Source organism: Coregonus lavaretus (assembly GCF_964263955.1).
Source record: "Coregonus lavaretus genome assembly, contig: HAP1_SCAFFOLD_1180, whole genome shotgun sequence".
In the NCBI taxonomy this organism is placed as follows: domain Eukaryota; kingdom Metazoa; phylum Chordata; class Actinopteri; order Salmoniformes; family Salmonidae; genus Coregonus; species Coregonus lavaretus.
This window is the reverse complement of record NW_028165471.1, coordinates 87,501-154,290: the sequence shown is the minus strand read 5'-3', so window position 1 is coordinate 154,290 and position 66,790 is coordinate 87,501. Positions and strand designations below refer to the sequence as shown.

The following is a 66,790-nucleotide window of genomic DNA, read 5'->3' as shown; positions in this document are numbered from 1 at the left end:
GTAGCTCTTATATGAGTATATGACATAGATCTGACGTAGCTCTTATATGAGTATATGACATAGATCTGACGTAGCTCTTATATGAGTATATGACATAGATATGACGTAGCTCTTATTTGAGTATATGACATAGATCTGACGTAGTCTTATCTGAGTATATGACGTAGATCTGACGTATATCTGATATGAGTATATGACGTAGATCTGACGTATATCTGATATGAGTATATGACGTAGATCTGACGTATATCTGATATGAGTATATGACGTAGATCTTCAAAGAGATATGGGGCACAGACAGATTTCCTAAAAGATTTAGTGCAAATAGTTACTTATTCTGATACATCTCTGCAGATGAAAGCTCCTTAGAACCAGATAATATAATCTAGATCTCTGTTCTCAATCCTGGCACAACGGAAACGAGAGAACTCTCTCCTCTCTCTTTCTCTCTCTCTCTCTCTCTCTCTCTCTCTCTCTCCTCTCTCTCTCTCTCTCTCTCTCTCTCTCTCTCTCTCTCTCTCTCTCTCTCTCTCTCTCTCTCTCTCTCTCTCTCTCTCTCTCTCTCTCTCTCTCTCTCTCTCTCTCTCTCTCTCTCTCTCTTTCCCTCTCGTTCCCTGGCAGTGAACTCCGAGGCTGTATCCACCAGTCTGTGCCAGCGGGCATCACCCACCTAGAACCCTAGACCCTTGGCATTGGATGAATACAAACGCTGGGCAACCTGGGCATGATGTGGGTGGGAGACTGACACCACAGAGAGAGAGAGAGAGAGAGAGAGAGGGAGAGCGAAAGAGACAGAGACAGAGACAGAGACAGAGACAGAGACAGAGACAGAGACAGAGACAGAGAGAGAGAGAGAGAGAGAGAGAGAGAGAGAGAGAGTGAGAGAGTGAGAGAGAGAGAGAGACAGAAAGAGATAGAAAGAGAGAGAGACAGACAGAGATAGAAAGAGAATGAGAGACAGACAGAGAGAGATAGAAAGAGAGTGAGAGACAGTCAGAGATAGAGAGTGAGAGACAGACAGAGATAGAAAGAGAGAGAGAGACAGACAGAGATAGAAAGAGAGAGACAGACAGAGATAGAAAGAGAGAGAGACACACAATACACACACAAACACACACACATACCAGTGTTTCCCCTACTATTACTGGCTTTCCCCTACTTCAACTGGCTTCCAGTTGAAGCTCGCATCCGCTACAAGCCATGGTGCTTGCCTATGGAGCAGTGAGGGGAACGGCACCTCTGTACCTTCGGGCTCTGATCAGTCCCTACACCCAAACGAGGGCATTGCGTTCATCCACCTCTGGCCTGCTGGCTCCCCTTCCTCTGCGGAAGCATAGTTCCTGCTCAGCCCAGTCAAAACTGTTCGCTGCTCTGGCACCCCAATGGTGGAACAAGCTCCCTCACGACGCCAGGACAGCGGAGTCACTCACCACCTTCCGGAGGCATTTGAAACCCCACCTCTTTAAGGAATACCTGGGATAGGAAAAAGTAATCTTCTACCCCGCGTCTGCTAAATGACTAAAATGTAAATGTAATTACAGTGGGGCGTACAAAGCAGGTCATGTCAGTCACCCGTAGACCCATTTACCCCCCCACCCCCTCTCTGTCTTTATGAACTCTGACCTCTAATCCCTACCAAAGGTCAGCCACTGCAGATGGCCCAGTCACACAGAGTTTGTTTCTAGCAAAGAGCGGACCAGGTGCCAGTTGGCGAACAACCTTCCATGATGCTCCGCTTCTCTCATCTCCCTCTTCTCTCTCTCCATCACTCTCCCTTTCTCCTCTCCTTCTTCACTCTCTCCATCCCCTGCCTTCCTCCTCTCCTTCTTTCACTCTCTCCATCCCCCTGCCTTCCTCCTCTCCTTCTTCACTCTCTCCATCACTCTCCCTTTCTCCTCTCCTTCTTCACTCTCTCCATCCCCCTGCCTTCCTCCTCTCCTTCTTTCACTCTCTCCATCCCTTCAGCTCACCTCAATTAAGCTAATAGATCATTAGTTAGAGTTAGAGGCAACATGAGGCAGCAGGACTAACAAGGATGGATGGAAGGATGGAGGGATAGAGGGATGGAGGGAGGGAGGGAGGATGGATGGAGGGTGGTTGTTGAGCGGAGGCAGAACAGTGTTTATTCTGACACTATAGTCATGGAGCTGATCATTGATACGGGGCCTTTTAGAACATCTAGATGGAATGAGGTTTTACTAAGTCATGTGACTTAACAATCCAACCTCTAATGGATGTAGGGTGCTGAGAATAACCAAAGATTTGTATAAGTAAACCAAGATAGACCACAGCCTGTCGTTTCCAATAGGAACAAATGAGTCATAGTGGGCAGAACAAGCAAGGAGGTGGGCAGAGCCAAGAACGAGCTAGCGAGATCCTATTGGCGCGTTCTAGCAGACATCTGCATGTTTCCGTTAGGGAACACCTCCTCTGTGAAGTGCACGTGTGCAATAACTCAATTCGCCTTTGCACTCCTTCTAAACAACGCAATTTTAAAAAAACTTTGCAAAGGATAAAGTCTACAAAACTTATTCCACTCTGTTCATGACAGATTCTAGTTTTGGGAACAGAAAACTGTATTGAGATCAAATGTTTCATCGATTAGAAAATGTGCAGAATGTCAGCCAAAATCCATCTCGCACCATCTTCTCCCACTGCCGGCCAGTGGGCTTCCTCTCACTACCATATTGATTGTGAATGGAAACGCTAAGCGGATGCTTCACATCTATCTGTTGTATAACCCTATAGCCTCTTGTGATGATCAGTAGATTTACAGTTTTTTTCGATTGCTAACAAGCATTGTTCAATACTGTGGATACATGTGCAAAACTCTAAATACAGTTATCACAACAACACTCTATGTGGCAACCTGTGGGTCATTTGTCATTGCTTTGACACAAAATGCATTCAATGACATCTTTCAAATTACATACATTCTTGTCTCACAAAAACACATTTACCAACAAAACTCTATGTATCTACAGACCATTTTACAAATGTTAAGATACCCTTATCAAAACTGTTAAACTCAAGTTCAAAAGCTACTGAAAATTGAATTAGACTGCAATTTTTTACATTGCTACAGTAAAAGCAAAATAGAAATTCTAAAATAAAAAATATAATAATAATAACTCTTAATTATTCACAGCTGATTTTCATTCTACATTACGTAACTGAAGACCTACCCAGGTGTTTTCCATTTTTATGTCATTACCATCTCTACAAAAGGCGACATCTTTGGAATATATTTTACATAATCATGGACCCAGCCAGAGATCGTGTAGTGGCTTACAGAGGTGGAAGAGTTGCTGAGAGAGGCAGAGGATTACGTATCCGTGGTGGAAGACGACTCAGGGGAAGACCCAGAGTTGTAGTGTCAGATGAGATTAGGGCTACAATCATTGATCATGTTGTCAATCATGGTCTATCAATGAGAGATACTGGTCTCAGAGGGCAGCCACATTTGCAACGCTCAACTGTGTCATCTATTATAACCTTCCAGCAAACTAACAGGTAAGATATGCATTCTGCATGGGCATCTAACTGTACTGAATATTACTGTAGAGTAGTAAATCGAGCAAAAGCTCTCCGAACCACTTGTGTGTCATTTTATTTATGTTTTAGGACCCAACGGTTAACAAATGGAGGGGGGAGAGGTAGGATTTTCTCTGCTCAGCAGGAAGCTGTAATTGTTGACATGGTCATTAGCAACAATGCCATAAAACTGTTACCTCCCGAGTGGCGCAGTGGTCTAAGGCACTGCATCGCAGTGCTACAGTGGGGAAAAAAAGTATTTAGTCAGCCATCAATTGTGCAAGTTCTCCCACTTAAAAAGATGAGAGAGGCCTGTAATTTTCATCATAGGTACACGTCAACTATGACAGACAAAATGAGAATTTTTTTTCCAGAAAATCACATTGTAGGATTTTTTATGAATTTATTTGCAAATTATGGTGGAAAATAAGTATTTGGTCAATAACAAAAGTTTCTCAATACTTTGTTATATACCCTTTGTTGGCAATGACACAGGTCAAACGTTTTCTGTAAGTCTTCACAAGGTTTTCACACACTGTTGCTGGTATTTTGGCCCATTCCTCCATGCAGATCTCCTCTAGAGCAGTGATGTTTTGGGGCTGTCGCTGGGCAACACAGACTTTCAACTCCCTCCAAAGATTTTCTATGGGGTTGAGATCTGGAGACTGGCTAGGCCACTCCAGGACCTTGAAATGCTTCTTACGAAGCCACTCCTTCGTTGCCCGGGCGGTGTGTTTGGGATCATTGTCATGCTGAAAGACCCAGCCACGTTTCATCTTCAATGCCCTTGCTGATGGAAGGAGGTTTTCACTCAAAATCTCACGATACATGGCCCCATTCATTCTTTCCTTTACACGGATCAGTCGTCCTGGTCCCTTTGCAGAAAAACAGCCCCAAAGCATGATGTTTCCACCCCCATGCTTCACAGTAGGTATGGTGTTCTTTGGATGCAACTCAGCATTCTTTGTCCTCCAAACACAACGAGTTGAGTTTTTACCAAAAAGTTATATTTTGGTTTCATCTGACCATATGACATTCTCCCAATCCTCTTCTGGATCATCCAAATGCACTCTAGCAAACTTCAGACGGGCCTGGACATGTACTGGCTTAAGCAGGGGGACACGTCTGGCACTGCAGGATTTGAGTCCCTGGCGGCGTAGTGTGTTACTGATGGTAGGCTTTGTTACTTTGGTCCCAGCTCTCTACAGGTCATTCACTAGGTCCCCCCGTGTGGTTCTGGGATTTTTGCTCACCGTTCTTGTGATCATTTTGACCCCACGGGGTGATATCTTGCGTGGAGCCCCAGATCGAGGGAGATTATCAGTGGTCTTGTATGTCTTCCATTTCCTAATAATTGCTCCCACAGTTGATTTCTTCAAACCAAGCTGCTTACCTATTGCAGATTCAGTCTTCCCAGCCTGGTGCAGGTCTACAATTTTGTTTCTGGTGTCCTTTGACAGCTCTTTGGTCTTGGCCATAGTGGAGTTTGGAGTGTGACTGTTTGAGGTTGTGGACAGGTGTCTTTTATACTGATAACAAGTTCAAACAGGTGCCATTAATACAGGTAACGAGTGGAGGACAGAGGAGCCTCTTAAAGAAGAAGTTACAGGTCTGTGAGAGCCAGAAATCTTGCTTGTTTGTAGGTGACCAAATACTTATTTTCCACCATAATTTGCAAATAAATTCATAAAAAATCCTACAATATGATTTTCTGGATTTTTTTTCCTCAATTTGTCTGTCATAGTTGACGTGTACCTATGATGAAAATTACAGGCCTCTCTCATCTTTCTAAGTGGGAGAACTTGCACAATTGGTGGCTGACTAAATACTTTTTTTCCCCACTGTAGCTGTGCCACTAGAGATCCTGGTTCGAATCCAGGCTCTGTCGTAGCCGGCCGCGACCGGGAGACCCATGGGGCGGCGCACAATTGGCCCAGGGTAGGGGAGGGAATGGCCGGCAGGGATGTAGCTCAGTTGGTAGAGCATCGCGTTTGCAACGCCAGGGTTGTGGGTTCGTTTCCCACAGAGGGTATAAAAAAATAATGTATGCACTCACTAACTGTAAGCTAAATGACAAAACTTTTTTTTTTAAACAATTTGTTGCCCTGTGGATTTACAATATTTTAGTGTCATGGAGCTTGAAGCCAGGCCAACACCCCACATGTTCGTCTTTGTGGATGAGGCTGGTTTTAACATGGCCAAAACACGCCGACGTGGAAGGAATGTGATTGGGAAAAAAACAACAGTGAATGTCCCGGGTCAGAGCGGTGCCAACATCCCAATGTGTGCTGCAATATCCTCTGAAGGATTGCTGTTACATAAACCACTAACTGTTGCCATACAACACAGAGCACCTCATTTCATTCATGGATGACCTCTATGGAAGGCTTTTGCTAGGAGAAGAAAGAGGGCAAGTCAGAAGAAATATGGAAACCTGGTTAATTGAATGGGACAATGTGGCATTTCACCACTCCCATGTGGTTTGCACTCCCAGCCCATCCCGGGATGGTGTCACTTTTCCTCCCCCCTTACTCTCCCTTCCTCAACCCCATAGAATAATGATTTTCCTCATGGAGGTGGAAAGTTTATGACCACCATCCACATGATCAAATGTCACTCTTGGATGCAATGAATGCAGGATGCCTGGATATCTCTGCAGAAGTTTGCCAGGGATGGATCAGCCAGGCAAAGAGATTCTTTCCCAGCTGTATTGCGCGAGAGGCCATACAGTGTGATGTGGATGAGAACTTGTGGCCCAATGCAGCAGACAGGGTTGACTAGCATTATTATATATCTGTTTCATTTGGACAATATGCTATGCATATTCATAGTGTGTATACACTTTTTGTTTGTTTAACAGTACTGGAATTATTAATTTTTGTGTATTTTGGAATTACTCTGCAAAAAGCAAAATACAGTAATTTGCAAAACTACAGTAAATTGTATTGAAGCATGTTGCAGCCTTTCTGCTTTATTTATTTACATATCTTGCAGGACATTCTATACAGTACAGGTTTGCCACTCTTCTTTTGTAAAAATGACTGTTGGTTCATCTAAAAAAATATGATATTAAAGACAAATTGACACATTTTCAAGTGGTAGCTGTTTTTAGAGTTTTGTAGGTCATGATACTATGAATGACAAAGTGTGCATGTCGTGAGAGACATTCATTTGGCAGAAAGATTTGCTTTTGAGACATGTAGGATGTGCATTGCCAAGTTGCATGTTGTTTTGATAACTGTATTTAGAGTTTTGCACATGTATCCGCAGTATTGAACAATGCTTGTTAGCAATCGGAAAAAAACTGTAAAGACACACACGCACATCCTGTACTTGCATGTACACACGCACGCATGCACGCACACACACACACACACACACACACACACACACACACACACAGGCAAAGTGACTGAGACAGAGGGTGCTTGTGAATGCAGGCAGTTCCTCAGACCTTTTCAGCTCTAAAGGTTCAGACAGATACCCTACGTATACACCCCTGTGTGTGTGTGTGTGTGTGTGTGTGTGTGTGTGTGTGTGTGTGTGTGTGTGCGTGCATCTGTGTGCGTGCGTGTGTGTGTGTGTGTCTGTGTGTGACTGCAGTGGGGAGTCTACGGGGGTAGAGTGGAACAAATTGCAGCATTTTTCCTGCCAAGCAACAACACAGCGAGAGGTGCCACTGATCAAAACGCAGATCTGAGAATCACACACAAACACACACTAGTACCGCTGCTGAGAAGTACACGCAAACTCTTATGGCTCACAAATGGCCTTCTCAGACTCTCTTTAATCTGTCTATTGTGGGCAGCGAAGCTCGTAGTGAAGCTGGCAAATCTGTGTCTGACTGGGAGAGAACAGAGGAAGAGAGAGAACAGAGGAAGAGAGAGAACACAGAGGAAGAGAGAGAGAGAGAGAGAGAGAGAGAGAGAGAGAGAGAGAGAGAGAGAGAGAGAGAGAGAGAGAGAGAGAGAGAGAGAGAGAGAGAGAGAGAGAGAGAGAGAGAGAGAGAGAGAGAGAGAGAGAGAGAGAGAGAGAGAGGTAACTCCCATAGGCTCCACATGCCATGTTACATGTGTAATATCAACATCTCGCCAACAGGAGGCAGTGTTCAGCTCAGATACTAATGAGTTCTATTCAGATTGAAATGTGTTGCATTATATTATCAACACATTTTATAAACTTTTAAAAAGTTTGTCAGTAGGCTATAACTGTGTGAACGATCCAATGACTGCTGACAAGTGTTGACAGTGATGAGTACTTCCTATTACTTATATGGTCACTGTGGCCTCACATCATCCAAATACCCTCTTATTGGATATACACACACTCTCTCACCCCACCTTTCTCCTCTCTGCCTCAACCCTCCTTACCCCTCCTCTCTCCTCTCTCTCTCCTCTCTCTCTCCTCTCTGCCTCAACCCTCCTTACCCCTCCTCTTCCCTCCTCACCCCTTCTATCTGCCTCACCCCTGCTCCCTCCTCCTCTCTACCTCAACCATACTTACCCCTCCTCCTCTCTGCTTTAACACTCCTCATCCCTCCTCCCTCCCTACTTACCCCTCCTCCTCTCTGCTTTAACACTCCTCATCCCTCCTCCCTCCCTACTTACCCCTCCTCCTCTCTGCTTTAACACTCCTCATCCCTCCTCCCTCCCTACTTACCCCTCCTCCTCTCTGCTTTAACACTCCTCATCCCTCCTCCCTCCCTACTTACCCCTCCTCCCTCCTCCACTCTGCCTCAACCAACCCTCCTTACCCCTCCTCTTCCCTCCTCACCCCTTCTCTCTGCCTCACCCCTGTTCCCTCCTCCTCTCTGCCTCCCTCTCCTCACTCCTCCTCCCTGCCTATATCCCTCACCCTATATGCGTCCACATGCTTCCCAGCCGAAACAGTTTGGAAGAGTTTGTGCATATATTATGACGACATTTTGTGAAATTTTTGTTCGGGCACACAACATTTTTTCAGGAGGCAAGCCGTAGTCGGTAGCCGACTTTGGCTTGCAACGTTTCGTCGGTGATTGGTCAACAGTAGGGATCTTCAGTAAAGTCTTTGTTGTCATTCAACGAGAGACGACTCATTTTCATGCAAATTTTTTCATTGAGAAATACTGCACCAAACATCTTAGTTAGATGTAACATTGCAAGACTAAGATCTCCTCGGTAAAAACGTCAAAATTAATGACAGATTTATTGAGTTATCTTAGATTCATTCTGACTATTTTGAGGAAGTGTATACTGGCTACGGCGTCTCAAGATGGACTATTGGCGCTTTTTTCAAATTTTTCAAGTGAAGGTCTTTTAAGGGAGTATGCGAGCACACTCATTCAGTTCGCCTAGCTAGGTGCCAGCTGAACTGAAGCATGCTGACGCCTTAAGACCTGGCTGGTTGGTAGTAGCAGGAAAGACATAGTGGACAATGAGGGACAAAGAGACAAGATGACAGCTGACTGTATTGTTCCTCCTCGTGGACTGTGTCTATTGATCATCACTATCTCATCAGCATGTTATCAGGTTGTGATCTGCTGTGTGTTGGGGTTTGGTGGGGTTGTAGAGGGGGTCAGGTTAGAGGGGGTCTGCTGTGTGTTGGGGTTTGGTGGGTTTGTAGAGGGGGTCAGGTTAGAGGGGGTCTGCTGTGTGTTGGGGTTTGGTGGGGTTGTAGAGGGGGTCAGGTTAGAGGGGGTCTGCTGTGTGTTGGGGTTTGGTGGGGTTGTAGAGGGGGGCAGGTTAGAGGGGGTCTGCTGTGTGTTGGGGTTAAGTGGGATTGTAGAGGGGGTAAGGTTAGAGGCGGTCTGCTGTGTGTTGGGGTTAAGTGGGATTGTAGAGGGGGTCAGGTTAGAGGGGGTCTGCTGTGTGTTGGGGTAAGTGAGGTTGTAGAGGGGGTCAGGTTAGAGGGGGTCTGCTGTGTGTTGGGGTTAAGTGGGATTGTAGAGGGGGTCAGGTTAGAGGCGGTCTGCTGTGTGTTGGGGTAAGTGAGGTTGTAGCCATCGTACCAACAGGAACAGCCTGAGGTACAGAACAAAGAGGGTCAAGAGGACTGAGCTGATGATAGTCTATCAGGAACCAAACAATGAACCTACAACACACCTCCTGGGAGTTAAGACCAGTGGTAAAGACACACACAGAAAACACCTGAAGGGACATTTACCTGGTAAAGAACAAGATATAGCCAAATACTCAAACATTAGATGATGTATTATCTTATTGACAATGTATTAACATATTTTCAATGTATTAAACATAATGTATTAAAACATATTGTTAATGTCCTAACCCTTACATATCTACCCATGTATTCAGTTATAAAGATGGGTGGTGGAGAATACTGTGCTGGTTCCCAGAAAACACACAGCACAGCAGCTTTCTAGTTAATAAGTACTGCAGAGGACAGACCAAACCCACTTATCCAGCAAATGGATTCATCTGACTCCGGTCCTATATTTCTCTGATCTAATGAAATCTCCTCCTTCATCTAGCTAATGACCCAGAGTAGAGAGCCAGAGTGTGTGTGTGTGTGTGTGTGTGTGTGTGTGTGTGTGTGTGTGTGTGTGTGTGTCAGACTTCATTACAGAAGCTTTCCTCTGAGGCAGCACTTAGGACAGAACACACACCCACACACACAAACACACACACACACACTTGCAGACTGTCAGAGAGTGAGTGATGGTGCTGCTACAGTTAAAACCTCCAGTTTGCTGATTGAGAGGAAGAGGAGGACTTCTGAACTCTTCATCCTCTGATAGATGGGCCTTTCAGTTAAGACAGACTGATTTAAAGTGGTTTTAAATAACATTAAGTGAATGAGGAAGAATATGTCCACACTGAAACAGCCTGGAGGTGTCAGCTAAAGCCTTGCTGTGGCCACCACAGTAAATACTGAATGAGTACAGTCATCTTTATAGGTGAGCTTTGTATGACAAGGAATGCAGAAATGATACAGTAGTCTGCATGTATTATATTCATAATCATGAATGAGATTCAAGTGAAGTTGCTAATCTATTCCACTAGATGGCAGTGCAGTATTAACCATATTGAGATGCTTATTACACCACAGATTTACATCATTTAGCAGACACTCTTAGCCAGAGCGACTTACAGTACAGTGAGTGCATACATTTTCATTCTTTTTAATACTGGTTCCCTGTGGGAATCGAACCCAAGCGTTGCAAACACCATGCTATACCAACTGAGCCACACAGGACCACAGCAGAGTAAGAGTATCCAAAACAATACTCACATTCAAAAGTAATATGTTCCTCACACTCAACTTTAGCTACCATCCACTGGTTTAACACACACATAAAACCAGACTAGCTTTACCAATGTGTAAGAGCTAAGCTACAGTATTGTATTGGTGGTCCAGCTAGCTCTAATGAGTTTGACTGTTGGATGGATGTCTAGCACTGAAGGTCAACACAGGAATGGGGCTAAAGCCACCTACACCACGAACGTGTCCCAATCTTTTCCCTTCTACGGCTGTTATCAATCACCCACCACAGTAACAGTCTGAATGACTCCAGTTCATTATCACCTGCCTCTCTCTCTCTCTCTCCCTCGTTGCTCTCTCTCTCTTAGATTTTTCTCTCTCCATCCTCTCCCTCCCTCTCTCTCTCTCACTCTCTTTCTCCGCTCTCTTCTCGCTCGCTCGTTCGCTCTCTTTCTCTCTCTCTCTCCTTTCTCTCTCTCTCCTTTCTCTCTCTCTCCTTTCTCTCTAATCTCTCGCTCTCTTTCTCCGTTAATACCTGTTCAGCCAGTTAGGTGTTTATCGATTTTCTGTGTCTCTCTTATACCTTCATAACCTCTGACCACCACACAACACTAGGACTCTAATCTGGTTCCCTACTCTGACCACCACACAACACTAGGACTCTAATCTGGTTCCATACTCTGACCACCACACAACACTAGGACTCTAATCTGGTTCCCTGCTCTGACCACCACACAACACTAGGACTCTAATCTGGTTCCCTGCTCTGACCACCACACAACACTAGGACTCTAATCTGGTTCCCTGCTCTGACCACCACACAACACTAGGACTCTAATCTGGTTCCCTGCTCTGACCACCACACAACACTAGGACTCTAATCTGGTTCCCTGCTCTGACCACCACACAACACTAGGACTCTAATCTGGTTCCCTGCTCTGACCACCACACAGCATGAGGACTCTAATCGGGTTCCCTGCTCTGACCACCACACAACACTATGACTCTAATCTGGTTCCCTGCTCTGACCACCACACAGCATGAGGACTCTAATCTGGTTCCCTGCTCTGACCACCACACAACACTAGGACTCTAATCTGGTTCCCTACTCTGACCACCACACAACACTAGGACTCTAATCTGGTTCCCTGCTCTGACCACCACACAACACTAGGACTCTAATCTGGTTCCCTGCTCTGACCACCACACAGCATGAGGACTCTAATCTGGTTCCATACTCTGACCACCACACAACACTAGGACTCTAATCTGGTTCCCTGCTCTGACCACCACACAGCATGAGGACTCTAATCTGGTTCCCTGCTCTGACCACCACACAACACTAGGACTCTAATCTGGTTCCCTACTCTGACCACCACACAACACTATGACTCTAATCTGGTTCCCTGCTCTGACCACCACACAGCATGAGGACTCTAATCTGGTTCCCTGCTCTGACCACCACACAACACTAGGACTCTAATCTGGTTCCCTGCTCTGACCACCACACAGCATGAGGACTCTAATCTGGTTCCCTACTCTGACCACCACACAACACTAGGACTCTAATCTGGTTCCCTTCTCTGACCACCACACAACACTAGGACTCTAATCTGGTTCCCTGCTCTGACCACCACACAACACTAGGACTCTAATCTGGTTCCCTGCTCTGACCACCACACAGCATGAGGACTCTAATCTGGTTCCATACTCTGACCACCACACAACACTAGGACTCTAATCTGGTTCCCTGCTCTGACCACCACACAGCATGAGGACTCTAATCTGGTTCCCTGCTCTGACCACCACACAACACTAGGACTCTAATCTGGTTCCCTACTCTGACCACCACACAACACTAGGACTCTAATCTGGTTCCCTGCTCTGACCACCACACAGCATGAGGACTCTAATCTGGTTCCCTACTCTGACGACCATACAACACTAGGACTCTAATCTGGTTCCCTGCTCTGACCACCACACAGCATGAGGACTCTAATCTGGTTCCCTGCTCTGACCACCACACAGCATGTTGACTCTACTCTGGTTCAATACAATACAGTACAGTATAGTACAGTACAGTATAGTACAATATAGTACAGTATAGTACACTACACTACAGTATAGTATAGTATAGAACAGGATAGTACATTATACTACAGCATTGTTGAATACTTGTTTCTGAATGACTAGAAGGGCATTCTAGAATGGACATTAGAACCAGACAATGGGACAGTTGGAAAATATATCAGGACAGTTGGAAAAGATATCAGGACACCTTGCAATCATGACACAATATGCATCTACACATGCAGGCCGCACTTCCTACAAAGTTACAGAACGCTAAACCAACAACTATACAAACTGAAATGGGATACATTATAAACGCAGGTCCAACAAGGAAAATACTTACAGTAGCTAGCTAGCATTGATTTGTTTTTGCAGATAAATACTTTTTTTTGAGCATTTGAGTGATGAACATGAATTTCTCCGGTCCCCTCCGCCACTAAAGCTGTCCAATCCTCCCACATGTTTCTAGTTTGACCAGCTGTTTTCAGCAACTGATATTTTTGAATTTGGTTGTCATATTGGCAGGTTTGCTAGCAACAAACTATTTAGCTAGCTTCTAGACTAGAGTTTGATATGCAATGCGATCTCCTCGTAATTAACAGTCAGTATTGACGAGTGTCCTGACAAGAAGGCAAACTTTTCTAGTTGTGCCAGCGAAATCGGGCATTATCAGCTCATTGTTATGGATGTATCCAAATGAATGTCAATAGAAAACAGCTACCTTGCTGTTATTCTGGCTGCAGAGGTCATGACTGTTTTAGCCATAGCTAGCTGGCTAGCTAACAAGTAAGGGATAAGGACATTGCCAACGAGCCTGGCAACGGAACATAAAGAACGAACGGCTGGGTCGCGTCTCTAGCAACCAAAAGATGAGACAGTGAATTTGCTTATATAAATGAAAATATTAACTCTTTTTTTTCTACCGGTAAATGTGTGCTTAGTATTGTTTTCTTTGGCAACTGTGGTATAAGCAGGATAAACAGCTTAACCAAACACAACGCAATACACTTAGCTATTATTCTGGCTGCAGAGGTCATAACTGTGTAGCCATAGCTAGTTGGCCAGCTAGCAGCAAGCAAGGGTTATAAGCATGTTGCCATGCTATAAAGAACTAATGACTGGGTCACGTCCGTAAATATCGAACTAATCGAACAAACGACTGGGTCGCGTCTCTAGCAACCAAAAGATGAGAAAGTATGAATTTGCTAATCAAAATTGAAATATCAACAAATGTTTTTATTTCTACCGGTAAATGTGTGCTTTCATATTGTTTTCTTTGGCAACAGTGGTATGAGTGGGATAAACGCCTCCATTCTGTACATTACGTTGGAAAAATGAACTCTGCGTCGTCCATTATTTCCAAGTGTCAAAGTTGCGTCAATTCAAATCTGGCATTAGGAACAAAAGAGGTCAACACGACTTCTAAGATATACTAGTATTTTAATTCATATAAAACCTTCAATGGTAAATATGATGTTTCGTATATACGGGCTCTTTGAAATACCTCGCAGGGCACTTCAGAGAACTAAATTCATTGTTTCAGATTGTTCTTCAAATAGAGAGTTTCCCACCTCTCTGCTGGCCAATCAGAGTAGAGACTTGAGCGTGGTTTAGACTTACTCAGCCTATCCGTTGGCGCACCGGCTGTTCCCCGCCTCTTCTGTTACCAGGCATACGTTTATCATAACAACCTGTCATAGTGAGAAGAGCCAGCTCCCCTAGACACCATTCCTACGTCCAAGGATGGTTCACAGATCACAAAGAACCAGTATTGTCTAGTATTTGGAGACATAAATTACTATCTTATCTTATCCCCTAAAACAGCTCTTCACATCAATCACAGCTTGCCAGGTGTCACAACCTACATCAGCCCAGTCAAGAATGCATTCTTTCTAAGTTAGTCATCCCATCAATTATAAAAATAATAAATCTCTCACACAAGGTAATGTACCGAACGGAGGCATTTAACAGTTCCATTTCGCGCCTTGCTGTTCATATAAATAATTTATTATAATTTACCGATTTCCCTCTGTTATCCAGGGAAAAGGGAGATGTTTGGGGGGTAAATCCCTGTAAATCTCGGTAACCGGGTTCCCGCTGTCACGCCCTGGCTCTGGGGACTCTTAAAAGTTGAGCCAGGGTGTGTAGTGTCTGTGTTGTGTTTTCTATGTTCATGTTCTAGTTCGTGTATTTCTATGTTGGCCGGGGTGGTTCCCAATCAGAGGCAGCTGTGGCTCGTTGTCTCTGATTGGGAACCATACTTAGGCAGCCTGTTTTGCACAGTTCATGGTGGGATCTTGTTCCGTAAGGTTTGTGTTGGTGTATTAACCTAGGACTTCACGTATCGTTTTGTTGTTTTGTATATTTGTAAAGTACTCATTAAAAGATGTACGCATATCACGCTGCGCCTTGATCCGCTTCTTCCGACGATCGTGACACCCGCCATTCAACCCTAGGCAGAAGAGGGCAGCAGTCATTCAGCTGGGTTGTTTCCTGCTAATTAATGACCAAGTTCTATTAGCCACATCCTGGGGAGCTTCTATACACACACAATAACACACACTACAGGCCCCTGAGTGGGAGGGAGGTGATTATGGCTGATCAGTAGGTGTGAGGTGAGTGGAGTCCTACTGCTAGAAGGAGGTAATTATAGACTTTCTCATCCTCTCCTCTCCTCTCATCATCTCTTCTCCTCTCATCCTCTCATCCTCCCCTCTCCTCCCCTCCTCTCATCCTCTCCTCTCCTCTCATCCTCTCCTCTCCTCTCATCATCTCCTCTACTCCTCCCCTCCTCTCCTCCTCCCCTCCTCTCCTCCTCTCATCCTCTCCTCTCCTCTCATCCTCCCCTCTCCTCCTCCCCTCCTCCCCTCCCCTCCTCTCCTCTCATCCTCCCCTCTTCTCCTCCCTTCCTCCCCTCCCCTCCCCTCCCCTCCTCCCCTCCTCTCCTCCTCCCCTCCCCTCCCCTCCTCCTCTCCTCTCCTCTCCTCTCCTCTCCTCTCCTCTCCTCTCCTCTCCCCCTCCCCTCCCCTCCTCCCCTCCCCTCCTCTCCTCTCATCCTTCCCTCCTCTCATCCTCCCCTCTCCTGGTCTCAGACTGGCAGGGCTCTCATCATTAGGCCCAGGCGTCCTTCCTCACCACATGACCAGTCCAGGTTAAGAAAACTCAACATGGCTTCCATTGTCACTTCAGGATATTCATTGAAATTGTATTCAAAAGTGCCATTTGTTTTTAATGAAGATTTGATCAATTCATGAATTTAATTCACTTTCTGAATTGACTGATTTGAAATTAAATTGACACCTACCCTGCCAAAGACACATGTACAGTACATCTCTAGCTATACTAAACCAGATTAGTACGTAAATTAGTACATATTCTGTTTTGTTGGTTAATCATTTCATTTCATATGTTTCAATGTGAACCATTACAGTATACTGTAGTTTGATTCATTCTTATATACAGATTATTTTATTTTTTTACTCTTAGAATATCTACTTTTAAAAATACAGCAGTGATATCAATTTAATATACAAATATATTCAGCATTTCTCATCATAATAAAAGTGATCATTTGTTCATTTAACAAATTATAAAGAAGTAGCTTTGATCTCAAAGAGAAGTTAAAAGAGAAGCCTGCACACCAGCAGCTTTTCTGGACCAGGGTTTAGGCTACAGCTCTCTATGCAGATAAGTAGAGCTAGAAACTATTGTCATGATAGTAGTGTTGATAGCACAAGTAGTTATTTGATCATCAGTAAACCGTGTTTGAATCCAAGGAGATATTTTCCTAGCAGTACAGTAGATATGGTTTAGCTAACAGTGATAGTACAGTATATCACAAGCCACTGCTGTAGCTGTGTGAAGTTGTCTATGGGTTGTTGTTCATGCTCCAGGTAGAAATTACCATTATCCAGTGTTGTTGTTGTTGTCGTTTATCCTCTGGTGGCCACGTTCCCCTGATGGCGTGTCTCTCCCTCGAAGGCCATATTGTCATAGTGATGTGGTTGCCAGGCCTCGGTGGGGGGTCGAGGGGTCAGGGTGGGGGTCGGTGGATGTTTGTTGTTGAGAGGGACCTCATACAGCAGCTCTCCGCCTGATCCTCCAGACACTGTGACGATAGGGACATCTGGTGGTGGGATAGAGGAACTGCTGCTCTCCTCCTCCTCCCCGGGCCCCTCCACTCCTAAGGCCTTCAGGATGTCAGCCTTACACATGGGGCAGGTCCTCTTGTCCAGCAGCCAGGGCTCGATACAAGCCTTGTGGAACAGATGACCACAGGTCAGAACGGTCACTACATCTCCTGGGCGGTACGACTCGATACACACGGCACAGGTGTGGCTGTCCGACTTTGTCTCCTCGTCCCCGCGCTTCAGCGTACGCACCTCCAGTCGACCAATCGCTTTCTTGGCCTCATTCCTCAACCGCCGATCGGCGTGACGGATCGCCCTGAGACTGTGCAGTCGGTGGGCGGAGACAAACCCGAAGTAGACAATGGAGGCGCCCGTCATGATGAAGAAGGCAATAGACAGGAAGTAGAGCCAATAGGTGTCCATCCAGGGCCCATGGGCTTTGCCCACCTCGATCACCATGGAGACGGCCAGACCGCCCCGCACTATGTTGGCGATCTCTACCCCCTGGAGGTTACCGATCATAATGGCCACGGTGCCAGGGGTGTTGCTGTGACTCATGTAATCTGAGCTGTTACCGGTCCCGTCCAGGTTATAGACCACTACGGCCGCTGCCCCCCTGGCCCACGCTGCCTTGATCTTCTCACTGAAGGTACAGTTTCCCCTCTTGACCAGAGCGATCCAGGGCCCCTGGGAGGTGGTGTTGTCGTTGGAGGGGTAGGGGTTCAGGCTGCACCCCTGGGGGTCTGAGGCAGGGAGGACCACCATCCCGGCAGCACTCTCTAGAGGGGAGGAACGCCCGTACCACCCACACTCACAGAACCTGGTCTCCGTCTGGTTAGTGCTGCTGTCATAGAAATGTATCCCCACGTACGCCGTCCATAATATCATCGCTGTCGTAGACTGGACCAGCAAGGACAGACAGACGAAGAACAGGACAAACATATCTGTCTGTTTAGCCATGGTGGCTCACTTCAACACTAGCACATGGACCAGTCTCTCTCTCTGTTAGGACTTCAGTCTTCTGTTTGTCTGCTGTTCAGTTCAGTTCCACAGTTGTTAGTTAGTTAGTTGTTGTTCTCACTGCGTTCGGCGTCTCTCTACCTGTCTGTTTCTGCCTCTGCCTCTCTCTCTCTCTCTCTACCTGTGTTTGTGACCTGTGTGTTGATAGTAATCAGATACCAGCCTGCTGTAACCCTGCCTCTCTCTGCGTCAGCCCTTCAGACTAATTATCTAAATGGACCTTGGACTGTTGGGTAGAGACCAGCTATACAGCCAGGCAGGAGGGCTTGTGGTCTACCTGGTACAGGTCTAAGGCCACAGGGTCCAGGTACCGGCTACGGTAAGGAACAGCACAGCACAGCACACAGCCATAAGGACATAAGCAAACAAAGAGATAAGAACGCCATAAAGGAGAATTCCAAAGGAACTGTGACAAAGGGCGGTTGTGAAACTGTTAGTTTTAGATGTGTCACGCTGCTGAGAGGATACGCCCACAGTTATAACAGAGGTTTTTATAACTAACTTTGGCACTTTATCTTCTTACTTCTAAGAATACATTATGTTTGTTTCCATGAGTCACACAAACCAGGTGGCAATACACTGAGTACACTAAACACGCTCTTTCCATGACAGACTGACCAGGTGAATCCAGGTGAAAGCTATGATCCCTTATTGATGTCACTTGTTAAATCCACTCCAATCAGTGTAGATAAAGGGGAGGAGACAGGTTAAAGAAGGATTTTTAAGCCTTGAGACAATTCAGACATGGATTGTGTACATGTGCCATTCAGAGGGTGAATGGGCAAGACAAAACATTTAAGTGCCTTTGAACGGGGTATGGTAGTAGGTGCCAGGCGCACCGGTTTGTGTCAAGAACTGCAACGCTGCTGGGCTTTTCATGCTCAATAGTTTCCCGTGTGTATCAAGAATGGTCCACCACCAAAAGGATATCCAGCCAACTTGACACAACTGTGGGAAGCATTGGAGTCAACATGGGCCAGCATCCCTATGGAACGCTTACGACACCTTGTAGAGTCCATGCCCCGACAATTGAGGCTGTTCTGAGGGCAACTCAATATTAGGAAGGTGTTCCTAATGTTTGGTATACTCAGCGTATATGGCCATGTTTGTTTCAGTTTTTTTCTCCCAGTGTCACACACACACACAAACACAAACACACACCAGGGCTCAATGGAAGTTTACCCTACTCCTTCTCAGAACCAAGATTTGTTTACACAACAGACACACACATAGACTTGATGGCAGTTTTGAACACAGTTTCATTGAGTCAAACAACAACGTCAGTGATAATGATAAATATGGTACAGTGCCTTGCAAAAGTATTCATCCCCCTTGATGTTTCCTATTTTGTTGCATTACAACCTATAATTTAAATGGATTTATATTTTGATTTTATGTAATGGACATACACAAAATAGACCAAATTGGTGAAGTGAAATGAAAAAAACGTGTTAAATCTTTTTCTAAAAACTAAATAACGGAAAAGTGGTGCGTGCATATGTATTCACCCCCTTTGCTATGAAGCCCCTAAATAAGATCTGGTGCAACCAATTACCTTCAGAAGTCACATAATTAGTTAAATAAAGTCCACCTGTGTGCAATCTAAGTGTCACATGATCTCAGTATATATACACCTGTTCTGAAAGGCCCCAGAGTCTGCAACACCACTAAGCAAGGGGCACCACCAAGAAGACCAAGGAGCTCTCCAAACAGGTCAGGGACAAAGTTGTGGAGAAGTACAGATCAGGGTTGGGTTATAAAAAAATATCTGAAATGTTGAACATCCCACGGAGCACCATTAAATCCATTATTAAAGAATTGAAAGAATATGGCACCACAACAAACCTGCCAAGAGAGGGCTGCCCACCAAAACTCACGGACCAGGCAAGGAAGGCATTAATCAGAGAGGCAACAAAGAGACCAAAGATAACCCTGAAGGAGCTGCAAAGCTCCACAGCGGAGATTGGAGTATCTGTCCATAGGACCACCTTAAGCCGTACACTCCACAGAGCTGGGCTTTACAGAAGAGTGGCCAGAAAAAAGCCATTGCTTAAAGAAAAGAATAAGCAAACACATTTGGTGTTCACCAAAAGGCATGTGGGAAACTCCCTAAACATATGGAAGAAGGGACTCTGATCAGATAAGACTAAAATTAAGCTTTTTGGCCATCAAGGAAAAACGCTATGTCTGGCGCAAACCCAACACCTCTCATCACCCCGAGAACACCATCCCCACAGTGAAGCATGGTGGTGGCAGCATCATGCTGTGGGGAGGTTTTTCATCGGCAGGGACTGGGAAACTGGTCAGAATTGAAGGAATGATGGGATGGCGCTAAATACAGGGAAATTCTTGAAACCTGTTTCAGTCTTCCAGAGATTTGAGACTGGGACAGAGGTTCACCTTCCAGCAGGAAAATGACCCTAAGCATACTGCTAAAGCAACACTCAAATGGTTTAAGGGGAAACGTTTAAATGTCTTGGAATAGTCAAAGCCCAGACCTCAATCCAATTGAGAATTTGTGGTATGACTTAAAGATTGCTGTACACCAGCGGAACCCATCCAACTTGAAGGAGCTGGAGTAGTTTTGCCTTGAAGAATGGGCAAAGCTTATAGAGACATACCCCAAGAGACTTGCAGCTGTAATTGCTGCAAAAGGTGGCTCTACAAAGTATTGACTTTGGGGTGGTGAATAGTTATGCACGCTCAAGTTTTCTGTTTCTTTGCATTATATCTTGTTTGTTTACATTTACATTTACATTTACGTCACTTATCCAGAGCGACTTACAAATTGGTGCATTCACCTTATAGCCAGTGGGATAACCACTTTACAATTTTTTTTTTTTTTTTTAATTTTGTCTTATTTCTTTTTTCGTTTATTTGTTCTATTTTTCTATATTTAGTGGTATTATTTTTTTTTTTTTTTTTTTTTCACAATAAAAATTATTTTGCATCTTCAAAGTGGTAGGCATGTTGTGTAAATCAAATGATACAAACCCTCAAAAAATCCATTTTAATTCCAGGTTGTAAGTTAACAAAATAGGAAAAATGCCAAGGGGGTGAATACTTTCGCAAGCCACTGTATGTTTTTTAAACAAGCTCAATGGGTGACATGTCTGGTGACCATGCAGGCCATGGAAGAACTGGGACATTTTCAGCTTCCAGGAATTGTGTACAGATCTTTGCGACATGGGGCTGCCCATTATCATGCTGAAACATGAGGTGATGGTGGCGGATGAATAGCACGACAATGGGCCTCAGGATCTCGTTACGGTATCTCTGTGCATTAGAATTGCCATCAATAAAATGCAATTGTGTTCGTTGTACGTATCTTATGTCTGCCCATACCATAAACCCACCGTCACCATGGGGCACTCTGTTCACAATGCTGACATCAGCAAACCGCTCGACCACACAATGCCATACACGCTGTCTGCCATCTGCCCGGTACAGTTGAAACCAGGGATTCACCGTGAAGAGTACACTTCTCCAGCTTGCCAGTGGCCATCGAAGGTGAGTATTTGCCCACTGAAGTCAGTTACGACGCCGAACTGCAATCAGGTCAAGACCCTGATGAGGACGACGAGCACGCAGATGAGTTTCCCTGAGATGGTTTCTGACAGTTTGTGCAGAAATTCTTCAGTTATGCAAACCCACAGTTTCATCAGCTGCCTGGGTGGCTGGTCTCAGACAATCCCGCAGGTGAAGAAGCCGGATGTGGAGGTCCTTGGCTGACGTGGTTACATTTGGTCTGCTGTTGTGAGGCCGGTTGGACGTACTGCCAAATTCTCTAAAATTACGTTGGAGGTGGCTTATGGTAGAGAAATTAACATCCAATTCTCTGGCAGCAGCTCTGCTGGACATTCCTGCATTCAGCATTGCATACTCCCTCAAAACTGTCCCCAGCACAAGGTGCACCTGTGTAATGATCATGCTGTTTAATCAGCTTCTTGATATGCCACTGTCACGATCGTTGTAAGAGGCAGACCAAGGCGCAGCGTGATAGGCGTACATCTTTTAATGAGTACTTTACACAATAACAAAACAATAAAACGATATGTGAAGTCTAAAGGTTCACCAACACAAACCTATACAGAACAAGATCCCACAATTAACTAGTGCCAACAGGCTGCCTAAGTATGGTTCCCAATCAGAGACAACGAGAATCAGCTGCCTCTGATTGGGAACCACCCTGGCCAACATAGAAAACACGAACTAGAACAAAAACATAGAAACTACAACATAGACACTACACACCCTGGCTCAACTTTTAAGAGTCCCCAGAGCCAGGGCGTGACAGTACCACCCCCCAAAGGCGCGGACTGCGACCGCGCCAACCAAAACAACAGGGGAGGGGCCGGGTGGGCATTCCGCCTCGGAGGCGGATCCGGCTCCAGGCGTGACCACCACTCTCTCGCTACCCCACCGTAGCGCCCCTGGTCTGGTCCCGCTGGCCGGAGCTGGACTGGACACCGGTGGAGCGGATAGCTCAGGCTCCGGTGTGGAGCAGCTGACCGGTGGAACGGGCACGGGCTGTGCCAGACTGACGACTCGCACCACTGGCTTGGTGCGGGGAGCAGGAACGGGCCGGACCGGGCTGACGACGCGCACCACTGGCTTGGTGCGGGGAGCAGGAACTGGCCGGACCGGGTTGACGACGCGCACCACTGGCTTGGTGCGGGGAGCAGGAACGGGCCGGACCGGGCTGACGACGCGCACCACTGGCTTGGTGCGGGGAGCAGGAACGGGCCGGACCGGGCTGACGACGCGCACCACTGGTTTGGTGCGGGGAGCAGGAGAAGGAACAGGCCGAACCGGGCTGGCGACGCGCACCACTGGCTTGGTGCGGGGAGCAGGAACAGGCTGAACCGGGCTGGCGACGCGCACCACTGGCTTGGTGCGGGGAGCAGGAACGGGCCGGACCGGGCTGACGACGCGCACCACTGGCTTGGTGCGGGGAGCAAGAACGGGCCGGACCGGGCTGACGACGCGCACCACTGGCTTGGTGCGGGGAGCAGGAACGGGCCGGACCGGGCTGACGACGCGCACCACTGGCTTGGTGCAGGGAGCAGGGAGCAGGAACAGGCCGGACCGGGCTGTGGAGACGGACTGGAGGTCTGGAGCGAAGAGCTGACACAACCCGTCCTGGATGAATGCCTATTTCTACACACTCTGTGTGAGGCATCAGCACAGGACGTACAGGGCTGTGCACTCGTACTGGCACTACAGCACGTGGCACTGACGCAGGATATCCGGGACCGAGGAGGGGTACTGGAGGCCACGAGCGTTGAGCCGGCACACTCCGTCCTGGCTGCAAGCCCACCTTAGCACGACACGTGCGTGGTGCTAGCACAGGACGTACAGGACTGTGCCGGACCACTCACGGCACAGTACGCAGCTCCGCATAACTCGGAACCTGCCCAGTCTCACGCTGCCTAGCCTGAGTACGGGGAGTTGGCTCTGCTCTACCTCTAGGCTCCGCCAACCTCCCTTCCAGCCCCCCAAACCTGGTGGCCTCCTCTCCTAATCCGCCGATACGTCCTGTAGCTGTCTCCAGCATCCCCGTCGTCCATGCCGTGTGCCCCCCCCCCCAAAAACATTTATTGGGGTTGCCTCTCGCCTGTCCGACGACGACCCGGTTGGCGCCGCTTCTCCTCTCCTGCCTGGGCATCCTCCCTCATCGCCCTCCGGTAGCGGACGGCCTCCTCCTCTGTGATTCTCCCCCAACCGAGGAGGACATCTACCAGAGTAACCTCCTGTTCCATACCCGGCGTTTGCTCCTGCACACGCTGCTTGGTCCTATTTTGGTGGGATCTTCTGTCACGATCGTTTTAAGAGGCAGACCAAGGCGCAGCGTGATAGGCGTACATCTTTTAATGAGTACTTTACACAATAACAAAACAACAAAACGATACGTGAAGTCTAAAGGTTCACCAACACAAACCTATACAGAACAAGATCCCACAATGAACTAGTGCCAACAGGCTGCCTAAGTATGGTTCCCAATCAGAGACAACGAGAATCAGCTGCCTCTGATTGGGAACCACCCTGGCCAACATAGAAAACACGAACTAGAACAAAAACATAGAAACTACAACATAGACACTACACACCCTGGCTCAACTTTTAAGAGTCCCCAGAGCCAGGGCATGACAGCCACACCTGTCAGGTGGATGAATTATCTTGGCAAAGGAGAAATGCTCACAAAATTTGAGATAAATAATATTGAATTGGACACTATGAAACACACACACACGCACACACACACACACACACACACAGGGGCATATAGGGGCATATAAGTGGAGTATCTGTCTGTAGTAGATTCACCTTTAGAGCTGCAAGGTCTGAAGAACTGCCTGCATTCACAAGCACCCTCTGTCTCCGTCACTTTGCGTGTGTGTGTGTGTGTGTGTGTGTGTGTGTGTGTGTGTGTGTGTGTGTGTGTGTGGCTTTAAATCTACTGATCATCAAAAGAGGCTGGAGGGTTATACTCAGCACCCTACATCCATTAAGAGGCTGGATCTTTAGTCACATGACTTAGTAAAAACAACATTCCATTTAGATGTACTAAAAGCCCTGAAATAGATGATCAGCTCGTAGAGATTTCGATAGTGTCAGAATAAAACACTGTTCTGCATCTCTCTATCTATCATCCCTCCCTCCTTTCCTCCATCCCTCCCTCCTTTCCTCCATCCTTTCCTCCATCCCTCCATCTATCCATTCCTCTATCCTTCTATCCATCCTTGTTAGTCATACTGCCTCCTGTTGCCTCTAACTCTAATTAATGACATATTAGCTTAATTGCGGTGAGCTAAAGGGATGGAGAGAGTGAAGGAAGTTGGTGTGAAGAGAGGTTATGGTTTGGATAAGGTATCAGAAATGGATGTATCTCTGGTATGTTTCTGTGGTTATGCACGACCCTTCAGTAGGATCAGCTGATAAACGGAATCAATAAAATAAAATAATGTAATTCTACTGGATCAACTCTAGGCTACTACTGGCCAACTCTACTGCATTCAGATACCACATTCTATTTGAAGCAGATTAGTTTGCAGCATCATTTCCATCCAAGGACCTTCCTAAAACTATGTTACTTTGATGATCAACTTACATAGGCCTATAATTATGTTGCTATCATATTGCACAAAAATATACATCACAGAATAAACTATAACAACAGCTGTTTGAAATAATTATCTTCTTAAAACTTTATGGTCTGAGTTTGAATTGAGGCACAGTACAAGGCCATTAGTCAACAGGTTTAACCAACTAATAGATATTATTCCACATGAACCAAGTCTGTCCTCTAGTGGTCTATGAGAGCTACAGTCCGTTTTATTACTGTGACAGTGGGGGCCTAGATCAGAAAATTGTTTATTTCTGAAACCATCATATATATATATATATATATATATATATATATATAAACATTCTACAGACCCTACTGAGTATTCCCATCAATCCCTTTACTGCGGCACCTAGAATAGTTCTTGCTCTAAGCCACTATGTATTGGCTCAGAGCAAGTGATTCGCATTGGGGGCATTTATTTGACCTTGGAACATGTTTTTAGAGCCACATATAATGCAAATGCCACTTAAATATGAACAAATATGAATCATTGTTAATGTTTAGACAGTTATTTGTTTTATATATCATGAATGGTTATTGACACTTTTCTACAATTACGTGGGGGACTTTTATTTTGAAGTTTTCCGAAATTCCGTGACCCGGAAGTACACACAGCACATATAAGCCTGGGATATCAACCATTCATGGTTGGCCTTAGTGGGAGTGACCATAGAATTCTATAGGAGTGACCTTACTGAGTAAAGTGTTTGTCATGGTCACCACTTAACACAGTCAAAAAGTCATAATTATGGCTAAATCCTGCCCATTTCCACAATTTATCTTCATAAAATTTGATTTTAAACCTAACCCTAACTAATGATGGCCTAATTTGATGCGTTGGTCCACCAGACCTTCCGCACATTTGGGCGGAAGTGTCTGGAAACGAGATTAGGTGTAATGTGACTAACATGACATCACTTTAGAGCGTCACCCTTTATAAAGCACATGTTTATATCATATTCGACCACAGGCGGTTGGTGGCACCTTAATTGGGGAGAACGGGCTCGTGGTAATGGCTGGAGCGGAATCAGTGGAATGGCATAAAATACATCAAACACATGGTTTCCATGTGTTTGATGCCATTCCATTTACTCCATTCCAGACATTATTATGAGCCGTCCTCCCCTCAGCAGCCTCCACTGTTTCGACACAGTGGGTTACGTCACCTTTGAAATTGGTGATTATGTCACACAGTTATGCCACATTTATGAACCCTTAATAAAGCATGACATATGGTTATAGAAGCTTTGTAACACATGTATGTAGTGCTTATAAAGGCATTGTGAAGGCTTTATGAAGCCTTTATAAGTTGAACATAATTTAAAGCGGGACCGAAAGGGCAGTGTCGATGGAAGTTTACCTTCTTCCTTCTCAGAACCCAAGATTTGTTTACACACACGCAGTGTTCAGCTATATTGTGGGCTAGACATTAGACAATGTAGTATGTGGCCAAGAAAATTACACAGAAACATTGCAAAGGCCTGTTGGTCAACATGTGAACTTACAAGTTATCCACAGAAAATTAACTTTTAAGAAGTTTACAACAACCAGCGGGAAGCTATTATATATTAGCCTATATCATAGGCCTATATAAATAGTTTTTAAAAAATGGGATGTTATAGTTCTGCCCACCAGTGGGTTAAAGCATGGCTACTTTGACTTGAGCAGAGCTCCCGCTTTATTCAGATAGGCAAATCTGTAAATTACATCAACACTGAAAATAAATGAAATGGCATCTCCATTTTACCATTTTGACGCCACTTCTCTCTGGTGTGCGAGGCGTTCAATCTTTCATCTTGCTCACGATGCTCACACAGGCTTTGCATCACATGGAGCGAACGCGTGCACAGTTGATAAACAGAGCCAGTATCACTGCTAACTGCCACAGGGTCTCTAGAGAGTAGAGACCCCCCATCAATCAATTACATGTATTTATAAAGCCCTTTTTACATCAGCAGATGTCACAAAGTGCTTATACAGAAACCCAGCCTAAAACCCCAAAGAGCAAGCATTGCAGATGTAGAATGGTGGATAGGAAAAACTTCCTAGAAAGGCAGGAACCTAGGAAGAAACCTAGAAGAACCAGGCTCTGAGGGGTGGCCAGTCCTCTTCTGGCTGTGCCAGTGGAGATTATAGGAGTACATGGCCATTTAGGCCAGATTGTTCTTCAAGATGTCCAGCAGGGTCAAATAATAATCACAGAAGGTGCAACAGGTCAGCACATCAGGAGTAAATGTTAGTTGCCTTTTCATAGCCAAGCATTCAGAGGTTGAGACAGCAAGTGCGGTAGAGAGAGGCATTATTTATGCCTAAAATAATGGCTTACTGTCTCATACTCACATTCTCTATAGGTCTACTATACTTTTTTTTCACCGACCATTTGGATTTGGCTACTCTACTCTTCATCTAGGTAGCCCATATGGAAAAACAATATATTTACATATATATTTTAACATGTATTTAAGCCTTATATATACATATATTTAAATAGGCTATATGTACAAAAATATATGTACGTATTACAAAATTGGCCGTTTTCATATAAAGTTCAGCACTGAATCACAATAGCATGCTGTGGTACACTTTGAAAAGTTTGAATGAATGACTCATGACTGACAACTAAGAGTGTTTTCAATTATCTTTATTTTTTTCTCAAATAACTTGCTCCATTGTTGAATTGTGGCATGGGAGTCACTGGAAGGTCGCATCTGAAACACAAAATATAATGTACAAATTACATCTGTGACCTTAACATCTGTATTTGAAAAATATGTCTTTGAACATCAAATGTATCCTTACAATGCAGATTCCTTCACCTCCAGTGTCCATATTCAGACTCACAAGTTGACAGTTACCCTGTGGATAATGCAGAGACAGAGTCAGTGAAACAATTCCACACAAAATGAAGAATAAATAAGGGGTTAATGTTCATGAAGACATTTTAATTGAATTGGGAACTAGCTAGCTAAATGATACAAAAGTCTACTTCCATTGGCTGGGGTCTGTCCATAGGCAGCTGAGACTCCAGACCAGAAGGATCCACTGCAGGAGGGAAGAGAAACCCAACCCTCACTAAAGCTAGCTAAATTAGCTAGTTAGCAAGCAACACATTACTTTGCTAGCCAATAACATTTAACAATAGCTTTGGCAATTAAATTATATCTAATACATACATGACATTAACTCTACTGAACTTAATTTTTCAAAACAATTCTTACCTTGGTCAGTCACACTGCATGCTGTTGGCAAGCTAAAGGAGGAGCTAACGTTAGCTATCTAGCTAGCTGTGTTAGCAAGCTCGATAAAAACCATTGCTTGCAGTTGAATAAATGATTACCCACCAGGTTACAAACATATTAAATGTTATGAATGTATAATCAACTAAAATGCCAATATCCACGAGAAAGCTTTGTGGCGTTGACAGCTGCTCTCTTCTTCTGAAGAATAAATTCAAAATTGTAATGGGTGCTCTGTCAGTTGGAGGCGAGGCTGGGCTCCGGGCTCCGGAACATTTGAAATTGTGATTGACAGCTTAGGTGAAAGATATTGTAATATATTTAAAAATATTTGTACAGATATTGTAATATATTTAAAAATATTTGTACAGATATGTTCTAGGTTCAAGTGCCTTTTTGAAATAAACACCTCATTATATTTACATATATTTTATTTATTTATATATTGGATAAATAAATGTCCCCAATATATTTAAATACATGTCTATTTTTATTTAAATATATTCCAATATATAATTGTTCCGTATGGGAGCCTAGGTCTATATGTGCACCATGAGTGAGGCCTTTCTAATAATATTAAATTAGTGTAAATGTTTATTTCCAGGAAATCTCTTTCCTATCCTGAGACTTTTCTATGGGGGTTGAACCCTTCTAATTCCCCCGGGTAGAGGGTGCTGTAATGGGGGAGGAGGGAGGGGGTTACAGGGGGCTGGGGTGCGTTCAGCTAGAATAACTTCATCCCGTGATCTCGCTTTCTCTCTCTCTCTCTGAACACAGGCCTTAAAATATGCTTTTCTCCCCCATGATCTCTTTTCAGCCCTAATAGAGTAGGTTGTGGTAGATGTGAGTTAGTAAGAGGCTTGTTGAATTGACTGGATTATTAGTGAGCTCATGACGCACTGCAGCAGTAGTTAATAAAACAGTTTTTTTTTTTTTTTTTTACCGCTTTCTATTCTAAAACCATGTATAAAGACGGAGTGGTGGACAAGAAGAACAGAAAAGATTTTATACCTTATTTTCTAGGACTAGTTTTAGTTTTATATTGCACGGTTCATCTTGTGTCTTTCACTGCAGCAGCAGCTCAGGAGGACTCCCATTCCAACAGAAAGCGCCGGGCGCTGGGTCAGTGTTTCTATCTCTCCATCAACCGTGATAATCAATGATTTCAAGCCAATAAATGGTGGCAATGTTTGCGCAGCTAATAGCGGTAACTAATTGAGAACAAATTTCCATAGCGTTCCTCATAAGAATAGGCACAATGTTGCCACAATGATCATTCAGTAATGTTACATTTATTCAAAAAGCCTATCATTATGTTAGTGTAGACTGTTACTTTTTTTTCACTTCAAATGTTTATTTTTATTGTATATGTTGTTGTTTTTTACTGAGTTTGTAGACTGTTACTTTCTGTAACTTAGACAACTCTGTGTGTGGTGTTCCAGAGAATGAGACAGAGTGTATTACAACCCAGTCGTCTGAGTTTCCAGAGGGGTTCTTCACACTACAGGAGAGGAAGGATGGAGGACTTGTCATACACTTTATGATCATATTTTACATGCTGCTGGCAGTTGCTATAGTCTGTGACGACTACTTTCTACCTTCCCTAGAACTTATCAGTGACCGTAAGTTATCTGTGTGTGTATGTATTAATGTGTGTGTGTGTGTGTGTGTGTGTGCAAGTGTGCAAGTGTGTCTGTGTGTTAATGGCAACATCTCTTGGTCTTCTTTCCAGGTCTGGGTCTGTCTCAAGATGTAGCAGGAGCCACCTTTATGGCAGCAGGCAGCTCTGCTCCTGAACTGGTCACTGCCTTTCTGGGTACATAAGGCATCTGAAACATATGCACAACATACAATTACTATGATTGCTGAGAATACCATAGGAACTGCACATCACTACAATCATAATCGTCATCATCATCAAGTGTTAACAGCTGTGTGTGTGTGTGTGTGTGTGTGTGTGTGTGTGTGTGTGTGTGTGTGTGTGTGTGTGTGTGTGTGTGTGTGTGTGTGTGTGTGTGTTGTCTTACCCAGGTGTGTTTGTGACAAAGGGAGACATCGGTGTGAGCACCATCGTAGGATCAGCTGTCTACAACCTCCTGGGGATCTGTGCTGCTTGCGGACTCCTGACCAAAGTGGTATGTGTACACACACACACAGAGATTATGGGAAGCCTTACCTAACCATAAAGAGCTGTGTGGTATAATAAGCATCCATTCCAGCCAGGGGAAGCTTTAGTAGGTCAAGGAGGGGAGATTATCATCTACATTGTTTTGTCGTGTAAACTGTTATGGTGTGTGTGTGTGTGTGTATGTGTGTGTGTGCGTGTGTGTGTAGGGCCGGTCCTGGCCGTTCTGCCACCCTAGGCGAGACCAAAAAATAGCCCATGTTGAAATCAGGTTCATTTTCGGTTCTGAATGAAAGTTCAAAATACGTCATTTATAGACGTCTATGTTTGGGCCATATCAAGGCTGGTCCAGAGCGGACCAAAAACGAATGTCCATGGACATGGAGCAAAAACAGACGTCTAAAAGGCTTACTGAGTATAGCCTACAGTGTCGCCTGAAATTACATTTTAGGAACGCCATCTATGTGGTAGACCTACCGTTTGTAAAACACAAAAAAATACAGCTAGTCTGGACAAGACCAAAAAAAGAAGTCCAAAATACTTCAGTCCGTGCTTACTGGCGTGTAGCCTGCCGTGTCAGCCTGCTATGGAATTGTATGAATGTCCATCCATGTGGTAGGCCCACCGATTGTAAAACAGGTCATTGCATTGGCTTTATTAGTCCTGATTCCTGTGATTTGGCTATTTAAGCTCTGAATATCAGCTACCCAACTTTATCAGGAGTTATCTTGAGCCTATTTGCAATGTGTTTACACAGCGGGAAATGCAGAAGTATTTTATTTTTCGCTATGATCAGCTCGTCAAAAGTGTACGGATCCGAACTTGAAACCACTGATCATGACAATTTAGCCCACGGGATGAATCTCCTGGACAGCAGTTGTGAGTAGCCTGATTGTCCACACCATATTGTCCATTTTACTTTGACCTGTCCTGTTTTTAGGATATGTTGTTTGATCGCAGTGCTAGCTGTGCCACTAGAGATCCTGGTTCGAATCCAGGCTCTGTCGTAGCCGGCCGCGACCGGGAGACCCATGGGGCGGCGCACAATTGGCACAACGTCGTCCAGGGTAGGGGTGGGAATGGCTGGCAGGGATGTAGCTCAGTTGGTAGAGCATGGCGTTTGCAACGCCAGGGTTGTGGGTTCGATTCCCACGGGGGGCCAGTATGAAAAAAATAATAATGTATGCACTCACCCTACTGTAAGTAGCTCTGGATAAGAGCGTCTGCTAAATGACCTAAATGTAAAAAGTTTCTGTCTCATTACATTGTCATACATTTTATCTCCAGCCTGTAGTCTACAGAAAAGGCCACATATTCTTTCTACCATATCCTATATCAGCTACATGATTTATGCTAGATTATTTTTTGAACGGAATGTTAGTGGAGCGCCGCAGCGATGCGTCTCTCCAACAGCTCCCTGGAGAGGCGCGCTGGGAATTGACAAAATACATATTTTGCGTCCCTGTCTTTGAAAAACTGTACACCACATCAGCACTCACCAAAAACGCCCATATGCCACTGGTTGAGAGAAATTGTCATTGTTTTTGGGCAGAATTATGTGAGGTTTTATGTGTTGCTCGAGGTGGGTCTTTGTCAGTTTAGCTCAGCGTGGCGGCCCTGTGTGTGTGTACTATACGCTGTAAACAGTGTGTTTTCTGTCCTAGGTGGGTCGTCTGACCTGTTGGCCTCTGTTCAGGGACTGTCTAGCTTACGCCATCTCTGTCTCTGCTGTTATAGCCATCATCTCAGACAACAAAGTCTACTGGTGAGTGTGTGTGTGTGTGTGTGTGTTAGTGTTAGGAGCTAGGGTTAGTTTTAGGGTTAGGTTTAGGAGCTAGGGTTGGGTTTAGGGTTAAGGTTAAGGTTAGGGTTGGGGAAAATAGGATTTTGAATGGGACTAAATTGTGTGTCCCCACAAGGTTAGTTATACAAGACTGTGTGTGTCTGTGTGGTGTAGGTGTGTTGTAGGGAGTGCCTTGTGTGTGTGTTTGCAACAGTATAACTTTTCCAGGACAGTGGAATTTTTACATGAGGAAGTCAATGAGAACATAATGTATTATACAATAAAGTTAAAGTGCCCTGTGTGTACTGGTGAGTATCTGTGTTCAACTCCACTTCCTCAATCTCAGCACATAGTAACACTTCAAAGCCCAGCGGTGTGATACTAATAATCTAAACAATCATCCTGGGTACACAAAGTCCTATTTTATTACTGCCGGTTACAGAGTCACAATCGGTTCTAATATACATGTACAAGTGATTGTATTAGATTTTTATTAGCATTTAACTCTCCTCTCCCCTCCTCTCTTCTCCTTTCCTCAAATCTGCTCACCGCTCTAATCTTCTCCTCTCCACCTCCCCTCCCCTCTCCTCAGGTATGATGCGGCCTGTCTGTTGTTGGTCTATGGGGTGTACATCGTAGTGTTGTGTTTTGACCTGAGGATCAGTGAGTGTGTTCTGAGGAGGTTCAGCCCCTGCTGTACCTGCCTGGGGAAAGGTTCCGAGGAGCACAGCGAGACACAGCCATTGGTCGACACCACTCTGAGGGTCCACAGACGTTCTAGAAGCGACAGCGGAATCTTCCAGGATGATTCAGGATACTCACACCTTTCCCTCAGTCTGCACGGCCTCAATGAGATACCAGAGGGTAGCTGATTCGATCTGTCACTCACTCACACACACACACACACACACACACACACACACACACACACACACACACACACACACACACACACACACACACACACACACACATCCCTCTGGTAGATGACACATTGATGCCATGCAGACTGAGAAAGGGGTGTGTGTGTGTGTGTATTCCAGACCACCAGAGTGTGTTCTCGATGCCAGAGAACGACCTGAAGCGGATCCTGTGGGTGCTGTCCCTCCCGGCAATCGTGATTCTATACCTGACGGTTCCAGACTGCAGGAGACGGTTCTGGAAGAAATGGTTCATGTTCACCTTCTTTATGTCCGCTGTCTGGATCTCAGGCTTCACATACGTACTGGTCTGGATGGTCACTATCGTAGGTAAATATATGTACACCGGTCTGGATGGTCACTATCGTAGGTAAATATATATACACTGGTCTGGATGGTCACTATCATAGGTAAATATATATATACACTGGTCTGGATGGTCACTATCGTAGGTCAATAAATATACACTGGTCTGGATAGTCACTATCGTAGATAAATATATATACACTAGTCTGGATAGTCACTATCGTAGGTAAATATATATACACTGGTCTGGATAGTCACTATCGTAGGTAAATATATATACACTGGTCTGGATAGTCACTATCGTAGGTAAATATATATACACTGGTCTGGATGGTCACTATCGTAGGTAAATATATATACACTGGTGGTCTGGATGGTCACTATCGTAGGTAAATATATATACACTGGTCTGGATGGTCACTATCGTAGGTAAATATATATACACTGGTCTGGATGGTCACTATCGTAGGTAAATATATATACACTGGTCTGGATGGTCACTATCGTAGGTAAATATATATACACTGGTCTGGATGGTCACTATCGTAGGTAAATATATGTACACTGGTCTGGATAGTCACTATCGTAGGTAAATATATATACAGGTCTGGAGGGTCACTATCGTAGGTATACATATATATATATATATATACAGTTGAAGTCGGAAGTTTACATACACCTTAGCCAAATACATTTAAACTCAGTTTTTCACAATTCCTGACTTCTAATCCTAGTAAAAATTCCCTGTCTTAGGTCAGTTAGGATCACCACTTTATTTTAAGAATGTGAAATGTCAGAATAATAGTAGAGAGAATGATTTATTTCAGCTTTTATTTCTTTTATCACATTCCCAGTGGGTCAGAAGTTTACATACATTCAATTAGTATTTTGTAGCATTGCCTTTAAATTGTTTAACTTGGGTCAAACGTTTCGGGTAGCCTTCCACAAGCTTCCCACAATAAGTTGGGTGAATTTTGGCCCATTCCTCCTGACAGAGCTGGTGTAACTGAGTCAGGTTTGTAGGCCTCCTTGCTCGCACACACTTTTTCAGTTCAGCCCACACATTTCCTATAGGATTGAGGTCAGGGCTTTGTGATGGCCACTCCAATACCTTGACTATGTTGTCCTTAAGCCATTTTGCCACAACTCTGGAAGTATGCTTGGGGTCATTGTCCATTTGGAAGACCCATTTGCGACCAAGCTTTAACTTCCTGACTGATGTCTTGAGATGTTGCTTCAATATATCCACATAATTTTCCTTCCTCATGATGCCATCTATTTTGTGAAGTGCACCAGTCCCTCCTGCAGCAAAGAACCCCCACAGCATGATGCTGCCACCCCAGTGCTTCACGGTTGGATGGTGTTCTTCGGCTTGCAAGCAACCCCCTTTTTCCTCCAAACATAACGATGGTCATTATGGCCAAACAGTTCTATTTTTGTTTCATCAGACCAGAGGACATTTCTCCAAAAAGTTCGATCTTTGTCCCCCTGTGCAGATGCAAACCATAGTCTGGATTTTTATGGCAGTTTTGGAGCAGTGGCTTCTTCCTTGCTGAGCGGCCTTTCAGGTTATGTCGATATAGGACTCGTTTTACTGTGGATATAGATACTTTTGTACCTGTTTCCTCCAGCATCTTCACAAGGTCCTTTGCTGTTGTTCTGGAATTTATTTGCACTTTTCGCACCAAAGTACTTTCATCTCTAGGAGACAGAACGTGTCTCGTTCCTGAGCGGTATGACTGCTGCGTGGTCCCATGGTGTTTATACTTGCGTACTATTGTTTGTACAGATGAACGTGGTACCTTCAGGCGTTTGGAAATTGCTCCCAAGAATGAACCAGACTTGTGGAGGTCTACCATTTTTTCTGAGGTCTTTCTTTTGATTTTCCCATGATGTCAAGCAAAGAGGCACTGAGTTTGAAGGTACTTAGTGTATGTAAACTTTTGACCCACTGGAATTGTGATACAGTTAATTATAAGTGAAATAATCTGTCTGTAAACAATTGTTGGAAAAATTACTTGTGTCATGCACAAAGTAGATGTCCTAACTAACTTACCAAAACTATAGTTTGTTAACAAGAAATTTGTGGAGTGGTTGAAAAACAAGTTTTAATGACTCCAACCTAAGTGTATGTAAACTTCCGACTTCAACTGTATATACACATACACAACCAGTCAAAAGTTTGGACACAGCTACTCATTCAAGGGTTTTTCTTTATTTTTACATTGTAGAATAATAGTGAATACATCAAAACTATGAAATAACACATATGGAATCATGTACAGTGGGGAAAAAAAGTATTTAGTCAGCCACCAATTGTGCAAGTTCTCCCACTTAAAAAGATGAGAGAGGCCTGTAATTTTCATCATAGGTACACGTCAACTATGACAGACAAATTGAGAAAAAAAATTCCAGAAAATCACATTGTAGGATTTTTAATGAATTTATTTGCAAATTATGGTGGAAAATAAGTATTTGGTCACCTACAAACAAGCAAGATTTCTGGCTCTCACAGACCTGTAACTTCTTCATTAAGAGGCTCCTCTGTCCCCCACTCGTTACCTGTATTAATGGCACCTGTTTGAACTTGTTATCAGTATAAAAGACACCTGTCCACAACCTCAAACAGTCACACTCCAAACTCCACTATGGCCAAGACCAAAGAGCTGTCAAAGGACACCAGAAACAAAATTGTAAACCTGCACCAGGCTGGGAAGACTGAATCTGCAATAGGTAAGCAGCTTGGTTTGAAGAAATCAACTGTGGGAGCAATTATTAGGAAATGGAAGACATACAAGACCACTGATAATCTCCCTCGATTTGGGGCTCCACGCAAGATCTCACCCCATGGGGTCAAAATGATCACAAGAACGGTGAGCAAAAATCCCAGAACCACACAGGGGGACCTAGTGAATGACCTGCAGAGAGCTGGGACCAAAGTAACAAAGCCTACCATCAGTAACACACTACGCCGCCAGGGACTCAAATCCTGCAGTGCAAGACGTGTCCCCCTGCTTAAGCCAGTACATGTCCAGGCCCGTCTGAAGTTTGCTAGAGTGCATTTGGATGATCCAGAAGAGGATTGGGAGAATGTCATATGGTCAGATGAAACCAAAATAGAACTTTTTGGTAAAAACTCAACTCGTCGTGTTTGGAGGACAAAGAATGCTGAGTTGCATCCAAAGAACACCATACCTACTGTGAAGCATGGGGGTGGAAACATCATGCTTTGGGGCTGTTTTTCTGCAAAGGGACCAGGACGACTGATCCGTGTAAAGGAAAGAATGAATGGGGCCATGTATCGTGAGATTTTGAGTGAAAACCTCCTTCCATCATCAAGGGCATTGAAGATGAAACGTGGCTGGGTCTTTCAGCATGACAATGATCCCAAACACACCGCCCGGGCAACGAAGGAGTGGCTTCGTAAGAAGCATTTCAAGGTCCTGGAGTGGCCTAGCCAGTCTCCAGATCTCAACCCCATAGAAAATCTTTGGAGGGAGTTGAAAGTCTGTGTTGCCCAGCGACAGCCCCAAAACATCACTGCTCTAGAGGAGATCTGCATGGAGGAATGGGCCAAATACCAGCAACAGTGTGTGAAAACCTTGTGAAGACTTACAGAAAACGTTTGACCTGTGTCATTGCCAACAAAGGGTATATAACAAAGTATTGAGAAACTTTTGTTATTGACCAAATACTTATTTTCCACCATAATTTGCAAATAAATTCATAAAAAAATCCTACAATGTGATTTTCTGGATTTTTTTCCCTCATTTTGTCTGTCATAGTTGACGTGTACCTATGATGAAAATTACAGGCCTCTCTCATCTTTTTAAGTGGGAGAACTTGCACAATTGGTGGCTGACTAAATACTTTTTTTCCCCACTGTAGTAACCAAAAAAGCGTTAAATAAATAAAAATATATTTTAGATTCTTCAAATAGACACCCTTTGCCTTGATGACAGCTTTGCACACTCTTGGCATTCTCTCAACTAGCTTCACCTGGAATGCTTTTCCAACAGTCTTGAAGGAGTTCCCACATACGCTGAGCATTTGTTGGATGCTTTTCCTTCACTCTGCGGTCCGACTCATCCTAAACCATCTCAATTGGGTTGAGGTCGGGGGATTGTGGAGGCCAGGTCATCTGATGCAGCACTCCATCACCATCCTTCTTGGTCAAATAGCCCTTACACAGCATGGAGGTGTGTTGGGTCATTGTCCTGTTGAAAAACAAATGATAGTCCCACTAAGCCCAAACCAGATGGAATGGCGTATCGCTGCAGAATGCTGTGGTAGCCATACTGGTTAAGTGTGCCTTGAATTCTAAATAAATCACAGACAGTGTCCCAGCAAAGCACCCCCACATCATAACACCTCCTCCTCCATGCTTTACGGTGGGAACTGCAAATGCGGAGATCATCCGTTCACCCATACCGTGTCTCACAAAGACACGGCGGTTGGAACCAAAAATCTCAAATTTGGACTCCAGACCAAAGGACAAATTTCCACCGGTCTAATGTCCATTGCTCGTGTTTCTTGGCCCAAACAGGTCTCTTCTTCTTATTGGTGTCCTTTAGTAGTGGTTTCTTTGCAGCAATTCGACCATGAAGGCCTGATTCACATAGTCCCCTCTGTGTCTGTGACTTGAACTCAGTGAAGCATTTATTTGGGCTGCAATTTCTGAGGCTGGTAACTCTAATAAACGTATCCTCTGCAGTAGCGGTAACTCTGGGTCTTCCATTCCTGTGGCGGTCCTCATGAGAGCCAGTTTCATCATAGCGCTTGATGGTTTTTGCGACTGCACTTGAAGAAACGTTCAAAGTTCTTGAAATATTTCGTATTGACTGACCTTCATGTCATAAAGTAATGATGGACTGTCGTTTCACTTTGCTTATTTGAGCTGTTCTTGCCATAATATGGATTTGGTCTTTTACCAAATAGGGCTATCTTCTGTATACCCCACTACCTTGTCACAACACAACTGATTGGCTCAAACACATGAAGAAGGAAAGAAATTCCACAAATAAACTTGTAAGATGGAACACCTGTTAATTGAAATTCATTCCAGGTGACTACCTCATGAAGCTGGTTGAGAGAATGCCAAGAGTGTGCAAAGCTGTCATCAAGGCAAAGGGTGGCTATTTGAAGAATCTCAACCAGCTTCATGAGGTATATATTTTGATTTGTTTAACACTTTTTTGGTTACTACATGATTCCATATGTGTTATTTAATCGTTTTGATGTCTTCACTATTTTTCTACGATGTAAAAAATAGTAAAAAATAAAGAACAACACTTGAATGAGTAGGTGTCCAAATTTTTTATTGGTAGTGTATATACAGTCCATTCAGAAAGTATTCAGACCCCTTGACTTTTTCCACAGTTTTCTGCACTGTCTGGTTAAGGAACAAGTTTTGCGTAGGAGTGACGCCACCTGTTGGAAAACAATGTAGTGTTTCTCAATACTCTTCACAGTACATCCTCAATACACAATACATCCTTCCTCAATATATTACCTTAGGCCCCCGTGTACAGTCTATTACTGATTTGACACAATGTTTGAGTTTGCCTGAACCATTGTTGTGTCTCCACAACACTTCTGTAATTATTTTTGTGCAAATGTGTCGTATATCAGTGGTATAACTTGTGTATGTATGAGGCCTTACTGCCTGCAGCAGACTGCAGGTGTTATTGAGCAAAACATTTGCAAGTTTTACATGAAAAGAAGGAAGCACATTAGTTTAAACCCCTTTCATGTTCTTCAATCAGAGAGTTAAGGAAGTCCAAGCGAGGAGGTTTAGAAAGTGTGTGAGAACATGTCAGATGTTAGAGTCGAGTCACATGCTGATTCCTGGGATGCCAGAGCAGACCCGGGTCCTACAGGCTTAGTGGAGCTCCAATGGTGGCCAGACACTAGTGGAGCTCCAATGGTGGCCAGACACTAGTGGAGCTCCAATGGTGGCCAGACACTAGTGGAGCTCCAATGGTGGCCAGACACTAGTGGAGCTCCAATGGTGGCCAGACACTAGCCCAGCCAGCACCGGGATTACACACACACACACACTCACGGATGCAGACGCATGCAAATGAAGGCACACAAACACAGGCACACTTAAACACAGACGCAGACATGGACTGACGCACGTACATACACAACATGTACAAACACACAACGCGCGCGCACACACACACAGACGCACACACACAGCAGTAGGATTACCGCCTGCTTCACCTCAGACACTGCATGGCTGCCAGGAGACGTCATGTGAGCTTTGGGTGGGAGTAGCCTCTAGGCACAGATCTAGGATCAGCTATCCCCAAGCTTTACCATTACAGAGAAAACACAAAGAACTGACCTTACATCAGCGTCGAGGACTGATGTTGTCATGTGATGTTGGTAGACATGAGTATAATGGGATTATTATCCTTTAACCTTCAGAACAACTCACATGAGAGAGAGAGAGGGAGGGGAGGAAGGGGTGAGAGAGAGGGAGGGGGAGGGAGAGAAAGAAAGAGGGAGATGGGGAGAGAAGAGAGGGATGGGGAGAGAGAGGCAGAGCGAGAGAGATGGCCTTATGGGGGCGAGAGAGAGAGGGAGCGAGAAAGAGAAACCAAGAAAGAGAGGCTGGAGAGCAGAGAACGGAGAGAGAGAGAAAATAAAGTGTGCGGTCAATGGGGGCATTGATGTGTATTTCCCTGCGGTGTCTCTCTGTCGTCTGAACTTTGCAACGTGACCAGTAAGGCTTGGGATTCCTGAGGAGGTGCAGGGGGGAAAGATGAAAGAAGGGATGGAGGGATGGATGGGGGATCGAGGACTCCTTTAAAGTAGTGTTTCTAAAACATTTTGCACTGTTGTCCACCTTATTGTGTTTCCCGTGTTATATCTGCCTGTATCCTGTGTGTTATATCTGCCTGTATCCTGTGTGTTATATCTGCCTGTATCCTGTGTGTTATATCTGCCTGTATCCTGTGTGTTATATCTGCCTGTATCCTGTGTGTTATATCTGCCTGCATCCTGTGTGTTATATCTGCCTGTATCCTGTGTGTTATATCTGCCTGTATCCTGTGTGTTATATCTGCCTGTATCCTGTGTGTTATATCTGCCTGTTTCCTGTGTGTTATATCTGCCTGTATCCTGTGTGTTATATCTGCCTGTATCCTGTGTGTTATATCTGCCTGTTTCCTGTGTGTTATATCTGCCTGTATCCTGTGTGTTATATCTGCCTGTATCCTGTGTGTTATATCTGCCTGTATCCTGTGTGTTATATCTGTCTGTTTCCTGTGTGTTATATCTGCCTGTATCCTGTGTGTTATATCTGCCTGTATCCTGTGTGTTATATCTGCCTGTATCAATCAATCAATCAATCAATTTTATTTTATATAGCCCTTCTTACATCAGCTAATATCTCGAAGTGCTGTACAGAAACCCAGCCTAAAACCCCAAACAGCTAGTAATGCAGGTGTAGAAGCTCGGTGGCTAGGAAAAACTCCCTAGAAAGGCGAAAACCTAGGAAGAAACCTAGAGAGGAACCAGGCTATGAGGGGTGGCCAGTCCTCTTCTGGCTGTGCCGGGTGGAGATTATAACAGAACCATGCCAAGATGTTCAAAAATGTTCATAAGTGACAAGCATGGTCAAATAATAATCAGAAATAAATCTCAGTTGGCTTTTCATAGCCGATCATTAAGAGTTGAAAACAGCAGGTCTGGGACAGGTAGGGGTTCCATAACCGCAGGCAGAACAGTTGAAACTGGAATAGCAGCAAGGCCAGGCGGACTGGGGACAGCAAGGAGTCACCACGGCCGGTAGTCCCGACGTATGGTCCTAGGGCTCAGGTCTCTCAGTTGGCTTTTCATAGCCGATCATTAAGAGTTGAAAACAGCAGGTCTGGGACAGGTAGGGGTTTCGTAGCCGCAGGCAGAACAGTTGAAACTGGAATAGCAGCAAGGCCAGGCGGACTGGGGACAGCAAGGTGTCATCATGCCCGGTAGTCCTGACGTATGGTCCTAGGGCTCAGGTTCTCAGAGAGAAAGAGAGAACGAGAGAATTAGAGAGAGCATACTTAAATTCACACAGGACACTGGATAAGACAGGAGAAGTACTCCAGGTATAACCAACTAACCCCAGCCCCCCGACACATAAACTACTGCAGCATAAATACTGGAGGCTGAGACAGGAGCGGTCCGGAGACACTGTGGCCCCATCCGAAGAAACCCCCGGACAGGGCCAAACAGGAAGGATATAACCCCACCCACTCCGCCAAAGCACAGCCCCCGCACCACTAGAGGGATATCCCCAACCACCAACTTACAATCCTGAGACAAGGCCGAGTATAGCCCACAGAGGTCTCCACCACAGCACAAACCAAGGGGGGGGCGCCAACCCAGACAGGAAGATCACGTCAGTAACTCAACCCACTCAAGTGACGCACCCCTCCCAGGGACGGCATGAAAGAGCACCAGCAAGCCAGTGACTCAGCCCCTGCAACAGGGTTAGAGGCAGAGAACCCCAGTGGAGAGGGGAACCGGCCTGGCAGAGACAGCAAGGGCTGTTCGTTGCTCCAGCCTTTCCGTTCACCTTCACACTCCTGGGCCAGACTACACTCAATCATATGACCTACTGAAGAGATAAGTCTTCAGTAAAGACTTAAAGGTTGAGACCGAGTCTGCGTCTCTCACATGGGTAGGCAGACTGTTCCATAAAAATGGAGATCTATAGGAGAAAGCCCTGCCTCCCGCTGTTTGCTTAGAAATTCTAGGGACAATTAGGAGGCCTGCGTCTTGTGACCGTAGCGTACGTATTGGTATGTACGGCAGGACCAACTCGGAAAGATAGGTAGGAGCAAGCCCATGTAACGCTTTATAGGTTAACAGTAAAACCTTGAAATCAGCCCTTGCCTTAACAGGAAGCCAGTGTAGGGAAGCTAGCACTGGAGTAATATGATCAAATTTCTTGGTTCTAGTCAGGATTCTAGCAGCCGTATTTAGCACTAACTGAAGTTTATTTAGTGCTTTATCCGGGTAGCCGGAAAATAGAGCATTGCAGTAGTCTAACCTAGAAGTAACAAATGCATGGATTAATTTTTCTGCATCATTTTTGGACAGAAAATTTCTGATTTTTGCAATGTTACGTAGATGGAAAAAAGCTGTCCTTGAAACAGTCTTGATATGTTCGTCAAAAGAGAGATCAGGGTCAAGAGTAACGCCGAGGTCCTTCACAGTTTTATTTGAGACGACTTTACAACCATCAAGATGAATTGTCAGATTTAACAGAAGATCTCTTTGTTTCTTGGGACCTAGAACAAGCATCTCTGTTTTGTCCGAGTTTAAAAGTAAAACGTTTTCAGCCATCCACTTCCTTATGTCTGAAACACAGGCTTCTAGCGAGGGCAATTTTGGGGCTTCACCATGTTTCATTGAAATGTACAGCTGTGTGTCATCCGCATAGCAGTGAAAGTTAACATTATGTTTTCGAATAACATCCCCAAGAGGTAAAATATATAGTGAAAACAATAGTGGTCCTAAAACGGAACCTTGAGGAACACCGAAATGTACAGTTGATTTGTCGGAGGACAGACCATTCACAGAGACAAACTGATATCTTTCCGACAGGTAGGATCTAAACCAGGCCAGAACTTGTCCGTGTAGACCAATTTGGGTTTCCAGTCTCTCCAAAAGAATGTGGTGATCGATGGTGTCAAAGGCAGCACTAAGGTCTAGTAGCACGAGGACAGATGCAGAGCCTCGGTCTGACGCCATTAAAAGGTCATTTACCACCTTCACAAGTGCAGTCTCAGTGCTATGATGGGGTCTAAAACCAGACTGAAGCATTTCGTATACATTGTTTGTCTTCAGAAAGGCAGTGAGTTGCTGCGCAACAGCTTTTTCTAAAATTTTTGAGAGGAATGGAAGATTCGATATAGGCCGATAGTTTTTTATATTTTCCGGGTCAAGGTTTGGCTTTTTCAAGAGAGGCTTTATCACTGCCACTTTTAGTGAGTTTGGTACACATCCGGTGGATAGAGAGCTGTTTATTATGTTCAACATAGGAGGGCCAAGCACAGGAAGCAGCTCCTTCAGCAGTTTAGTAGGAATAGGATCCAGTATGCAGCTTGAAGGTTTAGAGGCCATGATTATTTTCATCATTGTGTCAAGAGATATAGTACTAAAACACTTAAGTGTCTCTCCCGATCCCAGGCCCTCGCAGAGCTGTGCAGATCCAGGACAGCTAAGCCCTGGAGGAATACGCAGATTCAAAGAGGAGTCCGTAATTTGCTTTCTAATGGTCATGATCTTTTCCTCAAAGAAGTTCATGAATTTATCACTGCTGAAGTGAAAGCCATCCTCTCTTGGGGAATGCTGCTTTTTAGTTAGCTTTGCAACAGTATCAAAAAGAAATTTTGGATTGTTCTTATTTTCCTCGATTAAGTTGGAAAAGTAGGATGATCGAGCAGCAGTGAGGGCTCTTCGGTACTGCACGGTACTGTCTTTCCAAGCTAGTCGGAAGACTTCCAGTTTGGTGTGGCGCCATTTCCGTTCCAATTTCCTGGAAGCTTGCTTCAAAGCTCGGGTATTTTCTGTATACCAGGGAGCTAGTTTCTTATGACAAATGTTTTTCGTTTTTAGGGGTGCAACTGCATCTAGGGTATTGCGCAAGGTTAAATTGAGTTCCTCAGTTAAGTGGTTAACTGATTTTTGTCCTCTGACGTCCTTGGGTAGGCAGAAGGAGTCTGGAAGGGCATCAATGAATTTTTGTGTTGTTTGAGAATTTATAGCACGACTTTTGATGCTCCTTGGTTGGGGTCTGAGCAGATTATTTGTTGCGATTGCAAATGTAATAAAATGGTGGTCCGATAGTCCAGGATTTTGTGGAAAAACATTAAGATCTACAACATTTATTCCATGGGACAAAACTAGGTCCAGAGTATGACTGTGGCAGTGAGTAGGTCCAGAGACATGTTGGACAAAACCCACTGAGTCGATAATGGCTCCGAAAGACTTTTGGAGTGGGTCTGTGGACTTCTCCATGTGAATATTAAAATCACCAAAAATTAGAATATGATCTGCTATGACTACAAGGTCTGATAGGAATTCAGGAAACTCAGAGAGGAACGCTGTATATGGCCCAGGAGGCCTGTAAACAGTAGCTATAAAAAGTGATTGAGTAGGCTGCATAGATTTCATGACTAGAAGCTCAAAAGATGAAAACGCCATTTTTTTTTTTGTAAATTGAAATTTGCTATCGTAAATGTTAGCAACACCTCCGCCTTTGCGGGATGCACAGGGAATATGGTCACTAGTGTAACCAGGAGGTGAGGCCTCATTTAACACAGCAAATTCATCAGGCTTAAGCCATGTTTCAGTCAGGCCAATCACATCAAGATTATGATCAGTGATTAGTTCATTGACTATGACTGCCTTTGAAGTGAGGGATCTAACATTAAGTAACCCTATTTTGAGATGTGAGGTATCACGATCTCTTTCAATAATGGCAGGAATGGAGGAGGTCTTTATCCTAATAAGATTGCTAGGGTGAACACCGCCATGTTTAGTTTTGCCCAACCTAGGTCGAGGCACAGACACAGTCTCAATGGGTATGGCTGGGCTGACTACACTGACTGTGCTATTGGCAGACTCCACTAAGCTGGCAGGTTGGCTAACAGCCTGCTGCCTGGCCTGCACCCTATTTCACTGTGGGGCTAGAGGAGTTACATTTTACATTTACATTTTAGTCATTTAGCAGACGCTCTTATCCAGAGCGACTTACAGTTAGTGAATACACTTTTTTTTTTATACTGGCCCCCCGTGGGAATCGAACCCACAACCTTGGCGTTGCAAACGCCATGCTCTATCAACTGAGCTACATCCCTGCCGGCCATTCCCTCCCCTACCCTGGACAACGCTGGGCCAATTGTGCGCCGCCCATGAGTCTCCCGGTCGCGGCCGGCTGCGACAGAGCCTGGATTCGAACCAGGATCTCTAGTGGCACAGTTAGCACTGCGATGCAGTGCCTTAGACCACTGCGCCACTCAGGAGTTAGAGCCCTATCTATGTTGGTAGATAAGAGGAGAGCACCCCTCCAGCTAGGATGGAGTCCGTCACTCCTCAGCAGGTCAGGCTTGGTCCTGTTTGTGGGTGAGTCCCAGAAAGAGGGCCAATTATCCACAAATGTTATCTTTTGGGAGGGGCAGAAAACAGTTTTCAACCAGCGATTAAGTGCTGAGACTCTGCTGTAGAGCTCGTCACTTCCCCTAACTGGGAGGGGGCCAGAGACAATTACTCGATGCCGACACATCTTTCTAGCTGATTTACACGCTGAAGCTATGTTGCACTTGGTGACCTCTGACTGTTTCATCCTAACATCGTTGGTGCCGACGTGGATAACAATATCTCTATACTCTCTACACTCGCCAGTTTTAGCTTTAGCCAGCACCATCTTTAGATTAGCCTTAAAGTCGGTAGCCCTGCCCCCTGGTAAACAGTGTATGATCGCTGGGTGATTCGTTTTAAGTCTAATACTGCGGGTAATGGAGTCGCCAATGACTAGGGTTTTCAATTTGTCAGAGCTAATGGTGGGAGCCTTCGGCGTCTCAGACCCCGTAACGGGAGGAGTAGAGACTAGAGAAGACTCAGACTCAGACTCCGACTCGCTACATAATGGGGAAAACCGGTTGAAGGTTTCTGTCGGCTGAATGAGCGACACCGGTTGAGCATTCCAACAGTATTTCCCTCCAGAAGCCATGAGAAAGTTGTCCGGCTGCGGGGACTGTGCGGGGGGATTTATACTAACGTTACTGTCTGTACTTACTGGTGGCACAGACGCTGTTTCTTCCTTTCCTACACTGAGATTACCCTTGCCTAACGATTGCGTCTGAAGCTGGGCTTGTAGCACAGCTATTCTCGCCGTAAGGCGATCGTTCTCCTGTATATTATGAGTACAGCGACTGCAATTAGAAGACATCATGTTAATGTTACTACTTAGCTTCGGCTGTTGAAGATGTTGATGAACCATGTCCAGATAAAGCGTCCGGAGTGAAAAAGTTGAATAAGGGAAAAAAGTTGCGATGGAAAAAAGGAAAATAACGTAAAGTTGGCAGCTAAAACGCACAGGAAAATGACTCTTCTGTCTCAGGATAAACGTCCGGGGTGAAAAAGTTTAACGAAAAAAAGATGAGTGAGGACAAAACTAAAAAGTTGGTAAATTTGTTGAACACAGAGATTGATTAAACGTTTATTAAAAGTAAAACGTGAATAGTTTGGCAGGTAGCCAAGTAGCAACAAACAGCACAGCAGCACGGAGACAATGCGGAAGCGAGACGGAAGTCACGTGAGTCAAACAGAGTGGGGTCTTTGCAGTGTGTGCAAACAGCTATACAGACCAAGGTATCCTGTGTGTTATATCTGCCTGTATCCTGTGTGTTATATCTGTCTGTTTCCTGTGTGTTATATCTGCCTGTATCCTGTGTGTTATATCTGCCTGTATCCTGTGTGTTATATCTGCCTGTATCCTGTGTGTTATATCTGCCTGTATCCTGTGTGTTATATCTGCCTGTATCCTGTGTGTTATATCTGCCTGTATCCTGTGTGTTATATCTGCCTGTATCCTGTGTGTTATATCTGCCTGTTTCCTGTGTGTTATATCTGCCTGTTTCCTGTGTGTTATATCTGCCTGTATCCTGTGTGTTATATCTGCCTGTATCCTGTGTGTTATATCTGTCTGTTTCCTGTGTGTTATATCTGCCTGTATCCTTTGTGTTATATCTGCCTGTATCCTGTGTGTTATATCTGCCTGTATCCTGTGTGTTATATCTGCCTGTATCCTGTGTGTTATATCTGCCTGTATCCTGTGTGTTATATCTGCCTGTATCCTGTGTGTTATATCTACCTGTTTCCTGTGTGTTATATCTACCTGTGCTCTCTATGTTAGGAGAGACCCTGGCCTGGGTTTCCCAGACACAGTGATGGGCCTGACTGTGTTGTATGACATATCTGACCCCGTGTTGTGTTGTATCTGACCCCGTGTTGTGTTGTATCTGACCCTGTGTTGTGTTGTATTTGACCCTGTGGTATGTCTACGTTGTAACAGTAGAGAGTATCCCATACAGTAATGGGTCTGACTCTATGTCCTGTGTATTTGACTGTGTGTTCTCTGTGTTGTATGTAACAGGAGAGACCCTAGGTATCCCAGACACAGTAATGGGTCTGACTCTATGTCCTGTGTATTTGACTGTGTGTTCTCTGTGTTGTATGTAACAGGAGAGACCCTGGGTATCCCAGACACAGTAATGGGTCTGACTCTATGTCCTGTGTATCTGACTGTGTGTTCTCTGTGTTGTATGTAACAGGAGAGACCCTGGGTATCCCAGACACAGTAATGGGCCTGACTCTGTTAGCTGCAGGGACCAGTATACCAGACACAGTGGCTAGTGTCATGGTCGCCAGAGAAGGTAACTACTACTGTAGCTTCATTTCTGATCCTTTCTGACCTTTAGTCCCCCTGAGATACATCTCCTTTCCAGGACAGTAGACGGAGCCCACAGCTGCAACTTCTTCCACTAGATGTCCCCCTTATCATAATCGTGCAAGTCACATAAGTCCTATCTCTCTCTTACACTATATACACAAAAGTATGTAGACACCCCGTTGCTGACAGGTGTACAAAATCGAGCACACAGCCCTGCAATCTCCATAGACAAACATTGGCAGTAGAATGGCCTTACTGAAGAGCTCAGTGACTTTCAACGTGGCACCGTCATAGGATGCCACCTTTCCAACAAGTCAGTTCGTCAAATTTCTGCCCTGCTAGAGCTGCCCTTGTCAACTGTAAGTGCTGTTATTGTGAAGTGGAAACATCTAGGAGCAACAACGGCTCAGCCGCGAAGTGGTGGGCCACACAAGCTCACAGAACGGGACCGCCAAGTGCTGAAGCGCCTAGTAAAGATTGTCTGTCCTCGGTTGCAACACTCACTACCTAGTTCCAAACTGCCTCTGGAAGCAACGTCAGCACAAGAACTGTTCGTCGGGAGCTTCATGAAATGGGTTTCCGTGGCCGAGCAGCCGCACACAAGCCTAAGATTACCATGCATAATGCCAAGCGTCGGCTGGAGTGGTGTAAAGCTCGCTGCCATTGGACTCTGGAGCAGTGGAAACGCGTTCTCTGGAGTGATGAATCACGCTACACCAACTGGCAGTCTGATGGACTAATCTGGGTTTGGCGGATGCCGGGAGAACGCTACCTGCCCCATTGCATGGTGCCAACTGTAAAGTTTGGTGGAGGAAGAATAATGGTCTGGGGCTGTTTTTCATGTCGTGCTAGGCCCCTTAGTTCCAGTGAACGGAAATCTTAACGCTACAGCATACAATGACATTCTAGACGATTCTTCCAACTTTGTGGCAACAGTTTGTGGAAGGCCCTTTCCTTTTTCAGCATGACAATGGCCCGTGCACAAAGCGAGGTCCATACAGAAATGGTTTGTCAAGATCAGTGTGGAAGAACTTGACTGGCCTGCACAGAGCCCTGACCTCAACCCCATCGAACACCTTTCAGATTAATTGGAAAGCCGACTGCGAGCCAGGCCTAATTGCCCAACATCAGTGCCCGACCTCACTAATGCTTGTGATTGAATGGAAGCAAGTCCCCGCAGCAATGTTCCAACATCTAGTGGAAAGCCTTCCCAGAAGAGTGGAGGCTGTTATAGCAGCAAAAGGGGGACCAACTCCATATGAATGCCCATGATTTTGTAATGAGATGTTCGCCGAGCAGGTGTCCATATACTTTCAGTCATGTAGTGTAGGTACAACATTGGGTTATATGTCATCTTACCTCTCCTCTTTCCTCCCCTCTCTCTCTCGCTCTATTCCAGGTAAAGCCGACATGGCCATGTCCAACATCGTGGGCTCCAATGTGTTTGACATGCTGTGTCTGGGTCTTCCCTGGTTCATCAAGACGGTGTTTGTGGACACGGTCAACCCTGTGGAGGTCAACAGCACCGGTCTGGTCTTCATCTCCGCCACCCTCCTCCTCTCAATCGTCTTTCTCTTCGTGGCGGTCCATATAAACGGCTGGAAGCTGGACTGGAAGCTGGGGATCGTCTCTCTGTTCTGCTACGTCGTTTTTGCCACTCTGGCCATCCTCTACGAACTGGGCATCATTGGGAACAACCCTGTCAGACTGTGCGGCGACTGATGCACACACAGAGACATACAATAACACACAGTAACACACAGGGCTGCTGCAGGCCGCACTCATCAGACTGTGTAGTGGCTGAGGGGCAGAGATGGAGTCCACACTCCAGCCCTCCCCCAGAACCAGGCTACCCAGAACCAACCTCTTGACACTTGACCATTTATACAAAACCCAGATACAGGGCCCAGATTCCCAGTCTCAGAGTGCTGATATAGGATCAGGTCCACCCTGTCCATGTCATCTTATTCATTATGATCTAAATCAGTGGTATTCGAAGTCGGGTCGCGACCCCACTTGCAGTGGTGTTTGTGGACACGGTCAGAATAGGAGTGTTGGATCACCAAATTCAAAGAAATAAATAAAATGTTTGTTTTTTTACAAAAACTTAACAGCACATATTATATGGGAAACTATAAAACATTTTTTGAGAAAGATAATTTGAAAAATAAAATAGTATTGAGTAAATGTATTTATTGGTTTCTTTTTGTTTCAATAAGAGATAAAATGCAATGAATTTAAGGTTATTTGTTGATGTAAAAATCTAAATGTACAGATATTAAGGTGGGGTGGCAAGAAATTCTGGTGAAAGAAATGGGATCCCCGCTGAAAAGGTTTGAATACCACTGATCCTAGACCAACACTCCTACTCTGACACGCTTTATGAATACAGGCCCAGGACTTTGGGTGCCAAGACCAAGATAATGGCTACATCTCAAATGACACCTTCCCCAACGTAGGTCTCTGGTCAAAATAAGTGCACTTAAATGTATGTAGGGCAGGGGTATTCAACTCCTACCCTACGAGGTCTGGAGCCTGCTGGTTTTCTGTTCTACCTGATAATATATTGCAGCCACGCCTAAATCACTTCCTGATTAGAGGGGAACAATTAAAAAAATGCAGTGGAACTGGCTTCAAAGTCCAGAGTTGAGTTTGAGGGGTGCAGGGTGTGATTTGAGATGCAGCCCCACGCAGACTCCATACAGACTCCATACTACCTGCTGAGTGAGAATGATCCAGCAACACTGCCTTTGACCTCTAACTCAGGAAATAAAGCTGCCCTTTAATATTCTATGGGACTCTGGTAATGACAAGATAAGGATAGCATTTACATTTTAGTCATTTAGCAGACGCTCTTATCCAGAGCGACTTACAGTTAGTGAGTGCATACTAGCAGAGAGGAAGAGGCGAAGCAAGAGCGATAACTGGGACCAAATGTTGTTTTTTGCTCAACAAGCAGTTTTTGTATGGAGGTCAATGAATTCCATATTTGGTCACCAAAAAAATTGAATGGCCTATGCTTAGGTTATGAGTGTACTGATATAAGTAGGACACGTGACTTCCCAGCAACTTTTGAGAAAAAAAAAAACTTTATAAGGGGGATGTTGCGTCTGTACACCCACATTTCTGCCCTCTCATTTGCTAGAATGGTCCCACCTGATCTTGCCTCCTCCGACTGCCTTGCATTTTTAATTGTTAGAGCAGCCACTAGAGTCTGGTCAATATAATGGATAATCTGTCATTACTCAACGCTGGTGAACGAGGAAGGGAAGGAGGGAGGGGGTGTTGTCCAGGCAGAACAGATAAGCGTTAACAAGCAGCCTGTGTTGCGCAACAGTAAGGAGTGAGGACAGGATCGTAAAGAGAAGAAACCCAAAAGTTTCCACTGGTCTTCTTATTTTTATTTAACTAGGCAAGTCAGTTAAGAACAAATTCTTAATTACAATGACGGCTTACCCCGGGCCAATTGTGCGCCGCCCTATGAAACTCCACATCACTGGCAGATTGTGATACAGTCTGGAATTGAACCAGGGTCTATAGTGAATCCTCTAGCACTGAGATGCAGTGCCTTAGACTGCTGCGCCACTCGGGAGCCCACTCGAAAGTCTATATGGCCTGAGAGGGGACAAACATTAACGATGACTCAGTCAGGACAGAGAGACGGAGCCTGAAACTACTGTTCAAGTTAAAGGCAAGAAAGTATCCATTCAGTGGTCCACTTCATGAAGACTCCCAGTGTATACTAGCCAAAGATCCTATTACATTATTAGTAGTATTCTAGTTCTATGATACTAGCAAACTAAACATTTATGGACACTAGTTTCTCACATCTTTTGTCAAAGTGAGCCATTATACCAGTTAACTTGACTGGTTGATTCTCCTACACCATTGTGGTCTAGTTACCTACGGTGTAGAAAAGGTAATCTTCAGTGCTATTTTGGCTAGCCCCAGAGGACACAGTGTTACAATGGTGTACAAGTACAATGACACTTGCAATTTATTTGTGGTGTTTCACCTGCAATGAACCTTTGTATTCAATTAAAACGCACCCACACAACCCTGCTGTGAACTGGCCAGTAGCCTTTGATCCCATAATAACATTTACAACTACTAAGTTAAAAAATTAAAACGTTTATTCATTCAAATAAACTTATGACCCACAAAAAAAAAAAAAAGGCTTACAAAAAAAAGTAAAGATTAAAAGAAAAACAGACCTTATACACATCCAGTAGTTATGGAAACGGGGAGACATGGAAAATGTGTTTTTAAAACAAAACAAAAGCGATTGGCGATGGAACGAGCGGTTGTGGTGACCGTGTGTGTATGGTGTGTGAGGCTCTAGGCGTTGCGGTCGATGCGGACGTCAACCTCGCGACCGTTGATCTTGGTTCCGTTCATCATCCTGCAGGCCTGGTTAGCGCTCTCTGGCGAGTCAAACCTGACCGTACCACAGCCCTTAGACTTTCCTCCCTCCATCTTGATCTCTGCAAACATCACCTGGCCTAGAGAGGGAGGGCACAGAGAGAGAGAAAGAGCAGTAGAGTGTTTAAGCACTGACACTGCTAAAGCCATGACAGTACTGCAGCTCAAAGCTACATTCAATCCATCTGCAGGTTGTTCAGTACAGTAAACTGATTGAAGAGGCTTACCACAGACACTGAACTTCTCCTTCAGTTTCTGCCAGGTCAGGTCATAGGACAGCTACAACACAACACAGGACATTAGAACATAGAGGCCTAAAATACTTTAGGGGCATTTTCACAGAGCTAGATGATGCCTACTCCTCTGTCTAAAAGCGCTTCCAATTCACGCTACTTAATCTGTGTCCATGATGTAAATATCCATACAGGAGTACACATCATATAGTTGATTTGATCAACCTTATTAAAACATGTGTTTGGTGCTTTAATGTGCTTAAAAAGGGGAGTGCACGTCATGTCATATAATGCACATTTATACAGTATTCATTTATTAAACATACATTTCTGACAAAGATCTGACATCCTCCCTTAGCTCTGTCAGACATGGCTCCTCCTCCGTAGCCCCCGAACCCTCGGCTCATGGCCATGCTCCCCCCCATACGGTCGTAGCCAGAGCCCATCCGCTCCATGGACCGGCTGCCCATACCACCTTAGTAGAGGACACAGGGAATATGAGTGAGTGTCTCAGATCGGAATTCCTACCGCAGTGGTATTCGGGGTTCTGCAGGCTTTAGTTCCAGCCAAGCACTACCACACCTACCATTCATCAAATCAAGGTCAAGCACAGTGAAACATTGGCAGTCTGACATGTGAGATGTGTGTGCTAACAGACAGTGAGAGCCGAGAGAGAGAGAGTAGACAGACAGATGTGAAGGATGTTAATGTAATGGTGGTGTACCTAATCCTCCCCCAACGGGCCCCATGCCAAAACTGCTCATGCCTCCTCCATAACCTCCTCCTGATGGAGAGAACGCACGGCATCATACACACGTTACCACAACCTATCAGCGCATCACAACTCAAACAAGTTACAGCACAAACTTCTGTCAGTAACATGTTGGAGGCATAGGGCTGAATGCTAACTTGACCAGTGTTGTGTTACCCATGTAGGAGTTGTGATTCAGCTCTTAGTACAGTCTACCTACAGGTTCCAGTTGCAAGCTACACCACGACCACACTACAACATGCCTAGTCTAATGCCACCACTGACCATGCTGTTAGCGGATGGACATATGAGGGCTATGGACTATGGAATAGATTATGATGACTGACAGTCACAAGTGTGTGTTTGTGAATGAGAGAAAGTGTGAGTGAAAGTGTGAATAGGTGAGTGAAAGGGTGAGTGAGAATGTGAGTGTGTAAACTACTCACCCATTCCTCCAAAGGAGTCCCCAAAGCCTCTGCTCATGGACATGTCACTGCGACCAAAGTCTCTGTCCATCCCTCCTCCCATCCCCCCTGACCTGTAGGACATGTCTGGAGAGGGGGAGGGAGAAGCAAAGACAAGGGAAGAGAGAGGAAGAGAAGGCGCAGAGTCAGAAATATACTCGGTGGAAAGTTGCCATTAAACTTCAGTGTTTGCGAATTTGACTTATTTTGTCCTTACATTAGTTGTGTGTAGTGGTGGGGGGGTCTATACAGTTACATATCGCAATATTATATTGATACTATCTATTTGTAAAAATATTGCTTTTTGCTAGGTAGCGTTAGCTAGCGCTAGTCGGCTGTACCTGCGCCAAAACGGCTGCATCTTTAAAAAAAATAGTGAGCCTACATGTTTTCAGCACTTCTATTTCCCTGACTGATTTAAACTATTAAAAAAACTATTAAAACGATACATTTTCTCATGCTGTCTCGTCTGTCTGCAGCAGACATTTCGTGAACAATGAGTTTGTAACATCAAATCCCAGTAACGAATCGCGATATCTACCTACATGAGAATATAGTATCGGCACAATATTGTAACGTGAGGTCCCTGGCAATTTCCAGCCCTAGGTGTGTGTGTGTGTGTGTGTGAGAGAGTGTCCTTACCTCCCATCCGTCCCATGTCTCTGGCTCCGAATCCCCCCATGCTGTCCATGCCCCCGAACCCTCCTCCACGACACACACAGGATTATTATATTAATGGATAGTCTTGGCACAATAACCCATGTGTTGTCCAGCCATGTAACAGAATGATACAGCAGAGAGATCTATTCTCTAGGACCTTACCTCCTAGTCGGCCCATCCCTCCATATCCAGGTCCTCCTTCCATACCTGACAGACAGAGTCACACACACTTCACGTCTCACTGCTTTTAAGAGCATATTCACACGTTGTTGTACTAAAGCGTATTCTACATTATCTCTAGACAACACTTTCCAGCCACCAACAGTGGGTGAAGGGTGAAGCATGTCAGTCTAGGAGGGAACGGTGTCAGTGTGTGATGTAAGCGCTTGGAGAAGGTCCAGGAACAACATGTAGAGGATTTAAAACAAATAGCTAATCTTCACAACCGATAACTATCTATGAACTGACTGGCTCCTCGTCTGACCTGCAGTCTCTGTGCGTGGTTTAAAAAGTAACAGTGCGTTTGCTGGAGTATTATGGAGAGGTTAGGGGTCAGTACTAACCTGCAGGGCCCATGTTGCCCATTCCTCCTCCACCACTCAGCCGGTTGGCATTGATAGGTTGTCCTCCTGGTCCCAGGCCCATCCCGATCCCTCCCAGACCCCCTACACACATAGGACAGAGAGGAGAAGGTTGGAGTATGTTTGACCACACAAACGTATACATCCCTTATGAGATGCCTTGGTTCACTGGAGAAGAGAACACTGAGCAGGTGACAACATGACCCTGTTACAGAGATAATGATAAAGTAAAGTCATTCTATCAGATTACATTAACTTAACATACAGGTGTGTTCTAGTGATAGTCAGGATGGGACAGGATGTGTACTCACGTGGTAACTGGGGAGCTTTCTCCACCGGGTGGAAATCATCAGCTGGCATAGACTTGTCATCCTGAAACACACAGAAACAACATATCAAGAGGTGGTTCTTACACAACCGATATTACCACATCAACATGTAACAACCTCTATGACCTGTGACCTTCCACACACACATTAACTGTGTACAGTGTTAGAGGTTTAGAAATCAGAAACATGCCAATAACAAAGCATACTTACCATCTTAACATGCATCTGTCTGTCAAACAGCATTTGGCCATTGAACATGGCTAGAGAACAGAGTTAAGGAATACCATCAATTAACTTTTTTTTGTCACATGCTTCCTAAACAACAGGTGTAGACTAACAGTGAAATGCTTACTACAGGTCCTTTTCAAACAATATAAGTGACATGAATAAATACATGGTGAATAAGAATAACAGCTAGGACATGTATAAAGAGTTGTGTATTAGGCCGGTATAAAAAGTTGTGTCTTCTTCCGTAGTATAACCGTATGCAGGATACAGATAACATGTGCAGCCTGTTGGAAGGTGTGCGTGTTCTGTGGTAGTATATAATATATAAAGGATACAGATAGCCTGCACAGCCTCCAGGGCCTGTTCGAAGGTAACAGTCCCCATCCCTCTACTCTTCCCATCCTTATCCTCCTTCACATCAGCCCTCTTCACTGTTCCTGCCATACCAAACACCTCCTTCAGCTTCTTCCAGCCCACCTTGAAGTCCAGCTGGGAGGAGACAGCACAGAGGGGACCGGGTTAGCATAGAAACAACCATTACCATACAACACATCTAAACAGACAGGAGGGGACCGAATTAGCAATAGCATTCGGCACAGCGAAACTAACATGGTACTTCAAGTTCTAGGACGACGCAGTTGGACTTGTGATTTAGAGCGCACAGCTCAAGTTCTCTTCAATTGGTGAACAGAATTATTGGTAGGTTAACTTCTGAGACTTCAAAACATCAGATATAAATATTACTCATCTCATATCTATATACTGTATTCTATACTATTCTACTGTATCTTAGTCTATGCCGCTCTGACATTGCGTGTCAATATATTTCTTTATATACTCTTAATTCCATTGCTTTACTTAGATTTGTGTGTATTGGGTATATGTTGTGAAATTGTTAGATATTACTTGTTAGATATTACTGCACTGTCGGAGCTAGAAACACAAGCATTTCGCTACACCTGCTATAACATCTGCTAAACACGTGTATGTGACCAATAAAATGTGATTTGATTTTAGGGAGAGAGAAGAGGAGAATGAGACGTAAGAGTTCAGTATGTATGTTTGTCCTCACGTTGGCTACGAACACAGTGGTCCCTAGGCGTCCGACACGTAGAGAGCTGATGACCTCATGGGGGACGTTTGGGTTGTTAGCGATGGAAGGGGGTACACCTACACCCCCCGGTCCACCCTCCTGCCCCCTGCCTCCCCCTCCAGGGTACATCCCCCCTGTACGCTGCAGCACGCGCCGAGCACGCTCCCCATCAGGATCCTGGAAGATGGAAACAGATAACCGCTAAACGTTTACCTAGAACTTCAACTCTGAGCTTTAACCCTCCACATCAGGGTTCTGGAGCAGGGAAACAAGGGGTTAAACACAGATGGCCCCAAACCTTTGACCTATAATTACAACTCTAACCTTTGACTTTAACTAGGTCTAGTTCACAGTGAATACAGTTAAGACAGTCTCAAGAGGATAAACATTACAAACCATGTTAATGCAACCACATTCCCAGCAGGCTGGATTTAAGTGCAGATTTAGCACACCACTGAGTTTAATCTCTCATCACCGTGTGGTGCCTACAGAATGTGAATGGGTCCTTACCGCCATAATATTGAGGGGTCTTCCATTCAGGTCATGTTTGTTCATGACTTCTATGGCCTTCTTCACAAACTCCTCATCTTTGAACTCCACAACACTGCAGGACAGACAGGACAGTCAGTGGATGAAGACATGTATAACAATGACTCATGAAGTTAGGTGCGTCTCAAATGGACCCTATTCCCCATGTAATAGCACACTACTTTTGACCAGAACCGTATGAGCCAGCCCCATGTGGCTCTGGTCAAAAGTAGTGTACTTTTAAAATATTAAAAAGTAAATCCGGGACACTGAAATTCGTATGACTTGTCAAGTTTGGTATAGTTACATAAAACAGAAGTTTACTTAAGGCCAAAGCGAAAGGGTGGTTGGTTGGGTTAGATGGTGGGCATATAATGCGAACGTCTAGCAACCCAAAGGTTGCGTGTTCGAATCTCATCATGGACAACTTTAGCAACTACTTACAACTTTTCAGCTACTTAGCTAAATCTAACACGTTAACCTTAATCCCAAACCTAGCTAACATTAGCCACCTAGCTAACGTTAGCCACAACAAATTGGAATTTGTAACATATCATACGTATTGCAAATTCGTAACATATTGTACAAACTGCAATTCATAACATATACGAATTGTAATTAGTAACATTTCATAAGAAATTAATACACACCATACGAAACGTAAAATGTCATACTAAAGGGAGTTGTCTGTGATTGACATTTATTTATTTAACTAGGCAAGTCAGTTAAGAACAAATTGTTATTTACAATGACTGCCTACCCCGGCCAAACCCGGACGACGCTGGGCCAATTGTGCACCGCCCTATGGGACTCCCAATCACGGCTGGATTGTGATACAGCCTGGAATCGAACCAGGGTCTGTAGTGACACCACTTGCACTGAGATGCAGTGCCTTAGACCGCTGTGCCACTCGGGAGCCCATTATACATACAGAATAATACGAAATGCACTGAGACCATGTTGCAAAGTTAGACAGGTAAAGTCTGGTTCCTTACCCACATCCCTGTACAGGTAACACCAGGGGATCCAGAGACAACACAGATCCATAACAGAGGGAATGAACAAAGACAGTGATTAGACTGACAACAGTTAACATCATTATTACACATCTGACATCATGCTATTAGTGGATTACATAATCCATCTTGAAGGGCCAGCTAACAGGCCTTGGTGTGGGGAGTGTGTTTTGTTTGTATCCAAGGAAAAAAATTAAGTGAATTTAAAAGACATTGACTTGCTATAGACTCGTTTTTCTTGTTCTCAGTGGAGACATAGTACCCTTACCATCTTCAGTGGAATAACAAGGACTCAGGATATACTTACAAATAGCAAATATGTCCGTTCTGTCTACGTTTGTTTTGGAGTTAACACTAAACAGTCAGTTTGAGTTAAAGTACATATTACATTAAATGGTTGAGTTGAATGCATTCACAACCTAGTTTGCAAATTCCTGGATGTATCATAATACTAAAGATTAATAAACGATGGTGAGATTTTCTTGTGAGCCGCTGGAAAAAGAAGAAAGTTATTTTATACAATATCTACAATATTTTAGAAATAATTAGTTTTGTTCATGAAGAGATAATTGTGCCATTGATCCAAATAAAAAGGTAACAAAATTTGAAGACCAAAAAGTCAAATGTCAATCAATAAGACATCACAAAATCCCTTTGAGAAATGGTCAACTGCCAAACTTTGACACCAATTGAGAAAACTACAACAACTTAAAAACAAATGTGTACTAAGTTTCAGATGAATTCAAGTTAGTGTTCCAGAATCAACAAGAAGACATCCTCCATCATCACTCTACAGCCAACTAGGCTATAACAGGCTCTAGCTAACAGCCACCAACATATCATCCCATAGACATACATGGAGAACCCCTTGGATCAGTGCCTTACAGAACACTTGGTAAATAAAGAGATACTGCAGTGGAGGGCATTTAAAACCTCGTGCAGTGAGTTGGTCCACATCACTTACCCTTGACTTTCCTTCAGCATCCTTAAAGAGCTCCACGTATGTAACCTCACCAACTTCATGAGACATACAAAGGAAAAATACCAAGAGAACAAAAGGCATTTAAAATCACCAGTCGACTGTTGAACCACCACTCTCTCGCTCCAGGGCAGGCCGTTGCCTTGGTTATGCCGTTACGATGCTTCCCCATGATTGGTCAACAGTGAGCCCAGACCAACAGTCACCACACAACCCCCTTCCAATGCCTTCCTGGGCTCGACTGAGACAGACACACAGTCAGTCAACTACTGTCAACCTGGGAATTCAGATCACACTTCAGTATAAAAGAACAGTTTGGTCAACACGGTTCCTGTCAACATGGCAAGAAGTCACTACAGTTTAAAAAGGTGTCCTTTTCACCTTGCAAAAAAACACTTTTTGAAGAGCTAAAGACCCAATAGTTCAGTGCACAGAAAGACAATGGTTTCATTCATACAAAACAATAATTTGTCACCTTAACACAGGTTCAACTGAATCAAGTGCTCAAGTAGTCAATACTACTACTTGTCTGAGGTTACATTTTGGAGCTATAAGTCAATATCATAAAACCAATAGTAGCTAACTACATAACTAAAATCAACTTTAACAAGCACAGACATTTCAATTCAATCCAAGCTAAATTGGTGTCCACCCAGGAGTAAAAAATGAAATAAATCCAGAAATGTCTCTATTCTACTGACTTAGTAATATCTGCAATACAATAACATTCTGCCTCAGAAGGAACTACGAGAAGATGTGGCTAGGTCTATGTTCTGGTCACAAAGAGAGGACTGAGAAAGCTCCTGTTGAGCTGGCGAGAAGGGGCCCATCTCTATAGGGAGAAGCAGCTTGACCCTGTGTGTGGATGGATTACCTTTCTCTCTCATCAGATCTTTAATAGCCTGCCACTTCGTGTCATAGGGGATATTGCTAATGAACACGCGGTTCCTGTGACCCCCTCCTCCACCCTTCTTGTCCCCGGTGACCTGCTTCTCTTTGTAGGGGTGGAAGCGGTTCCCTTTGCGGCCTCCTCCAGACGTCTTTTCTTTGAGCTCAGACTTGGTATTCGGGGTTGGGGCGGCATCAGTGGGGTCGTCTGCGAGGGCTTCGGCATCATTGATAGGGGCGTCATCGATAGGGTCACCATCTACAGGGGTATCATCATCACCAAGGACCTCATCTCCAAGGACCTCGTCATCACCCAGGCCTAGGTCTTCTTCTGCAGGGGCATCTTCGCCAAGAACCTCGTCTTCTTCTGGCTCTCTGAAGAAAACACAGAAGAGTACAGTATTAATGGATGTAGCTAGCTTGTCTGTTATAGCTAATGTTACCTAAACCTACATGGCATGGTAATTTCACTGATGTGCCAAATAATAAAGACGTGCACATAACAGTTTATGCAACTTCAATCTCCCCTAACTAACATGGATTTATGGACACAAACGGCTAATTAGCTACAAAGTCATATTTTCATCCAACTGGAGGGTGGAAGAGAGGAGAGGAAAGTTACTGTAGGCAACTCTCTGGATTCAACTACAAATTGACTCCATTCAAACTGTCGGCTCCGCACTGGCAATACATTACCACCAACTGTCTGCTGTTGGCTAGCTAACGGTTCGCTAGCTAAATCTCCATTAAGGGACTGTGCACCTAAACCATATAAATCTTATTAAATTACTAGAGGGGCCATCTAACTGTAAGTCGCTCTGGATAAGAGCGTCTGCTAAATGACTAAAATGTAAAGTCATAAACCTTCAAAGTCCCAGAATGGGCTGAAAATGGCAGCCAAATTGGTCAGGGAGAAATCAAAACTAATCTAATTGGAATGGATGGCAGTAGAGGCATAATCCTGATTTTAAATATGTAGTCAAATAAAAGGCATGTGACATATCAGAAATATTGTAATAGGATTGTCAACTTAAAATAGTCTTAAAATTACAGTTTATATGGACTTCATACAAATGTTCTGTATAAATAGACATGTATATATATAGATAAACCTTAAAATGTCTAAATGTTTCTTTTCTTGGAAAGCAATATTAGTACTTGTTGAATTGACAACTTGTCCAAGTCCCATCATCAACTGATTTCAGTTGGCTGTGGATTGACTGCATTGTTTGAATGGAATGTTGTCATAATCAGTAAAAAAAACTGGCTAACTAACATACAGTGCGAATACATTCCTCAAATGCATTATTTTACACAATGTCTCATCACAGTACTAGAAAACCATGGTTGACCATCTCCCTGCCCAAAATGGCTGACCTTTATCCCCACATAAGGTTCATGGCCGTTCTAGTGTTCTATTTCCTAATTCTATGAGTTAAACGCACTAGCCAGATAGTAAACTTAGCTAGCTACACATGGTTGGATGGCTAAAAACCATTTAGTTGTCTGCATAACTAGCTAGTAAAATAACGACATATTACACAAATCTTAAATTTTTTTGATGACCAACTAAGACGATAACCAACAAGTTAGCTAGTTAGCAAGCAAAGTAGCAACTAGCTAGCAAACGTTAGCTAGTTTTAATGATAGCGTTAATGCTAGGCTAATGTCGCTAACGTTAGCTAGCCTCCATCTTGCCGGTGAGTGCAGCACAGATTGTGCCAGAAAAATACGATGTTTTAGTTACATTTTCAGGCCATTCGTGCCATCCTGAGATGTTCCCTCGGTCTCAGCCTCGATGGGTTCAATAGTTTCCTGGGCAATATCTGCCATATTCGTCTGTTTGCAGAGAAAGCTAATTCAATCGAGAGATGCGCCTCCGCTCACACTGCGCAGTTTAAAATAAGTAACGCTCCAGGCCTCCACCAACGCGAGAAAATGCGAGAATTTGGCCTGGATGTCTAAAGCCTAAACACCGGTAGTTTTCCTACATACAATTTATATATTTCTACACATTTTCGATTTGGTTTTAGTAATTTCAATGTCGACTAAGATTGTTTTCCCCCGAAAAAATAAATAAATATATTTATAAATTAAATACAAAAAAAAAAGTATATATATACTGAACAAAAATATAAACGCAACGATTTTACTGAGTTACAGTTCATATAAGGAAAGCGTCAATTAAAATTGTACATTTGAGTCATTTAGTAGACGCTCTTATCCGGAGCAACTTACAGTAGTGAGTGCATACACTTTCTAAATTAATTATGCCCTAATCTATGGATTTCACATGACTGGGCAGGAGCGCAGCCATGGGTTGGCCTGGGAGGGCATAGGCCCACCCATTTGGGAGCAAGGCACACTCACTGGGGAGCCAGGCACAGCCAATCAGAAATACTTTTTCCCCACAAAACGGCTTTATTACAGACACAAACTCCTCAGTTTCATCAGCTGCCCGGGTGGCTGGTCTCAGACAATCCAGCAGGTGAATAAAAATGGATGTGGAGGTCCTGGGCTGGCGTGGTTACATAGGTAAGCCAGATGAGAACAAGTTCTCATTTACAACTGCGACCTGGCAAAGATAAAGCAAAGCAGTGCGATAAAAACAACAACAACACAGAGTTACATATGGGGTAAACAAAACGTACAGTCAAAAACACAATAGAAAATCTATATACAGTGTGTGCAAATGTAGTAAGTTATGGAGGTAAGGCAATAAATAGGCCATAGTGCAAAATATTTACAATTTAGTATTAACACTGGAGTGATAGATGTGCAAAAGATGATGTGCAAATAGATATACTGGGGTGCAAATGAGCAAAATAAATAACAATATGGGGATGAGGTAGTTGGGTGGGCTAATTACAGATGGGCTGTGTACAGGTGCAGTGATCGGTAAGCTGCTCTGACAACTGATGCTTAAAGTTAGTGAGGGAGATAAGAGAATCCAGCTTCAGAGATTTTTGCAGTTCGTTCCAGTCATTGGCAGCAGAGAACTGGAAGGAATGGCGGCCAAAGGAGGTGTTGGCTTTGGGGATGACCAGTGAGATATACCTGCTGGAGCGCATACTACGGGTGGGTGTTGCTATGGTGACCAATGAGCTAAGATAAGGTGGGGATTTGCCTAGCAGTGATTTATAGATGACCTGGAGCCAGTGGTGAGGGCCAGCCAACGAGAGCGTACAGGTCACAATGGTTGGTAGTATATGAGGCTTTGGTGACAAAACGGATGGCACTGTGATAGACTACATCCAATTTGCTGAGTAGAGTGTTGGAGGCTATTTTGTAAATGACATCGCCAAAGTCAAGGATCAGTAGGATGGTCAGTTTTATGAGGGCATGTTTGGCAGCATGAGTGAAGGAGGCTTTGTTGCGAAATAGGAAGCCGATTCTAGATTTAACTTTGGATTGGAGATGCCTAATGTGAGTCTGGAAGGAGAGTTTACGGTCTAACCAGACACCTAGGTATTTGTAGTTGTCCACATATTCTAAGTCAGACCCGCCGAGAGTAGTGATTCTAGTCAGGCGGGCGGGTGCAAGCAGCGTTCGATTGAAGAACATGCATTTAGTTTTACTAGCGTTTAAGAGCAGTTGGAGGTTACGGAAGGAGTGCTGTATGGCATTGAAGCTCGTTTGGAGGTTTGTTAATACAGTGTCCAATGAAGGGCCAGATTTATACAAAATGGTGTCGTCTGCGTAGAGGTGGATCTGAGAGTCACCAGCAGCAAGAGCGACATCATTGATATACACAGAGAATAGAGTCGGCCCGAGAATTGAACCCTGTGGCACCCCCATAGAGACTGCCAGAGGTCCAGACAACAGGCCCTCCGTTTTGACACATTGAACTCTATCTGAGAAGTAGTTGGTGAACCAGGCGAGGCAGTCATTTGAGAAACCAAGGCTATTTTGTCTGCCAATAAGAATGCGGTGATGACAGAGTCGAAAGCCTTGGCCAGGTTAAAGAAGACGGCTGCACAGTACTGTCTTTTATCGATCGCGGTTATAATATCGTTTAGGACCTTGAGCGTGGCTGAGGTGCAGCCATGACAAGCTCAGAAACCAGATTGCATAGCGGAGAAGGTACGGTGGGATTCGAAATGGTCAGTGATCTGTTTGTTAACTTGGCTTTCAAATACCTTCGAAAGGCAGGGCAGGATGGATATAGGTCTGTAACAATTTGAATCTAGAGTGTCACCCCCTTTGAAGAGGGGGATGACCGCGGCAGCTTTCCAATCTCTGGGAATCTCAGACAATACGAAAGAGAGGTTGAACAGGCTAGTAATAGGGGTTGCGACAATTTCGGCAGCTAATTTTAGAAAGAAAGGGTCCAGATTGTCTAGCCCAGCTGATTTGTAGGGGTCCAGATTTTTTGCAGCTCTTTCAGAACATCAGCTGTCTGAATTTGGGTGAAGGAGAAGGGGGGGCATGGGCAAGTTGCAGCAGAGGGTGCAGAGCTGGTGGCCGGGTAGGGGTAGCCAGGTGGAAAGCATGGCCAGCCGTAGCAAAATGCTTGTTGAAATTCTCGATTATCGTAGATTTATCGGTGGTGACAGTGTTTCCTAGCCTCAGTGCAGTGGGCAGCTGGGAGTAGGTGGTCTATAAACACGTGTAACCACGTTTGGACGTACTGCCAAATTCTCTAAAACAATGTTGGAGGCGGCTTATGGTAGAGAAATTAACATTAAATTCTCTGGCAACAGCTCTGGTGGACATTCCTGCAGTCAGCATGCCAATTGCACGCTCCCGCAAAGCTTGAGACATCTGTGGCATTGTGTTGTGTGACAAAACTGCACATTATAGAGTGGCCTTTATTGTTCCTAGCACAAGGTGCACCTGTGTAATGATCATGCTGTTTAATCAGCTTCTTGATATGCCACACCTGTCAGATTGATGTATTATTTTGGCAAAGGAGAAACGCTCACTAACAGGGATGTAAACAAATTTGTGCACAAAATTTGATAGAAATAAGCTTTGTGTGCGTGTGGAACATTTCTGGGATCTTTTATTTCAGCTCATGAAACATGGGACCAACACTGCCATATATCTTTGTGCTGTGCTGTGATGTTTTACATACATTTTGAACCTTTCTAATCGTATAGGATCCACATGGTGAGCTTCACATGTTACATTTATATTTTGTTCAGCGGGCCATATGTTTGACACCCCTGCTTTTGCCCCACTGCATCTCTCTCACACACTCTCTCTCTCACTCGCTCTCTCTCTCTCTCTTTCTCTCTGAACTTAAGGCCCTTTAACTTTGTACATCCATAACAGTCCATAAAGAGCTCTTTCTTCTATGAATTGATAACATATTTCCAATCCATCTAACCATATAAATATGATTCATTAACTGAACATCAATAATGTAATAATGATCAAACTAGCCAGGTCCAAAGTGTCATGTTGAACAGTCAGAATCCCAAATATATCTCTGACCATGTGCTTGTGGCATCAAGTTGGTATCTGTGGGTTCTGAAAGGGAGCCAGAGATGTTTGGCAAGTGGGGCACGTGCCCAGGGGCCCCAGACCTCCAGGGTTGTGGGCCCCACGCTTGTAGAATATCTGGAAAGTTGCTTTAAAACTAAAACATTTTCTCTCATCCTAATGGCAAAATGTGAAGAATAGCATGAGATGAGCTATAAAACAGTAATGTTTCTCTCTGTCCCATGGTCAAATGTGTTGAAATGCAGGAAATTGGCTTTAAAACTGCTAACTTATCTCTCAGCCTCATTGCAAAATGTGTAGAATAGCATAATGAAACTGCAAATGTTTCTCTCTGCCCCATGGTAAAATGTGTTGAAATGCAGGAAGTTATCTGTTTTACCCCAAAAATATGTTTTCCTAAAGAAAAAGGAGGTAGCTGCCCTGGGGCCCTAAATGCGGTAGTCCGGCCCTGAACAGGTACATTCAGTGACACTGACACTTCTCACAGTAGCAATATGCTTTTTGAGGTCTGAATGTGACTTGTGTAATGTACCTTGTACATACACTAATAACAGTGAAGTGATACCACTGAAGGCCCACTGTAGAATAATGTGAATGTAAGTGGTCAGAGAGGAGCATGAGGGGTGTGGCAGTATTTTGCAGATATAACACCAGTCAGCCTAATAAAGATGTCTCAGCAACAGGGCTCTGATTGGAGAGAGTGCAGACTGCGTCTCTGTTCCTAATGTCTCTGTCTCTGTAAGTCAATAACCAAATAACCATTACCCCAGGGTTCTCTGTAATGGCCCAACGGGACACAGGCCAGAGAATGATGTGATTACATTCATCATGAAAAACATCAGAATGTCTCGAGGGAGAATTAAGGAAGATACTGCTGCCCTTTCGGGAATATAGTCTAATGACACAGCTCTAGAAAACTGGAGAAAAGGAAGGGAGAGAGAGAAAGAGAGAGAGAGAGAGACGCAGAGGGGCTAAAGCAGGGGTGTCAAACATATGGCCCGCTGAGCAAAATATAAATGCAACATGTGACGCTCACAACGTGGATACTATACGATTAGAAACTGGAAAGGGCCTTCCCCAAACTGTTGCCACAAAGTTGGAATCACAGAATTGTCTAGAATGTCATTGTATGCATTGTATGAGTTAAGATTTCCCTTCACTGGAACTAAGGGGCCTAGCCCGTACAATGAAAAACAGCCCCAGACCATTATTCCTCCTCCACCAAACTTTACAGTTGCCACTATATGTTCGGGCAGGTA

At 44.4% G+C, this 66,790-nt stretch overlaps 3 protein-coding genes across 3 annotated transcripts; 1 reads left to right on the top strand and 2 right to left on the bottom strand.

Annotated features, from left to right (window-relative positions):
- Window positions 1-16,663: 16,663 nt before the first annotated feature.
- Window positions 16,664-18,048, bottom strand: LOC311115818 (RING finger protein 148-like). The gene has a single exon (XM_084190947.1). It carries the CDS (start codon window positions 17,892-17,894, stop codon window positions 16,737-16,739), a length of 1,158 nt encoding a protein of 385 aa, XP_084047073.1. The 5' UTR covers window positions 17,895-18,048; the 3' UTR covers window positions 16,664-16,736.
- Window positions 18,049-29,281: 11,233 nt separating this feature from the next.
- Window positions 29,282-49,633, top strand: LOC311115816 (sodium/potassium/calcium exchanger 5-like; the record flags this gene model as incomplete). Its single annotated transcript, XM_084190945.1, has 9 exons — window positions 29,282-29,441; window positions 29,762-29,941; window positions 30,052-30,135; window positions 30,351-30,454; window positions 32,109-32,209; window positions 32,820-33,091; window positions 33,271-33,477; window positions 47,793-47,894; window positions 49,311-49,633. The coding sequence occupies 9 exons, from the start codon at window positions 29,282-29,284 to the stop codon at window positions 49,631-49,633; spliced, it is 1,533 nt and encodes a 510-aa protein (XP_084047071.1).
- Window positions 49,634-51,890: 2,257 nt separating this feature from the next.
- On the bottom strand, window positions 51,891-61,994 carry LOC311115822 (myelin expression factor 2-like). Its single transcript, XM_084190949.1, has 17 exons — window positions 61,831-61,994; window positions 60,070-60,458; window positions 59,181-59,233; window positions 58,196-58,203; window positions 57,183-57,276; window positions 56,652-56,849; window positions 55,915-56,068; window positions 55,562-55,611; window positions 55,334-55,394; window positions 55,005-55,106; window positions 54,604-54,648; window positions 54,424-54,486; window positions 53,764-53,868; window positions 53,291-53,350; window positions 52,893-53,041; window positions 52,561-52,612; window positions 51,891-52,413 (listed from the first exon to the last, which is right to left on the bottom strand). The coding sequence occupies exons 1-17, from the start codon at window positions 61,914-61,916 to the stop codon at window positions 52,250-52,252; spliced, it is 1,833 nt and encodes a 610-aa protein (XP_084047075.1). The 5' UTR covers window positions 61,917-61,994; the 3' UTR covers window positions 51,891-52,249.
- Window positions 61,995-66,790: the final 4,796 nt, after the last annotated feature.

Bases quoted from the DNA above. Each gene is read 5' to 3' on its own strand.
- LOC311115818 (XM_084190947.1), bottom strand. From the start codon at position 17,894: ATGGCTAAACAGACAGATATGTTTGTCCTGTTCTTCGTCTGTCTGTCC.
- LOC311115822 (XM_084190949.1), bottom strand. From the start codon at position 61,916: ATGGCAGATATTGCCCAGGAAACTATTGAACCCATCGAGGCTGAGACC. The intron at 53,042-53,290 runs GTACACCACCAT...TCCTCTACTAAG, and splicing joins GCCCGTTGGGGGAGGATTAG to GTGGTATGGGCAGCCGGTCC. The intron at 52,613-52,892 runs GTATGTTTAATA...GTTGTGTTGTAG, and splicing joins GTCAGATCTTTGTCAGAAAT to CTGTCCTATGACCTGACCTG.